General features: G+C 49.5%; 1 pseudogene; it reads right to left on the bottom strand.

Annotated features, from left to right (window-relative positions):
* Positions 1-44,802: 44,802 nt before the first annotated feature.
* LOC121833993 lies at positions 44,803-49,672 on the bottom strand (annotated as a pseudogene).
* Positions 49,673-72,089: the final 22,417 nt, after the last annotated feature.

Here is a 72,089-nt window from a genome sequence, read left to right as displayed (position 1 = left end):
ACAATATTCATGACGTGTTTCTTGATGGTTGGCGCGCTGTCGAAGGCGTCGTAGGATTCGAGCGTTGGATCCTCCACGGTACTGCTTATTTCGTTTACCTGAGGCGTAAACATCCTCAGCACCGTTCGTCTTTGTTGCTGCGGGACTGGAGCAGCGCCGCCCGCTGCTTCCAGAGCAGCGCCGCCCGCTGCTTCCGGTTGTGGCTGCTCTACGACGCCTCTAGGAGGATAATAATTTTGCTCGCTCTCTAAACGAAGGGCGTCTGCGTCGTCTTGGTAGAGTTCCACATTGGTGAGCAGTGCATCCAATTCGCGACGAGCGGCGAGATCTTGATCAGATATGACGTGACGTATGGGCTGGACGTCTTGTACTTGGCTTTTAATTTTTCTATAACCGTAATACTTCAAGTCTTGAGCAACTTTCACAAATACGTTGTAGGCCGCTTTGTTGCGCGCGGTAGTCGGCATGGTCGCGAATACGTCGTATACGCGCGCTATCAGAGCCGGTGGATTCCCGTGCTCTTGAATAATCTTCTTAATTTCTTGAGTCGTTTTGGCGTCGCTGTTGCGTACAAACTTGTAACACTTTTCCACAATGTCGTCTGCCAACAGGTTGACGCTATAGCACTGTATCGGGTTGCACTTGCCGTCGTAGTAGACGGCCTTATAATTTATACCGCGGCTCTCGTACCTGTCCAACGTGTGGACCCGCCCTTCGCCTCGTAGGTAGTTGTGGATGGGGACAATCTTTTTATTCCCAAGGATTGTATCGGTCATCCTAGAGCGCTTGACGGACTCGTCTATGCCGCCACCGTCCTTACCACCGCCGCTGAGACCGGAATTGAGAGTAAAGACGGTGTTACCGTCCAGCGAATCGGTCGTCAGTAGATTTGGAGCCACGATGGTGGTGGTCGTATCGCGCACTCCGTTCAACTCTGCTAAGCGGGTGACGTTAGCCTCGTCGTTGCCGTTTGTCTGTTTGGTTTTAAAGTGCACGTAACCACTCTGGCCGTTTAACCTAAAGAGCGCCTCGTTGTACGCGAAGGCGGCGTCCCTATTTTGCACGTTGAGCGCCACCATCTGAACGCCCATGGCCCAATGGACGACGGGGTCGACGTTTGAGGAAGCCATGCGCGACGGATACACTCGATTCACCGTGCGGTACGCGGGTGGTCTTTTACACGCTTCGGCGAAACTCTCGGTGTTGAATCCCTTACGAAGGAAGGTGATCTTAGAGAGCACGCTGCTCTCATCGCGAATGGTGCTGCGCACGACGAAGGTGTATATTAGGAAATTAAAAACCGCGCGGAAAGACGAGGACCAGACAAAGAAGTGACACGGACGTAGCGCTACGTCCGTGTCACTTCTTTGTCTGGTCCTCGTCTTTCCGCGCTGTTTTTAATTTCCGAAGTATGTACCAACTCGCCCAAGCCTCAACTTTAGTGTATATTAGATCGCACAGGTTCGGAAAGTACTCCGGACCAAACTCGGGACGATGCTTAAATATAGAGTTTGCGCCAAGCGCCTCCAAGATTAGATAGCCCACCGTGTTTTCGTTCGAGTGATTCTCGACGCTGATGATCATGGGGTAGGGAGACTTTACAAAGGCCGTTTCTCGCACGACGCGTAACACGTCTCGCAGAGACAGGTACGGTTTGATCATGGAGACCGGGCTATGCCTGACCACGGGGTTCGGATCTCCCCACACGTCTATTTCGACGCACCGGCATCCTACACCGACTATAGAGCGTAGGCGTAGTTTTCCACCGACGCCGCACCGATCCGAAGGTGGACGACGTAGTGAGGTTAGCACACGCCAAACTCGTCTACCGATATCTAGAAGGCGACATCGAATTGAACGACCTGGCGAACGATCAGCTCAGAGATGTTGCTCTCACGGTAGTGCGCGTTCTCAACATGGTCGCCGTCAAGGCTATTGCTAAAACGAACGGGTCGACGACGGTGGCGCCTACTCCAAACGAAACGGTAATTCTAACGGACAGGTGCAAGGTAGCTCTGGAACTGCAAAAGCTATCGCTGAGGACTCGGTGCCACTGCAACAACTATACTCGTACGGTGTCGCTGCGGCCTCCGCCACCACTCCCCCCGCATCCTAACCAGGGCTATTACAACGCCTGTGTCGAGTCGATATTAAATTCGCCGCAGCAATCGGACCAAGAATGGACCGACTTTGAAAACAGGTACCTCTTTCTATACAACGAAATCGACTTGAAGATGCAATTGGAAAAAGAAAAATTAAAAACGATTAGCGTCGATTCGGGACAAGACAAAAGAGGTAACGACACGTTGTTATCGATCGTCGGCAAATACCTCGGACTGGAAACGGAAACTATCGAAAAATACGCTTACGCTAGCGGCGGCTTTGCGTCGGCGTCCGTACTCGGCCTTTGGGCGGTCGTAAAAAAGAGATGTGGTTGTACGTCGTTTTGTTGCTCGTCGTCTACGGAGGAGGAGGAGGATACGGAGGAAAACTTGTCGGAAACCAATTTATATACAGATGGAGAGAGTACTTTCCACAGTATAGCCGTAAAACGGAAGACAATCCCCGAAGTGCATTTTATAGGGTCGATCGAGTAGCGTTCGGCGATTTTCCGCGCGAGAAAGAATACATACTAGAGAAGATAAACGCCATCGAAATGGAATTTCCGCACGGGGATCGTACACATACCTTTTTGGAGTTTCAAAGCTTGGAATATAATATACCGTATAAATTAGTTTTTGCATCGTGCGTCTATATGGCCGTTACTTTGATGGAAGGATGTCGAAGGGAGTATCTCGACAAGACCTGTGTGGTAGACACATTTACCAGTACCACCACAGTCGAACCTTTGCAAAAGAACGTGTCCACCTCCGGTGCGTTGCCACTGTAGGCATCGTCATAACAAAGAACGTAAGAAACACGAAAACGGTAACGTTAGTCTATACGTACAGTGGTTAAAGGATAATAGGACCGCGTATGACACGTGGTTACAAAATAACGTTACTAAGTGTAACAATGACTGGCAACATTGGTTACAAACAAACAGAAGCTTGTACGAAACTTGGATCAGCGGTAACAAGACGCAATGTAGTCGTACGGCGTGTGATAATAGGACCGCGTATGACACGTGGTTACAAAATAACGTTACTAAGTGTAACAATGACTGGCAACATTGGTTACAAACAAACAGAAGCTTGTACGAAACTTGGATCAGCGGTAACAAGACGCAATGTAGTCGTACGGCGTGTACCACTCCTAAGCCGACCAATTGCGCGTCTTCATACCAGACGTGTACAAAGAGTTTAACGAGATATCAGACAGATTATTACAAATTGGAGTCCTTTATTAGAGAGTTTATGAACGTTCGTACGTGCAAAAATAATAGACTTGCCAGTTGCCTGGCTCCGAAAAATAATAAACAATTGGCTACACGTATTCTCAACGGCCTGAAACATAAGTCAAAGTTATGCGTAGACCTATACGCGTGCGATTCAGACTTGGTAGATCAATGGATCCACGGTAATGTTAGTAAAGAGACAAATCAGTGGTCCGCGTGGCTCAACGGGAACACTAGCCTAGTGACTAACCAGTGGTCAGTGTGGCTCAACGGGAACACTAGCCTAGTGACTAACCAGTGGTCAGCGTGGCTCAACGGGAACACTAGCCTAGTGACTAACCAGTGGTCAGCGTGGCTCAACGGAAACACTAGCCTAGTGACAGACGAGTGGTCGACGTGGCTCGACGGAAACACTAGCCTAGTGACAGACGAGTGGTTGACGTGGCTCGACGGAAACACTAGCCTAGTGACAGACCAGTGGTCGGCGTGGCTCGACGGAAACACCAGCCTAGTGACAGACCAGTGGTCGGCCTGGCTCAGAGGAAATATCAGCGAATTGCAAAGTATACACAACGACTTGAAAGCTCGCGAAGAGAACCTGACGCAGGAGCTGACGCGATTGAGGAAAGAGTTTAAGGCCAAAGAGCTCGATCTATCCGAATGTGAAAATATCTCGAGAGACAAAGAGGTGGAATTTGCGAAAAATATGTCGACAAACTTCACCGCAACAAACCGGATTTGGAAAGCCGAATTGGACGCAAATTATACATTGACGAACCGGACGTGTATGGGGCTACTGGAGGCTCGCGACGTAGCAGCGGGTCGGATGAACGACAACAATAAAGAGCGCATAAAGAAGCTCGAGAATTTACTCAACGCAACCGAAGGTAGTCTCGACAAGTGTCTCGAGAACAGGGACAATCTCACAATCTCACTTAAAGATTGTCGGACAACTGCGGAAGACCTCGAGCGTCGACTCAACGTCACCGGCGAGTCGTACGCCGAGTCTGAGAGGAAGCGAAAAGAGTGTCTTGCGAACGTCAGCCGCCTCGAGACCGACGTGACCGATCTCCAGCTCTCCATAGACTCGGAACGAAAGTTATACGGCACGGGCAACTCCCGCGTGGGCAATAACAGCGGCGGATTTCGGAGTTTGTGCGACGTGTCCATACTCGACAGTATAATGCATCTAAATCAACAGAAGACAAAGTGTTTGTGTAGCGAATCGAAACTGATCGAGGTGGATCTCAAGGACGACGCCGAGGTGCTGGACAAGTGCCGCAAGTCTTTCGCCTCGGAGCTGGATAGGACCGTATTCAAAGCCACGTCCGTGTGTGAGTTTAGGCTGCGCGCGTTAGAGATAAAATGTAGGCAGGATTGTGCGTCGGAAAAGTACTCGCAATCGTTGAAACATTACATGTCTTCAAACTCGATCGCAGAGACGTTCGCGTCCATGCCCAAGATCGGTTTTTCGCATTCGACTTGTGCATATCCTTCGCCCATAAACATTGTACTGAGAGACAATCTCCGAGCGGGCCTCGACGCGGAACGCGCGCGCACGTCCTTCTACGTTAACGAGCTCAGAAACAAGAAGCTCTATGAAGAAACAGTCTCCTCCATGACGCAACATAACGAAATTACGGAGGAAAGATTAGAAAAGTGTTTTCAAACTCTTAAACATTCGGCCACGGAGTGCGATCTGCGTTACGAGAATTACATTTCCTGGTGTAGGAGTCACGTAGACGACGTCAAGCGGCAACTAGAAGACACGAATTCCGCGATGGCCGCATGCAGGCTCCGAGAGTCTTCCTCTTCTTTTTCAGAGTATTTTGACTCTGAGCTGGTACAACGAGCTTCGGAGAAGCTATTTGTAGCTCTGAGTAACTGTTCGCATGAAGTGTTTCGTAACCATACAGAATGGAGCACCGCGTGGAGGATGTGCATATTTGAAAAGAAGCGACTCTTCATGGCTCACGTAAACAAGCTCGTAGACCTTCACGAGAAAAAGTACTCAGACGCTCACTTGCGCCAGGTATGCACGAATTGGACGCGGTCAAACTTTTTTCAAAAGGGTGGAGAGTATCTTGGCGTGGATCCCGACACCCTGGAAAAGGAACGTACGGCGTCGGCATGGGGCTCGTCATGTCTGGAGGCACCGTCGCTAGCCTCAAGGCCGGCAAGTACCTTAGAAAGAAGACCGAGAAATCCAATCCCGACAAGAAAGAGGAAGAAACTAGAGAAGAACCTCAACCATGGCAATGCAATTCTGGAATAAAATTACGCAGCGTTTTACTGTGATGGCAATCGCCGCCTTCATAGTTTGTTCCGCGCTATTACCTGCGACTGCGTACGACCTACGCGTCGCGTACGAAAACGACATGATAGTGATAGACGAAAACGGCGAGTTACTGCATCCTACGGAGGTGTTTGTTGAGGCCAACGTTACAATGCAAAAGTTTTTTGAGGCGGCGGCCATGATTGGTCAGTTGGACTATCCGTGCAATTTCTTGCGCGGAAAATACGCGCAATTTTCGTGCTCGTGGTTGGAGCAAACGCTCGATAGATTGCGCGACTACGTGTCGGTGGTGTGCGCAGAATCGGCCGATAGTTACCGCGCCTATGTAGCCGCGCAGTCACCCATCGTTCATTTTCCGCAAGACGCGCCCCGTCTTTTGGAAGTTATAGCCGACGAGATGCGAACGTGTTTCTGGTACGACGAGGCGGGGGCCTGCGATGTCGTGCGCACACGATACTTTTCGGGTAACAACTCTTTGCGCTATTCGACGTGCGATCGGGATGGCAATGAAGACCATCTGAATCGTGGTAGAGTCTTGAGACACGAGCGAGAGTGTCGGGTGTGGGCCGATTACCTGTACGACGCTCGCAAGCGAGAATGCGGAAGCGGCATCGATGCAGACGTCGACATATGGTACGGCCACGAGGCCAAGCTCAAGTTGACGGTGGATCGACTGAATGCAGAGTTGATGCGCGTACGGGCTCGCTGGAACGCGCTACTGGACGAGACGAGCGCAAATATGACGGCCGATCTAGTCTCGTATGCGCGCGTTACCAACACTGGAGTAAACAACAGCGCGTCGCTAAAAATTCAGACTTTGTTTGAGCGAGACGCAGCGGCGGTCGAGGACCTCGCCAGGGAAATGAACGATGCGTGGACAAACTACACCGCGTCCTTCCGAACCAACTGGGAATCGCTCAAGGACGACGTGTGGGGCGAAATCGAAAGAAACCGTGACGATCTGCTTCTCGTCGAACGGGAGAGATTATTGGAGAGATTTTATGAAAATGAGACTAGACTCAACTGGACGTCGGCCGTTCGGCTCTTGCGAGAGGCGGACGAAGCCCGGACGAGGCGGGACGAATGCGCGGCGACGATCGCACTGATGCGGGCTGAGGCCGTCGCCATTTCGCGGCAATGTTCGCCAAACGCACAGATACGCGACTACATGCATCGTTGCGAGACTCTACACTCTAAACCCGGTAGCGGATGTATCCGCTATTTATCCACCACTTTTTTGCAAATTCGTGGTGGATATATTTGTGACGAATATATCTGGGTCCGCTTGAAAATGTTTTATCTGGGTTACCTTGGAGAACTTTTATCTGGGTCACCTTGGAGAACTTTTATATGGGTCACCTTGGAGAACTTTTATCTGGGTCACCTCGAAAATGTTTTACCTGGGTCACCTTGAAAATCTTTTATATGGGTCACCCCAGATATTTTTTTACCTGGGTCACCTCGAAGACTTTTTATTTGGGTCACATTAGATACTTTTTTATCTGGGTTGATTACAGAATAGTTCACCGCTACGAACCTTATTCGATACAAATTAAACCCTTCTTTTAGGGTTACTAACGTCATTCACAAAGCCTTGAACATATGTTTCCAATATAGTGATGCAGTCGGCAGCAAGGATAGTATGCATTTAAGTGTTGAGGACGGCGCTAGTGACGCTAAAAAGGAATGGAGCTGAATTCTATCTACAGCTAGAACTTTTCTTGCGCCTATAGCACGGGGTTATCTAAAAGCTTCAAGAATACGTGATAAGCAAGAAATAAATAGTACGGTTTTTCACATACGATGCTATATTTTTGCATCTAACATCATGAGAGAAGGACATGCCTCGTTGCTACATTAGGTCATTTAACAGGCGGCTGTTGGCAGTGAGCGCATCGGATCGTTCTATGTCACCTCAGACACAATATGTTGCTCTATGTAAACTCCGGGACACTGTGAGCACGGCTACATCAGCAATTTTTCGTACCAGGAGCGATTAAAAATATTTGTATATGCAGATTGCAGATACATGCTCTAGCCACTTTACCACGTAATCATGGCATATATTTAGGCAGCCATTATGACATTGCACAAGCTTTCGTATGCACCCCACTTTACCTCTAAAAGGGGAGGGCATACGAAAGGGAAGAAGCATACTAAAGCTCGTGCCACGTCATAATGACTTCTATGTGGTTAATATTTGTAGGAGTATCTCGAGAATGTATCTACATTCTGTGCGTAAAAAAAAAATATTTTTAAGCACTATTGTCTTGTTTACTCAGTTCTTTGGAAGGGCTGACAATCCTGGCGGAAGCCTCCTTTGGGGAGGGCATCGAAAAGTTTGCACACAGTCATAATAACAGCCTTAAACATTACGGTGATTATGTAAAAAGGTAGTCAGAGTACATAGCTACTATTCGCGTATATTAAAATATTTTAATCACTATTGCTTTTTTTACATATTTATTCGGAAGTAAAAAAACAACAACAAAGAACTAATACTTTATAGGGAAGTTTGTGGGTATAAAATATGAATGCTTGGGTTAGTGCGCCCCAAAAACCATTTTCCACCAAACTACTAGTTTTGAAGACAGCCCTTAGGCTTTAAGAGGAACAAAACAAAAAAACACAGCGATCGCGTGTTCGCGCAGTGTACTTAATCAGCTTTCTCCAGGCACTACATTAGGATGTCTACCAATATGACACTTTCAAATTCTACTACGTTTTCAGGTTTCCCCTATTCTATCGTAATTCCCTGCTGGGTTCCAAGGGGGAGGACGTATCTGGACCCTTAAGCACTGTTTATATGTGAAAAACACTGGTATATCTGGCGGCCAACAAAGCGTTGGCCAATCACTATATCATACTACCTTGTCAGTCTATTCTTTGATATTTCACCCAAAATAAATCTTTTAGAGCGAGCACAAAGAGAGCACCTCATCTTAGTACGAGCACAAGGATAGAAGCTATAGTGCGAGCGTTTCAAGAGAATGCGATTGGAGTTCCAGAGATTTGCATCGGCACGCCAGCCGAGTTGCATGCAATTATGCCACACCACACGCGCGTGATTTTCGGTCGCTCAGGGAAAGAAAAGCTCAACTTCCCGGACTGCGAGGTGTATATTCCCCGACTTTTCAAACTCGCCACATTCGCTGACAATTACAGGTTTTCTGTTTGCCAGGTTGGTAGACAGCCTGTATACAAGGTAGATCATAGGGATCTTCAGTGTTTGTGTAACTGTTGATAGCAGGCACGTAGCCAGGGGGAAGGCCCATGGCCCCCCCCCCCCCCCCCGAACTCATTCACAAATACTTTACTCCCCTCCCCCCCCCCCCCCCCCCCCCCCCCCCCGAACCAAAATCCTGGCTACATGCCTGGTTGATAGCCTGTTTGCATTAAAGATACTGAAAAGGAAGGCATTAAACTAAACCAGCCAAAAGAACGTAACAAAAAGATACGTGAAGCAAAGGTTAAACAATGTGAAACGTATTTATTTGACTTAAAATATTGGCACAGTGAATCCTGGTGAGCTTCCAGAAAATTTAAATATGCGTATAGGAAACGTGATAAGTTTCAAAAACTGTATAGTAGTGTCTATCAAGCTCCTTCACTCTTTCAGGCAGTCAAACATTTTAATAGGGCCTTCAGAGGTACCCTTCTCCAACTTTGGCGAAAGTTGGCGTCGCCCGCCACCACTATTTGGATTAGTGCCAGGAGCTGAGAAAACGCCACTGGGTAGGTTATGTTTCTTGCATAATAAACTCCCAGGCAGACCACCAGTGCTCGCTTCCTCGATGTTGTCTTGAGGACGATCCTTTGGTCGCTTGAACACCAGATGACTTTTCGGTCAGTGCCAAAAAATAGTTTCGGCCCAGGTTCCACGACGTTGTCCTCTGGACATTCTAGCTGCGATATTGAATAAACATTCCCACTCACTTATACCGTATGCAAAATGATCTTGTCAAGGATGAGTCGATTCATAATTTACAATAATATTTTTTAAGCTAAATAGCAAACAATGTGGTTTACCAGACTGATGAGCTCGAAACGGGTGTTCTAAGGCCTCATATGCTTGGCGATGCTGACAAACGAGCTGCATTCATTTCCTTGGTCTCGTCGAAACACCGAACACCCTTTTAAGCCAGAATGGCACTATAAAGACGTCTCTCTCTCTCTCTCTCTGTCACCCAGTCGACGGGTTCACGCAGTTATGAAGACGACGAACTCTCAATTTTCCAGGCCGTGCGGAAAATTGTTTCCGCACGGCCTGGAACTCGTTTCGTGCGACTGCATTTCGTGGACAACTTTTCATAGACACTTTTTATGTTCACACGTTTCGTCGACACTGCATGGTTTCGTGGAAGCTCGTTACGTGAACACATCCTCCTGCGGCAAAACGTCACAGGAGGATATGTGTTCACGAAATGCGACCGTAATACACATTGCAACGAACTGTCGCGAGGAGTGTCGACGAAACTAACGCGGAAAGCCTTACGATAAAAAATCTATCGAAGAAACGTCGCACGTCAACGACTTGGCGATGACTGATTTCTCACCGCTTCAAAACAGGTCCAACTAGTTCACTTCATTTCCACAAGCGCGAACGGAGTCCAGAGCACTAATTACTTATATCCGCCAGACCTTCGCTAGGCGAGAAGACAGTTCATTTCTACAAACATACTTGCAAAATCAGAGGTAAAGAAATGAACTGTGATAACTTACTCAATTCACGGTGCGAAACCGGGCGGTGCCAGCAATCGATGCAAGCACCGAGTGGAATGTCCGTGGCAAGCTGAACTAACTATATATCGTTCTAACGTAGCGGTCGCACCGACACTCAGCACAGTTACCGCGCAAAGCACCGTGGAGGTCACGTCTTGTTGCCTCCATTATAGCTCCTTTTGTCTGAACATCGCTTCTCTCTCTTGGTGCATCTCCCGCGCTTTTGAAAATTCATGACTTCCCATTGGCTGAAGTTCTCCCGGGACCGGCGTCGGGTTGTAGCGTGGTTTTGTTTTTTCTGCCGGCTTGAGGCTCTCTCTTTACAGTCAACTCTACCAACTCTACGTCCCCCTCCTTCTCCCTCCCCTTCTCCCGACGGTGCGGTCATGGATTCAAAAACAAAAACGAAACAAAAAGCAAAAAGAAAGAACAATGTGCCGCAGATTTCACTTTGTTTCTTCATTTTCGTGCACAAGTCAGGGTTCGCCATGGGTTTTGCTGTGCGCTCTGAGATTCATCCGCTACCGATCTATTTTAACCAAAACGCAAAATGTAAAAAAAAACAAGGTCCCTTAACCTTGAAAAATCCTTTCCGCAACAGCGTGGGGAAAAAATATTCGCTACGAAGGGATTGTGTCTTTTTTTATGGATTCATTCGCTACGTACCTCTTTTTGTATGTTAGGTTGCTCGACATTTTGTTGGTATTTTACTTTTTTTGTGTCTGTAGCGAATACAGGACTGTGGAAGCCGGCTTTTTACCGCTGTTGTAGCGAATATATTCGCTACGAGCGCTTTTATTCGCTATATATTCGCAACAGAGATTTAGAGTGTAGTGAACGAAAAGAGAGACCTGTTTCGCGACTACGTGACCTACAGCATTGCCAACGCGACGAACGCGGCAAAGTGTTACGAGACTCTGGAGAGATGCCGCGAAGAAAACGAAAGACTGCACTTTGCGCGCGACCAAAAGATTTTGGAACTACGCCACAAGACGATGGACGTCGAGACAGCGGGACTCCGCGTGCGAAACCTGGAAAAGATGATGGCGATGTGTTACGAACGGGTGGACCGACACGACTACATGGACGTAGGCGACGAAAGCCTACGTCGCGAGGCCGATCTGAGGCTCAAGTTTGACGCGCTGACCGAAATATACAACAAGGTTTATTTCGTAAACGGGAGACTGCAGTCCGAATTGGACGAGTGCACGGCGGCATACGCCAACCAGTCGCAGCACCAACAAGCCTACTTTAACGTCGACAGAGTCCGGACGTTCAAGGAGCGGACGGTGCACGACGAGATTCGCTGCGGCGCCGTAAAGGACGCCGCCGTCCGCAAGGTCGTGTCGGAACTCCATGCCGTAATTGGTAAGGTCGTTAGACGTAAGTCGGTTAACGACATGACTTTACACGACGCTTCGTGTGCGATAGACGTGGCCAACAACTTGTCTCTCTACGCGATTTACCAACCCGTACTAGATCATATTTATTACGAGTCGAACGACAGAGATATTGGCTACTCCAGACTTTTGACGCTTTGTACCGATTTTTTTGGGGACGGCGGTATACCCTCGTCTGCCGTCAGCGCATTAAAGTTTGCCACGGAGTGGTCCGCATCCGACTCTCTTCCGGCTTGTGAAAATACCATCAGTCGTCTAAACGAGAGTTCGCACGTGATGCGACTCCTGGCGTACAACATTTTTGGCGAAGACAGGAGCTACCTTGACGTCGAGGAGGCGTTGGGACATTGCCGCCGCTGCATGGTCCTCGGGGAAGACGGCAGCGACCGCGCGAAGGAGAATCTTAACGACGCGACTGACGACGACGTGGTCGTCGTTACCCCAACGCTCTTTAAAATCGCTCCCGACATTCGGCTCACGGACGAAGAGAAGAAACGCCTCGACCAGTTGAACGTACCGTACGTTCAACTCGAGAACGATGATGCGTCGGAAAAGTGGGTGGACGATTTAGTTTCCTTAAAGAACGGCACATCTACCAATTACGACAGTTTGATACGAGTGCTTACGACAGTTTGCTACAGTTTGATACGAGTGCAATTACGACAGTTTGATACGAGTGCAATTACGACAGTTTGATACGGTGGGACAGCCATGAGCTTGGGTGCTGTCATGACCAACGTGGTATACACGTTAAAGAACAAAGTTCGATTACCATTTTTCAAAGGTCAAAAATAAAACCTTCGATGGCACATCCAATATGTCTCTTTGAGTGATTGCCAAACACTAGCGTATGCGTTTGTCTTTTCAAAAATTTTACATTTAGAACGAATCTCCTTTATACAACGCACTACCTTTCGAAGAGGCAGACGAATGCGCCCTTTTTACGGAGACTTTACACTAACGTCTGCTAACGTCTTTATGCATTTTTACCTTTAAAGCGGAAGTTTTACCCCCGCCTTAGCTAAAGCCTTCACAAGGCTGCCTTTCGAAAAGGCAGACGAATGCGCCCGTTTCCAGAGAGTTTAAAGTATCCTGTATTAACCTCGATATAAGACTTAGTGTAAAGCAACAATTATGTTGCGCACGCGTCTGCCTTTTCGAAAGGCGTTCTTCCGCGCGCCCATCGTTACGAGTTGGAAAGAACTTTATGCATTTTTACCTTTAAAGCGGAAGTTTTACCCCCGCCTTAGTTAAAGCCTTCAGAAGGCTGCCTTTCGAAAAGGCAGACGAATGCGCCCGTTTCCAGAGCGTTTAAAGTATCGTGTATTAACCTCGATACTTAGTGTAAAGCAATAATTATACTGCTCACGCACAAGGTTGCCTTTCGAAAAGGCAGACGAATGCGCCCGTTTCCAGAGCGTTTAAAGTATCGTGTATTATCGATATGACTTAGTGTAAAGCAATAATTATGCTGCTCACGCACAAGGCTGCCTTTCGAAAAGGCAGACGAATGCGCCCGTTTCCAGAGCGTTTAAAGTATCGTGTATTATCGATATGACTTAGTGTAAAGCAATAATTATGCTGCTCACGCAGAAGTCTGCCTTTCGAAAAGGCAGACGAATGCGCCCGTTTCCAGAGCGTTTAAAGTATCGTGTATTATCGATATGACTTAGTGTAAAGCAATAATTATGCTACTCACGCAGAAGGCTGCCTTTCGAAAAGGCAGACGAATGCGCCCGTTTCCAAAGCGTTTGAAGTATCGTGTATTAACCTCGATATAAGACTTAGTGTAAAGCAATAATTATGCTGCTCACGCAGAAGTCTGCCTTTCGAAAAGGCAGACGAATGCGCCCGTTTCCAGAGCGTTTAAAGTATCGTGTATTAACCTCGATATAAGACTTAGTGTAAAGCAATAATTATGCTGCTCACGCAGAAGTCTGCCTTTCGAAAAGGCAGACGAATGCGCCCGTTTCCAGAGCGTTTACAGTATCGTGTATTATCGATATGACTTAGTGTAAAGCAATAATTATGCTGCGCACGAAGAAGGCTGCCTTTCGAAAAGGCAGACGAATGCGCCCGTATCCAGAGCGTTTACAGTATCGTGTATTAACCTACATTTTGTTTAGAACAGGTCTCTTTCGTGTACAGGTACGTTATGTAATAAAGAGGTGGCTGTAAGTGTGGTGGCGGAGGGACGATCAATTGGATCGGTATGGAGCAGTTCAGGTCAAATAGTTTTTGAGACGTTTCAAAGTCTCCATTTTTTACAGGCACTCTGGAAGCCCCCGCCCCTGTGGTGAAGTTTGCCGTAGCCTGATGGACCACCAAAGACCGAGTTGAGAGCTCTCTATGAAGGTTATTCACCCAAGCATACATTCAATAGCGATGATGTCTACGCTTATACTACGGAAAGGAACCCTTTAGGACGTCCTGCCTAATGGGCTAAGAGGTGGTTGAAAGAGTGGAGGTGGTGGGTCAAAAGCCTTTTATTTCCTTTCACAAAATACCGGGTGCGTATGCCTATAGGGGCATACTACTACCACGTGTCTACAGTTTCGCTTCTCGTCAAACATAGTATGTCCTCGATGCAAAAGGTCTACATTTACATCGTAACAGAAAGATACGTCGACGTACTTCAACGTCTGCGGCGCTCGATTGGCAATCACGTCAAATATGTCCATACGGAGTTGGTAGCATCCGGACAACTTTATTGTCTCTAACTTTACACATTTGGCTAAGAAACCGCGCACGCCTCTGTCCGTTATTTTAACTAGTCCCGAAAGGTCCGCGTGTACGAGAATTTCTCCGGCGTTAGCAGCCAAAAGGTCAAGACCGTTATCGGTGACATTCTCACAGTTTGCTAGTAGCACGGTCTGCGCAGTTTTGGGAACGTTCATGACGGCAACGTCCCCCACCGGCATACAAGACGATAGGTCCACAAAGGTCAGATTTGGATAAGAAGCGAGTATTTTGGAAGCGTCCACATCTCCGATCATATAACATCCGGCCATTTTTAACGTCTCGAGCCGGGGTAAGGACGGCAATTGCGTCAATTCTACACGTAATGCATCGATCACGTCAGTTTCGCCAGTCGGTTGAATACAGAGTTCCTTCGCACTCGGATGCATCATTAAATGCGTCAAAAAAGCGGAGGCGCCGTTTCTTCCGGCCCACGAAATTCGTAGCGAATTCTCGGACCAATCGGGAACGTTGTGGGATGAGGTGCCGTGTTCAAGTTTCATCATAAGCACGTGTGGTGCGCATCCTTCGCGACTCGCATAATATACTTCGTAAGGTTCCGACCCCGCGGTGACGAGAGACGGAGTGATTGCCCCGGGTATATGCGCGAGTAGAGATATTACTTCGTCGTCCGACGAAGGACTAGATTCGTGGTGGTCAGTGGAACGTATACGTTGATACGGTGTAAAACTGTAGGGCGGTTCGCTCGGAGTGGACTCGCTACTGGCGGCCGGCTTCTCGTGCCGATGCGACTCGCTCGGCGTGGGTCTTCTGCGTTGATAGGGCGTGAGACTGCATGACGGTTCCCTCGGAGTGGACTCGCTACTGGCGGCCGGCTTCTCGTGCCTATGCGACTCGCTCGGCGTGGGTCTTCTGCGTTGATAGGGCGTGAGACTGCATGACGGTTCCCTCGGAGTGGACTCGCTACTGGCGGCCGGCTTCTCGTGCCTATGCGACTCGCTCGGAGTGGGTCTTATGCGTTGGTAGGGCGTGAGACTGTAGGGCGGTTCCCTCGGAGTGGACTCCTTACTGGCGGCCGGCTTCTCGTGCCTATGCGACTCGCTCAGAGTGGACTCGCTACTGGCGGTCGGCTTCTCGTGCCTATGCGACTCGCTCGGAGTGGGTCTTATGCGTTGGTAGGGCGTGAGACTGTAGGGCGGTTCCCTCGAAGTGGACTCCCTACTGGCGGCCGGCTTCTCGTGCCTATGCGACTCGCTCGGAGTGGGTCTTATGCGTTGGTAGGGCGTGAGACTGTAGGGCGGTTCCCTCGTTGTGGACTCCCTACTGGCGGCCGGCTTCTCGTGCCTATGCGAATCGCTCGGAGTGGAGTCGCTACTGGCGGTCGGCTTCTCGTGCCTATGCGACTCGCTCGGCGTGGGTCTTATGCGTTGGTAGGGCGTGAGACTGTACGGCGGTTCCCTCGAAGTGGACTCGCTACTGGCGGTCGGCTTCTCGTGCCTATGCGACTCGCTCGGAGTGGACTCGCTACTGGCGGTCGGCTTCTCGTGCGTATGCGACTCGCTCGGCGTGGGTCTTATGCATTGGTAGGGCGTGAGACTGTACGGCGGTTCCCTCGAAGTGGACTCCCTACTGGCGGCCGGCTTCTCGTGCCGATGCGACTCGCTCGGCGTGGAACCTGACTGCATCGGACATCTGCGTTTGTAGGGCGTGGACGGTGGCGAAGATCCTTCGCTATCTGTCTGCGTGTCAGACTCCATCGTTCGAAGTCTTGCGTCAGGATATTGTCTCGGTGCGAAAAAAAGATACGATTGGAATTTGAAAAATACTCAGACGCGCTCGAGGTAGGTCATAGAACCTACACCATCCTTTTATTTCTATATAATGACTTAGCAGGAATATCGAGAAGCAGTTTATTAGTTGTGCTACCGTTAACTTATCTATTGAAAAAAACCGCTCCTACTCGATAACTTATTAGTCCAAGAACTTTACGCTATGCTATCGTATTTCCGAGAACACGAAACCTTGAGACGCAATAGGGCCGCGCTTGTAATAAAGGCACTCGGTAGGAATGATAACACGCTCGACGACGACGACGCTATAGAAATGAAAATTATCGGAGGGTCTTTAAATTATGTCATACTACCTACGTCATCATTCATTAGCTAAAGCCTTCAGAAGGCTGCCTTTCGAAAAGGCAGACGAATCCGCCCGTTTCTAGAGCGTTTAAAGTATCGTGTATTAACCTCGATATAAGACTTAGTGTAAAGCAATAATTATTCTGCGCACGCGTCTGCCTTTTCGAAAGGCCTTCTTCCGCGCCCCCATCATTATGAGTTGAATGGAGCTTTATGCATTTTTACCTTTAAAAAGGAAGTTTTACCCCCCGCCTTAGCTAAAGACTTCAGAAGGCTGCCTTTCGAAAAAGGCAGACGAAGGCGCCCTTTTAAAAAAGTCGCGACGTAGGAGTCGTATACGAAATAAAACGTGTATTGATCTGCCTTTCGTAATGACATTTGTTTAAGAACAGGTGGAAAGGAACCCTTTAGGACTTCATGCCTAATGGGATAAGAGGCGGCTGAAAGAGTGGAGGTGGTGGGTCAAAGGCCGTTTATTTCTTTTCAAGAAATACAGGGTATGTATGTCTATGGGGTATACTACTGTCACCTCTCTACACTTTCAGTTCTCGTCAAACATAGTATGTCCTCGATGCAAAAGGTCTACATTTACATCGTAACAGAAATATACGTCGACGTACTTCGACGTCTACGGCGCTCGATTGGCAATTACGTGAAATGTATGCATACCGGGGTTAGTACGGCGATTCCGTCAATTCTTGAGTTACTCCATTGATCGCGGTAGTTTCGCCAGTCGGTTGCGTCAAAAAATCGGAGTCGCCGTTTTCTTTGACCCACGAAACTCGTAGCGAATTCTCGGACCAATCGGCAACGTCGTGGGATGATGTGCGGCGATCAGCTATCAACGAAGGCAGCAGTGCTACGCGTCCTTCGTGGGGCGGCTTCTCGTACCGATGCGACTCTCTCGGCGTGGGTCGTCTGCCAACGTTGTGGGATGATGTGCGGCGCTCAATAGTCAACGAAGGTACCAGTATTTCGCGTCCTTCGTGGGGCGGCTTCTCGTACCGATGCGACTCGCTCGGCGTGGGTCGTCTGCCAACGTTGTGGGATGATGTGCGGCGATCAGCTATCAACGAAGGCAGCAGTGCTACGCGTCCTTCGTGGGGCGGCTTCTCGTACCGATGCGACTCGCTCGGCGTGGGTCGTCTGCCAACGTTGTGGGATGATGTGCGGCGCTCAATTGTCAACGAAGGTACCAGTATTTCGCGTCCTTCGTGGGGCGGCTTCTCGTACCGATGCGACTCCCTCGGCGTGGGTCGTCTGCGTTGGTAGGACATGAGACTGTAGGGCGCTTCGCTCGGAGTGGACTCGCTACTGGCGGCCGGCCTCTCGTTCTGATGCGACTCGCTCGGCGTGGACTTTATATAATGACTTGGTAGGGATATCGAGAAGCAGTTTATTAGTTGTTATACCCTTAACTTATCTATCGAAAAAAAAAACGCTCCTACTCGATAACTTATTAGTCCAAGGACTTTACGCTATGCTATCGTATTTCCGAGAACACGAAACCTTGAGACGCGATAGGGCCACGCCTGTAATAAAGGCACTCGGTAGGAATGACAACACGCTCGACGACGACGACGCTATAGAAATGAAAATGATCGGAGGGTGTTTAAATTATGTAATATTGCCTACGTCATCATTCGTATATATAAATAATGACTAACACCATTGTCCAACACACCATGCATCTACCGTACGAGGTATGGTACATGATTCTACAGCACTTGGATGCCGAAAGTAAACGTTCGGCGGCCAGGGTGTGCTCTATCTGGTTGGACATCCTACTATCTCCCCGCATGTGGACTACCGGCGTGGTACCCCTCCCGGCTACCGACTCGCACCTCATGCGGCGGCGACGCGTTACCGGAGTGCGCGTCGAGAGCGCCTTCGACGTGGACGAGGTACCCGACAGCGTCCTCCGACTCGAATCGAGAAATACAAACTATAGTGCCATCATGAGCATCGTTCATTGTCGCGGATTGGACAACGTTACGCATCTTCAAATTACTGGATCCGTAGAAATGACCGATCGCGCGGTAGCCATCATGGTGAAGAACATGAAGAGACTGGTCAGCGTCATGTTCGAAGAGTGTTGTCGCATCCGGGCGTCGAGCCTGCAGCATCTGGCAACTCTCGAGCAGCTACGTTACCTGAGAATAACCAACGAAAACATATACAACAGAGACTACGTTCTTCATTCGGTCGGATCATACAATGCATTTTCATACGACGGCATAGTAAATTTCATGATAAAGACGCCTCAATCGCTGACCGTTTTTTACTTTGGGTATTCTCCCGGCGTATTGATTACGGGCCATCCCGACGTTAAAATTTGCAATTTATACGTCAAGACGCAAGACACTATCAGGACGGATCTCTGGGCACTTCATTACATTGCCCAATTTTCAAGAAAGTACGAAGGCAAGACCGTTTATTTGCAGTTTATTCACGAAGCGATAGTACACTCTTCTGTAGAGATTTTGAAAGGGCAATAAATTTATTTCGATTCCAAAACCATCTCTTCTCGTTGATTTGAAAGTAGCATTCGGGGGAAGTCGCCGGCTCTCAAGACCTTGTGGTTGCGACGCCGCCTTCCTTCCTGAATCTTGATGGCTTCCTCCACGAGCGTGTCCATGCTCGACGATCCACCAGCCATCTCGTATAGTTGACGTGGTGGCGACGAATCTTTCGACGCCAAGGGCGGGTTGACGTTTGCACATAGGACGCTGTAGTGGTTGTGAACGCCAGTAGCCACGTACTTTTGCTCAAACTCGTCAAAGACGGGATAAGAATCGCTTAGCGCCTTCCAACCCGCCAGGTACCTCACTAGCGTAGAGTCTATGAAATCAATGGTCATTTGGTTGACTTGGTTCGGAGTAACCGTTTCCCCACCCTCGTCGATGCGCGACATGACGAGCAACGGTTGTAGCAACTTCTCGACCGCCGAATCTCTCTTGCCAAAGGCCAATAGAGGAACGGCGTCCGCTTCGTAGAGCAGCTCACAGGTCTTGTAAAGAGGTAGCTCGTAAAGGCAGCGCTCGATGGCGTGAAGATGAATAAAGACCTCTCGGTCCTCGATTGAGTGGGAGAGACGGGAAAATTGAACGAGATACATGCAGCGCTTTAGGTTGATGCAAGTCCAGTATACGAAGGGGGCCATGTTTGCGTAGTCCCGGTAACTTGCGCCGTGATTCAGGTATCGCACGACGCGGTCGTCGGTAGGCAGGTGGACGTAAAAGTCTGGGTCCATGACGACGCGCTCCTTATCTTTCGCGGTGTCGCCGTCCACCGCCGAGATTCGCTCGGACGTGGTGACCTTTATGGAGTAGGCAAATTCGAGGGCCTTGAGGATCGCAAACGGCATTTCGTCCTCGAGGTAAATCAGAGCGCGCATCCCGTCCCTCGACACGAGCGCAGGCATCGCCACGGTCATCGGAAAGAGAGACGCGTCCGGGAAGCGCAAGTACTTTACGACGGCGACGCGAATGCCCGTCGTCCGCGAAGTCTGCGTCTCAAAAAGATATTTACATAGAGGTAGCACCACGCCAGTAAAGACGGCCTCGTTCTTTGGCGAGATGTGCACCGCAGAGGCAAACTCGAAAAAGCTATCGTAGACGGCCGAGTAGTACTTATTGTAGAGGATCGACAATCGGAATGCTATGCAGACCATCGAATACTTCATGGCCGTTTCGTGGACCTCTTCCTGGTCGTCTTGTTGGTCCTCCATTGTCGGCGCGAGTATATGCATACACACAAATTGTAAAAAAAAAAGTTTTTTATTTGGTCGCAATTCTAACTTCTTCCATAATCTCGTAAAAATCCGTACCGAAGGAATTGAACAACCAGATCCGCAATAGCGCAAAGACCCTTTCGAAAAACTCGGCGCCCGAGATGACGCAGCCCCTGGAGTAACTCCACAGTGCGGTCAGATTTTCCTGCACCCGTAGAAAGGAGACGGAATTTACGACGGCGCACAAAAAGTCCTTGTGGAGGTTGGGGTGGCAGAGCGTCAGACCCGAACCGTTGTAGAAGGCGAGTCTGTACATGTATGTGCTCTCTTCAACCGCGTCGTACAGGTCCACAACGTGCGTCCTGTCGGTCAGGATCGGGCCGTTGCAACGGTGGCTCATGGCCGACCACCAGAGGAGAAAACAGGTGCTCCACTGCGGGTGTACGCCAAGCCGGTTTTTGAGGAGCTCCACGAAGCGCGCGGCAGACTCGGCGTCGTCACCGCGGTCGTTGCCTATTCCGCTGTACAAGTACTCGACGCTCTGGTCGCTCAGGACGTAGGCGTCGTAAGAATCACTCGATGCCACGTACTGCACGCCGTCCGACACTACCACGTCGTCGTCGGTCGCTAAATCGCTAATCTTGAAGAAGGTGGTCATGACGTCTTCCGGCGAGTCGAGGACGGAACGATCCTGTTTGACGGGCACCTGCATCTCGTTGATGTAGCAGGGTTGCACGTAGTAGCGTCGTCGCATGAATATGTCGCCATCGTTGGCGTACACGTACCGGTTGAGGAGGTCCTCGAGGACCCGGACCGAGTAGACGGGAAAGTACATGCGCAGATTTATGAAGCCGGTCTCGTCCTTTATGCCGGCGTGCTCAGGATCGAAAAACTGCTTCGAGTTTTTGAGCGCCGATTTCCTAGCGCCAAAAACATAGTTTCTAAAGGCCGAAATGTCGTTTCTCAGGATGCTGTTAAACTTTATTTTTTCATGCATCGTCTGTAACAGGCTCCACGGTCGGTGGGCGGACGGCGTCACTTGAATCGGACCGCACACCTTGCGGACACAGTGGGGGACGTTTGTTCGCAGCGCGTCGTGCGCCTTCAAAAACATCAGCGCGTTACTCCCGCACACGCAGGTCGTGAAGGCCGCCGACACGTGCCCTAGAAACTTTTTTGCATTGCATTGCATTGCATTGCATTTGCCGCGCGATTAAAGACTAATTCGGCATAACACTTCATTAGCCACAAACGACGGCAAACACGGGGTAAAGATCAGTTCAGAACGGGAGCCACTTCGCGCTGCCATACCGCCAAAGGGTCAAATCGCCAGCTAAGCCCGCGCCGAAAGCCTTGGGAACGCTCGGAACCGGTCGGATCCTCGAGCCGGTATACGGCCGCAGCGCCACCACATACATCCGGGACCTTTCTAAGCCCATTGTTCGTCGGAGCTTCATCCCACTACGCCTTTCTAGTATGCGCCGTTTTTTTCACCGCTTGGTGGCGGGTTTGTCGACGGGTCTTTTCTTGTTTCCGTACTTTATAAACTGCATTTGTTTCTTTTCTGATCTAAAATACGGAACAAAAACTACTTTCATACATAATTGAAACGGTTCGCGACACTTATATTTTGTATCGACTAAAAAAAATGCTTTTAGCGGCTCTGACCAGTAGTAAGCCCAGGACCAAAGACGTCACATATTCCGCGCTTTCGGCAACGCGGGTCGCCCTCGTAGGTGGAGGAGGTTTCCGCGTCGTCCGGTTAAAATATGACTTACTGATATTTAGTTATTCTCTCCGTGCCCGCTGGCTTACCCGAACCCAAAGAGACGTGGAAACCGCAAAAGAGGTAGACGCTTAAGTATGATTGCAGCTCCCCTTTAAGTCCACACTCCTTTACTCCTACTCTGACGCTCCGAGTTTCATACTCCAGGCACAGCAACTAAACGGCGCATGGCGTACACACCAATTCTATTGACGAGCCGCACAAGCTCCTTCCCACCGCACGGTTATGACGAACCTGGCATCCCGTGGATACGGGTGGGAGAAGCCAAAATTATTTCGGTGGTAAATTAATTAAAGCCAGTGTAGAGCGGCAGGGTACAAAGTAAAAGAGACGGCGACGTTATGAAGTTTCTACGAACGTTTAAGTATTTCTGAGAGGTTTGGAGACTCGCTTCGAGCACGTGCGGGGAAAGGCACCTTGGCTGATCTATTTATTGACCGTGCAAGCTGTTTATATTTGACCGTGCAAGCTGTTTTCAGGCGAGATGCACGAACAAACCTTTCCCGCAATGCTAACTGATGCTTCGGCTTTCCAATCTAAGTATCTTTATTCGCTGCAGCTGGACTAAGCAGTTTAAAAAGGGCAGCCGTCCCACTGTCTTCTCGGCAACTTTTCTGTCGCCGAGCTATCAGCACGCTCGTTCGATAGATCACTTTGTTCCCAGGCAAGGCACATGAACAAACCTTTTCCGGATTGCTAATTGCTGTCTTGGCTTTCAAATCAAATTGTTTTTACCTGCTGGATTAACCACTAATGGACTGAAAAGGAGCAGCTGTCCGGCTACGCCTTTTGGTTCAACAATCTCAACAATGGCACAGCCATCTTGTTTGTGGACGTGACATCACGGAGCGCAAAGAAGTCACTTGTGCTCCAAGAAATGCTCGGAGCACGAAGAGCACGCTCGAGTGTCAGTCTCCGGCGGCGCTCCCCTCTGTTTAGTGAAAGGAGCGCCAAACGCTCGCAATGTGTAAACAATAAGAATTTCCTTTGAAAACGCATAAAATATTTTGCAACAGCGCGGCACCGCAGGAAAAAGGCACAACTTGTCGAACGTCGAGTCTCGCCGGTCTTGCGGCGTGATCAAAGCTTCCTTGGCCTGCCAAACTGCTGCGTCTCTGTGCCTTTTCACGCTTGGATACTTATCAAAAATCAATGCCATGGCAGAGCTTTGAAGGTATGTCGTACATAGGCGTCTTCTCTATCACCCAGCTGTTCCAGCGAGTTGCTATCAATAGGAAACGAAATCGGTGGTTGCTATTATGGATTAACCATGGCTATGTTCCAAATCTACTCAAATGGATCACATGACAGCACAAATAGAGCAATGGTGTGGAAGAAGGTAGGTTTTCGAAGGCAAAAGTATGAAGCCCGTCCATATAGTTGTGTGCAATCTGTCGCCGTCGCCATAGCCTCCTACCCCTCCTTTTTCGCCACTGGATCATGCCCGCTTCTGGACTGCAAGTGCCGCAAGTTACAAATACAGTCGTAAGAGTAAAGTAAAATGCTGCTCCAGAGGCACATGCATCTTCATGCTCTTTGCACTCACGAAACAAATCCACACGGCGTTAATTCTTCATCGGTATTCAAGCGTGCGAAGACAAAGATGCAGCACTTTGGCATGCCAAGGAAGCTTTGATCATGCCGCCAGAACGGTAAGATTTGCGTTAGACGAGTTGCCCCTTTTTCTTGCGGTGCTGAGCTTTCGTAAAAATTTCCACGTGTTCTCAAACGCAATTCTCACCGTTCGGGGTTTTAACAAACTTCTTCGGTAAATGACAACGAACGAGCAGAAAACATGTCTTCAGCTTACTGCCGCCCAGACTCCACGACGCTCCAAAAGGTTGACTGATAATCTTTGTCCCAAGGTGGCCATCCGGTGGCCGCACCTGAGCTGCAACGACCAAGCGGAGACACGCGATCCAGCAAATTGTCGTGGAGATCAATGGTATTGCTTGCACGGCGTACTATTAGTCTTCAGAGCAAACACAAGTGTCGCTGCGGCCGCCACGTCTTGATTGGGTGAGGTGTACCGTGACGTCTGGTGACGGACTCCGCTTCGCGTTCTGGCATCTAGCTGGCATCTAGCTGGCTTCCCTGCGCCCGTTTCCTCACGATCGGAGGTTTGTGATCATGCTGACCTACTGTTCAGCGCTGCAATGCAATTTCCAAAAAGAAGCTGGTATCATATTCTACCACCCGAAAACTTCGAGATTAAAAAGAGCATGGACAGTCAGACTAAGGATGGGAAAGGCACCGTCAACATCGGCCGTTGTGAGCTGTAAGCACGTTGAGAAGCGGGGCTTCGTTTACCCAGTGTAAAAGGCGCTGGGTGAGACTTATGCCGACAGAATTTTCATAGCTTTTCCAACCGTGTTTGTCACGTTTACCCTTATAATTGGGTTATAAGTGTGGAAAGCTATCGGTGGAGGCAACTCCGTCGATGAACCCCCCCCCCCCCCCCCCACACGATATAAGGCGGTTGTGCAAGGGGTTGTGGAAGCGGCGGTGTAAGTGTTTCAGACACTGAAATTCTGTTCTTTGCAGATTCATGAGTTAAGCACGAGACACATGCGCGAAAAATCCATCCGATCCGACGTCCGATCCGACAGTACGACTGCCTGATACAAAAATTTGGTCGCTTCAGGCGTCAGATCGGCGATCCGACATGCGTCAAACGCGCCAGATAGTTTCGCACGGCGGACGGATTGTCGGATGTGTCCAGCCAATGACAGCACAGCTAGCGCGAACGTCATGATGACATACTTGGTCTGTCGGGACGAATAAGAAAACGGGACGGGCGACGGGAAGCCGGACGCGTAGATCCCGCTGATCCATTCGAGAAAGATGGCCCCGGCAAAGAATGCATGCGCTAACAAGAACGAGCTCCTAGCTTCGCTCGTGCGAGCTAACCCATCAATCTGGGACCAGAGATCTATGAACGCGGACCTCCGCTGGAGTGCTTGGAAGTTGGATCTCCTGGGCGGAGCCGAACGGATTGTTGTGTCGCTTGCAAGGTCGGAAGCGTGTGCGTGTGTCTCAATTCGGAGCGGCATTCGGACTGTCGGATCGGACGATTCTGCCGTCCATTTGTCTCGCGCTTTAGGAGAACATCAGACCCCGCTTTGCGGGCATACAAATGGCATCTAAGTCAAAGGCCTTTGGGCGGTCTCACTTGTAATTTTCTCCCCATGGCCCAGAATATATTTAACATGTTGCTCGAGCAGAGTGCAGCTTTTTCGCTGAGACGTTTTTGTTTAGAAACAAAGTTGAAAAAAACCTCTTAATTAATTTAAATCATCAGCAGCGTTGATTGTGCAAGATGTAAATATACTGCAATGCTCCTGCAAGTGTGGTGGCATTTCTTCCTTTTCATATACCATCTGTGATTCAATGCACTGTCTGCCCTGGAAACCATGCTCGGAATGTTGGTTGAAGTTTCGCCTGCAGCTACACACCATACCTCAATAAGGCCGCATATAATAATTCGCATTTCCTACGTAAAATGCGCACAAAAAAAAAAAAAAAAAAAAAACGAAAGTAATATGCCGACAGCTAACGCCGTCTCGGCCTTTGTAGGGCGAGTGAGGGGGTAAATTTTGTCCTCAGCAGGACGTCACCCCGGCTCGCTGTAAAAGGTCGCCTCCCAAACTTCTCGGTGCTAATACTCTCACCATACAATGCACCTGTTATTTGTTTGGCCCCTGGTCATGAAATCATTCTCAGTTTGCCATTCCATCTCACGGAGAGACCGATTTTGGTCATTGAGGTCTCAACCGGCTTGCACTGAAGAAGTATTAGCGAGTTCGTTTCACGGCACCCGCAGCGTGGAGCGGGTTCGTTTCAGCCGGCACTCCACAAGTGGTTGCACTCTCCGAGTTTGTTTCATTGCTGACACCCCACGCGTGCATGCACTCGCTGCACCGAGAAAATCGAGATTGCGCCAAAATGCAATCCCGTCGTGCCTCGCTCCGGCTAGGCCGGCAAGGTGCTGGAGCAGATGACGAAAGTTTGTCTGCTACGATGTGTCGCAGAACTGAAAGGAAAAAAAGTAGATTTCCTGATAGAAATTGCGTCCCGCGGGCAACGGAATCAAACGCGAGCTTGAACTGTGAGCGTCTCCTATTTCATGAAGGAAGCAGTTGACAAACCGTGTTTTATTTGGAGGTTTTAAGTCGCTCTGTTGTTGTAAAAACGCTGAAATATACCAGTGTGTAAAGAAATGCTCAGAACAAATGCATCAGCGGCCCCCGAGATATTTATCACCAACTTGTGCGGGTGAAAAATTTAACATTTGTCGACAAAACTGCCCCAGCAGAAACTTTGACTGCCCAATAAGCATCAGAGAAAGCTAAATTTAGTGATCTTACCCGAGGCTTGGGCAACATCATCATGTTTAACATTTACCTACTTCAGCTAACTTGCCCCGTCATATTTTGTTCGAGAAAGCTCTCGTTCTCGACGCCCTCACCAAAGCTAATATCTGATCCACCTGTAATGACGACCGAAATCGAAAAGTTTTGCTGGGTATTTTAGCAGACTAGTTTTAAGGCGTACCCTTTCAGTGGTCCACGCATAATGCCATGCTGAAATGGATCAAGCTTCTGCTCGGACAGCATCATCCATTTTCTTCAGTGTAAACGGTTATGAGAATTGAAAGATCGCAACCAGCTGCTTTGTAGACAGCTGGTTGCGGAAATTTACGCCGTCTGTAACTATCCCTATGACAGCCGAGTTGCTTGAAGTCATCGCAACTATAAACTACAGGCTGCAGCGACCAACGTTTGTAGATAAACGTTGGTAGCGACTGTACTCTCGCATTCCCACCCATCACTCCGAACAGCAAGGCGCCAGTTTCGGTTTGAGGTCGGTATTCTTTCTACAACATAGATGGCGGCAGCATCAGTCTTCCGCACTTGGTGCATTTGGCGAATTCGTTTGAGTCCAGTTCTCAGTGCAACACTCTGCGAGTGCGATGCATTCTGGGAGAGAACTCGAACGGTGCCAGTGCGTGTGAAGCGAACTCGCTATAAAATACCGCTACCAGACGCATCGTCTGCTAACATGAGGGAATAATAATGAGTTTGTTTGCTACTAGGTAGGTATCATTCTCTGACAGAAACAAAACGACGAACAGACTGGCAAGTCTGTTCGTCGTTTGACGAACAGACTTGTTCGTCGATTGTCCCTTTTTGGCTCTGCGAACAGAGCCAAAAAGGGACAATCGTCTGCTATGAATTGTGTGCTGAGCAGAGTGAGATCAAAAACTAATTGAAATATGGAACATCGGCTATTTTACGGATGCAATTGTCCTGTGCTTCGTTTGGCTATGCTGATTTGTTTTCTGGCTGTGTGTAACTTGACACCCACTGGTGCTAAAACAAGAGCTTGGGACAAGCACCCACCTTATCACGATATCAATCTCACTATCCGAAAGAGTATTGGATTTAGTTACTGAGTGCCTTTTCCATTGACAAGAAGGCCCCAACATTTTCTAAGAACTCCAGTAGGGTTTTGTTGTTGCATCTTTATACTCGCAACTCATTCACTTTGCCAATTTCGTTTTTCTAGCCTGGCTCAGCTGGCAAGCTGAGTGGCGAGTCTGAAACTGTACCAATATTGTTTCCGGTCAGACTGTCCATTATTATTTATTGTTCTTCCCTGCTATTGTGATATGTCTGCACTGTAGTCATGACAGGGGCTTGAATGGTGGCTCCAACTTTCTACACATGGGTCCTAGGAAACATTTTGTAAGTGATGAGGTGCCCACAATCATGGGCGTCAGCAAAGTGGCGGAAAAGGGGGGGGGGATTATTCTGAAGGGGTGTAGCTTTCAAACCTATAGACCGACACGCTGTTTACAAACAAGCCCGCGTCTGCCCACACCAGGTGTGGGCACTGCGCACGCGCAGAAACCGAATTCGAGTGAAATGAGGCGTCTGCGCATGCGCAGTGCTGTCAACAGCGCCACCGCAGCTGCGTGACGTCAGGGCCGCGTGTTGGTCTATAACTTTGAAAGAAAACAAGGTTTGCCCCCCTCCCCCTCCTTTTCCTGCAAAACGTACTGCAGATGCCCATGCCCGCAATCTAGGCCAACAGTTCTGGAAAGAGGGTTTGTGGAACCTCTCCGTAAAGGCATTTTAGGAGTCCGCAAAACTCTGCCGGCAATAATTTTTTTTTTTAAATATGATTTGGGGCATTGAGTTGAGCCCAGTCCGGCCATGGCACATTCACAGCTCCGGGAGAAAGAGGAATCTACAGAAGAATACCTCCTTTCACTCTTCCCCCTTTTTATTACTGGTAAACACGTTTGCAGTCCACCCCCTTCCCCTTTTTTTACACTGCCTGGCGTCTCCCATCACTTCTGCCAGTCCAAAAAGGGTTTGCTTGCCACGATTGGCAGTTTCCTTCTTTTCTCTATAGCATCCTTTCTGCTAAAGTGGAAAGAGTGTAGACGGAGCTTCTTCTCCTCACCGTACCGTCTTAACCTGCAACATACTATACTCTCGGGAACAAGATAATAGCCTTGTATCTTTTCTGCCGCCACAAATGCTGTGCTTAGCATGTTTTTGGCAGAGCCTTTTGCTGCCACCACATGCCACGCTATGAAGTGGAGTGCCACGGTGTGTGCGTGCCACCTGTCGCATAAAGCAGTGCACTTTCAAACTGCGTGGATGCAATGACGGCAGAAAAAACACCAGCAGAGCGGACAATACAGACCATGTTATTAACAGCACTGGTTAATTCCCAATAAATCACAATCTGGATCATTACTGTAAAACCATTTATTTTTGCAAATCGGTCACAGAGGACATAATCGCGGCCACTAAATTTTGCGAATTCCAGACGCCTGCATTCAAACTCTTAAAGAGATTATAAAAGCAATTTCGAAATTTTATTTGATGTCTGAAATGGGCGTCGGGCTCATCTCAGACACTGTTGACCAAGTTCCAGCCCGAACAGAAGTGTGTGTGCCGCACCAATCAATTAAACAGTTGTGGTAATATTCGCGCGGGGACGATGCCTGAGACCCCCCCCCCCCAAGACGGCGGCAGAAAGGTGAACTAAAGTGCGCTGTCAAAGCTTGACGACAACGGGCTCCTCGTCAGGCGATTGCTTCAAACGGTTTAAACGAATGATGCGCTCTTGGTTTAGAATTCGGTAGTGAGATGTCATACAAAAAAGTAATTTGAATGTTGGATAATTTTTTTAAAGCTGTAGTTTGGAATTAATATGTTTCATAGTGTGTATAGGAATAGGTTCCATAGCATGTGTAGCGTGTGGGATGACAAGGAAGATGACTTGTGGAAATAAATGACAGCTGTATGCTGTGCTGGTTTTGAGACGGTGGTGTGTATGTTCCTTTTTGTTTTCCTTGTCTCAAGGAAACAAAATTTTGACAGCAAATTTTGAACCCTGCTAGTGTACAAGTTTCTGATCCAAAACTGACTTCGAGACCCAGTAGGTTTCAAAGCCGGTTTCAAATAAGAAAACCAACGCAAAAGTCAACTTCGAAACCTGGGATGTTTTGAAGTGATTTTTGGCATTAGTTCCCGAAAAGATATGTCATCAGTTTGGTGGCCGGGAGCTAAAAGCATTTCATGCTTAAAATCATACTCATCAGTGCGGCCTTTATTATTCTCTGACTGAATCAATTCTGCTTTAATATGCAGGAGGGAACCATTTGGCTTTTCGAAGGCTTTACTGTGGTCATGGCGGCCTACTGGCTTTTCGGCTTCGCCCATGGCCAGAAGACGTACAATACGAGCTGCCTTCTTGAGAGGCTTTGTCTTATTCTAATCTACTCACAGCTACGGCCAGTTGCAATCAAGGTGATTAATACAATCAAGAAAACACCTGTAGCCTGATTGCTGATCACATAGTGCAATCGCCAAAGTCTGTGAAACTCCTGCCAGGATTGTTCCGATTTTCGAAATCATTAAAGGCTTTGTTTGTTTTTCTTGAGATGGCAGCCGCAAGTTGTGTGGCTCACATACCTAAGTATGCTTCAATTCATGACCAGCTTTATTCATTTATATTAATCACATTTCTCTAGTCCTCCGTGTTGTTTCCTAGTCATCAAACTGTTAGGCACCTGTATGGAGTAGTTACATTTTGTTTTTACGTTTTTAACAAAACGGTTTGTGTCACCCTGTCTGGAATTCATCACCCTTGCTACGAAATGTCAAATTAATCTCACGTTGAGATACTTTTTAAAAGTGGAGATGACCGGCATTAAATGTTGTGTTTCTTTATCACTCCTGTTCATACTTTGTATATTACTTCAGTCAAAAGACACCACCAGTGTTCAATACGCCCCGTCCGAGCACAAGCTTTTCAGCCTGGATAAGGTGAGCGTGAGTGAGCACGTACTAAGCAGTACCGAAGGTAATGAGCGTGCACTGCTGCATTTTCAAAGTTTCATAAATGCTCTTTTTTAGAAAAAAATAAAAGCCAGGCATTGTTGTGGTATATTCATAACATTGTGGCTTTCTTGAAGAATGCGGGCATTCTGAAGGTGTTGCCGAAGGCTTGCCAGGGTGACAGCGCGGTCGAAGGCGACAAGTGCGAGCTAGTACACGCTCTATCGCAAGCTCTTCTTCTGCGAAAGCACTTCTCAAAGTCGCTCTTGCATGCCTGTAGCCTTTGCTGCCCTACAGTGGTAATGGTAAGCAACTCCGGCTGACACAAGAAATCATCCAATCGCTGCCACACTCCGTTTCCCTTTAAAGGGCTGGTGAACCGAAATTTGGATTTCAGAAAACGATGCAGAAGCCGTAGGCGGGACGCTACAATCCCTAAAACACTACTCGTAGTCACAAGGCGATATCTCGAATGGACGGCCGTATTTTTGGAGAAAGAGGTTGAGATTGAACGAGGCCGATGAGGCGCGTGACGTCAAGATATCTCGTTTTCTCCTCTCTGCTTCGCCCCCTCAAGGCGGCGAGGCGGAGAAGACGCGAGGTCGTTCCCTTTCCTTCTCGGAGAAACAAGACAAACAAATCTGTCAAATGCGCCTCCTATTTTTAAAAGTAAGGTCATCCATTCGAAATATCGCTGTATGAGTGATGTTTTGGTGTTTGTAGCATCTTGTTACACGCTTTTGCCGCCGTGTTCTATGGAATCCAGATTTCGGTTCAACATCCCTTTAAGTGCAAGTGAAACTGAAATGCCAAGAATGAGCACGTTGTCCTGAACGACAGTTGCACTGCACAAGCGCGCATGCTTAGCAACATTCAAAGCATGGAGCTTGCTCTTAAAGCCTCTGCATCAGGCTTCCTGTTGCAGCTCGTGGTACCGAAGCAAGCTTTTGGGCAGACACTTTTTTATAAGCAGAAACTTCACCTGGCACCGCAGAGCTCCAACCGGTACTCGGAGTACTTAGTTGCGGTACTTTAGATAAAACAGAAGGGCAACAGGTGAAGTAGAAACTTCACCTGCACCGCAGTGCTCCGACCAGTACTCGGAGTACTTAGTTGCGGTATTTTAGATAAAACAGAAGGGCATCGAGCAGTGCAAACTACGATTATTGTCAGGTAAGAAGTATTCAGTTGCAGTAATTGTTTTGCTTTACATACAAAAAGGCTGGAGTATGCTTAAATGCTGGGCTAGCAACCGATTGCTACCAGGGGCCCTGTGCTACACGACGGGACCAAGCGGAATCAAGGGACCGGGAGCCATCCAGCGACCTGGATGCAAAGATGGGTTCAGCTTCCACGGGATTTGTGCCACCTGGATCTTGTCCCAAAGGGCCAGCAGCAGCTGGATAGCCTCGCATTGCGATGCGGGGATGGGGATGCCGAGCGAGCTCGGGGCATGCCGCCCACTCAGTGTGAGGGCCAGGTGCTCCCACTGACTGGCTAGGTGCATGTTGATGAGTTCCTGGAAGGTGTTGTTTACACTTAGCAGCCGGAGCTTGGCGTTCGACGCGTACGGCGGCACCCCCAGTGCCAGCTAGTACCCCTTGCGAATAATCACGTCCATCTTGCCCTTACCTCTCGACAGCAGGTCAGGTTGAGATACGGATTTGCGCAGGCGATGTGGCTCACGACGAGTGGTTGGGTCAGCCGGATCAGGTCCGACTCCTAGAGCCCGTGTCTGTGACTCGTTATCCTTCTCACCATGCGCATGACTTGCGTGGTTGTCTTGACGAGTCGGTCGACCGTGTACTTGGCTCCGCCATCCCGCTGGAGGTGAAGGCCCCAGTATCCGAACCCGCTTCACCACCGGCACGGGGGTACTATCCTTTAACGTGAGGCGGATGTCCGCCTTCGTCTTCTTCGGGAATTGGCTTGCCCGCGCGGAGGAGCAACAGCTAAGACTTATCGGGGGCGCGCTGGAGGTTGCCGGCCTCGAGGTAGTTCTGCACCGTCTCAATGACTTCTTCGAGGAAGTCTTGCCTCCCGCTGTCCGATCCCGACGTAGCCCAAATCGTCAGGTCGTCCACATAGAGTGGCATAGAGTGTATGCTTCATCCGGGGAATCCGTTCCAGTAGAGGAGGCGGCTTGCACATCGCCAGGTAACAAGGTGGGTGACAGGACCGAGCCTTGCTGGTTGCCCTTGCTCGGTATCGGGATGGTGCTTGTGCGGATGGACTCGATTCCGATGGTGGCCATCCAGTTGCTCAGGAAGTCCCGCACATAATCATACATCCGGGGCCCGCACCCAGTTGAGGCCAAGTTCTCGAACACCAGCGTGTGACTGACGTTGTCAAAGGCGCCCTTTATATCCAGGGCCAGGACCGCCCGCGTTGTCGTACAGGAGATTCTGTCAAGGATATCCTCCTTGATCTGAAGCAGGACATCCTGCGTGGAGGTGTGACCAGAACCCGAAAATGGTGTTCATGGTGGCATTGAGTTCAATACAGGATATGGTCCCCTCAAATATCGCTGTAAACAGCTCATCAGGGCATGGGCATTTAAAAAACTGAAATGGAGTGTCCAGGTCTGTGACGCTCGGCGGTATACCTGATAACCTCTATTTCTTTTGGATCCTTTTCAAGGGAGTATATTTTCCACTTCGGGGCACTTTTCTTGTTTCTGGCACTTACTACTGCAGGAACTGTTTCACCCTCACTTTCTTCTTTGCTTTCACAGCACTCATGTGGAAGGGAATTGGCCGGATTCCACTCTTCGTTCCTACGTAAAATGTGCTGGCGTCCAATACCTGCCACAAAAAGGGTACTTAAGATTCCAAAAATGACTAAGAGTGTGTAAACATATGATGCCAGCATTTCTTTCTTTTTATTTCCAATGAGCAACATTATATTATGCCAAAACTCTCCCTAAATGCACACTGCATTTCACAGCGCGCTAAACTCTGCCGGAAAAATCGGCGCCTGCACGCAAAGGGGCGTCGTTTCCTCAGCAGTGTATTTTACCTTGTGAAATTTTAAGGCGCTCCTTTCTTTTGCAGGTAGAACATCCTTAAAAATACTAAAAATGCGTTCGCCACGGACGACCGAGTCTTCCGCTGGCAAACGCTGTCGTTTGCGTACGATACGCCTTGAAATTTTCACCCCATGGTCGATCAGGCGCCGATTTTTCCGGTTGCTTTCCCATACCTTGAGCCACCCAGAAACACCGCGCGCCCCCGTAAATAAAAAAAAAAAAAAGAATAGAACGGCATTGAGTGTTTTGTTTACTTACCTACTTTGTGCGTGGACGGCGCCACGTTGCGCTGCCTGATGCACCCGCGTTTTGGAACTAATTCAGTTGACAGTTCCCTCCGAAGATGAAGCCGCTGAAGCCACGGCGGTAATCGTACTGGTAGGCTGTTCCCTTTCGAACGGGCGGAAGAAGACTACGAAGAATTCGGCAGCGAACGGGCGGAAACTCGATTACGTACAGCTTCAGTAGTCGACGCTTTGTTTTCTCGATTGCGTTCGCGGCGTTCACCGTGGACTCGCGCACTCGGCCGTAGCCGAACCGCCGAACCAGCCGAACGGCCGAACCAGCTGGACGGCTGCCGGCGCGCGTACCGACAGCGTCGCCATAGCAACCACGCCGCGAGTGTGGTTGCCAGACAGAATTCACACGATTTTTTTTTCTCGTCACTCACGTTGAGTTACTAGAAGTTAGGCACGTATCATTATAATACATTATGCTGTAAGAAGTTATTAAGGGATATGTGTACCTACCTAAGACAAATGCAGAAAAAATATTATTGAAAAATAAAATTGGCGTAATCTTTTCATATCTTGATTAAGACTAGCGTGGTCACTGGGCTTACCGATGCGCGAAATAGGAGGGCATATATACCGCTCGGGGCAGTTGTCGGTTTGTATAAGTAGGTTGTATGTACTATTTATTGTGTGTTGTGCTATAGACCAGTGCTTGTATGCGCGTGTGTATGTACAGTGTTGTGTGTATGTGGATGTCGTGAGTGAATGTAACCGCGCGGTGGGCAGCGAAAAAACTGCTGTTTTCTTTTTTCAAATGTTTATCACTTTTTGTTTTCGTCGCTAGATGGGGGTTGTCGCCGCCCAATTTGAAAAGTGTGGCGGTTGGTGATCTATAACTATTAGAGGGCTGGATGTCATTAGTCCATCCGTCGTGTTGCTCGCTCCGAGTTGTTCGGTTCCGCTGGCAGCTGTGTCGCCGTGTTATGCTGCCTGATTGCAACAAAAGGAGGTTAGGCGGCTTCCCCAGCGCGTGTTCTAGGTGCTGAATGCCGCTGTTCACGCACAAACGTTCATGAGTGGATAACGCACGTAACAGAGGTGAGCACACAGGCAATAGTTAATCGAGAGCCACACGGAGCGCGAGTGCGATACCTCCTAGCCGCTGTCGACAGAGGGTGTCGGAGCGATTTGTTGTCAACTTGTCCACGGCAAGTGGGTGTTTTGTTCAATAAAGCCAGCCTGTCAGTGTTTTGTAAAGCTATCCTTTCTTTATAAGCGCTTCTGATGCGATGAAAATGCGACCGGCATTGAGCAGGCCGAGCGAGACTTCGGCGACAGTCTCGGCTGTTCAGTCTCCAGCGGTTTCGGCCTTACTCGTATTATTTGCGGTGTTGGCGCTTGGACATAGAGATGTTTGGAAAGTTTTTTGCGCCTACAGATGACAACAAACGAGCGTGCGAGCCGTATGCTCTTGCTCCGGCGAGAAGCCGCGTACGGCTCGCCAGGCTCGTATCGCCTGTCGCATACTGGCCGCCATATTGTTTTTAGGGTGTTAGCAGTTAACACGATTTTCACCACCTCCGGCGGCTAACACCCTTACACGAATAAAGGCGTTAGCCAGAGGACGAGCCATTTACACGCATAAGGGTGTAAAAATTTTAAGTGTGTAGCGTCACGAGTCGTATAAACTCCCAGATAACGGGCCCGATGGCCGTGCTCATAGACTGCGTGGCCTTGAAGAGCGACTTGTCCGATACGAGTCTCTTGGCCACGTACACCGGCTCGTCGTCTCCGCCGAAATAGAGCGGAGCGCCTATCCTAGGGTTCAAAGCTATCTGGTTGGGCAGAAAGCGGGTTCGGTAGTGGAAGGCCGATTCGGTGGTGTAGGTCCTTTCTCCGAGCGACACGACGGATACGTCGAGTGCCTGGCGCAATGCGGTCTCGGCGCGCTCGAGTAGTTGAGGGTTTCCGTCGTGGCCGTACGCGATCTTGACGACGTTGCTCATCTGCGCCTCGACCGTCTCTCGTATCACTCGAAAATTGTCCGCCGCCGCGACTGCCTTGTCGTCCGTAGCGGCGACGCGCTTGGTAGTGATCAGGCCGCTCTTTTCGTCGCGTTCCACCTTTAGAAAGCGAGCGCCGTACAAATTATTTCTAAATATCTGCTCGGCCCAATACGCCAATAGGTGCACGCTGACCGCGATGGGTGAGTCGTCGATGCTATAAAGAACTCGCATCTCTATTTATACCCAGATTATTTCAATTCACGCGCCTGGAGATAGTTTTTTCGGTTGGTATGTACGTACGAACGAGTCTGCTCCTTTTCTTGTGTGAATCTAAACAATCTTTCGAGCACCTTCGCCTACATAGTCGGTCACGTAGCTTTTGGTATTGTATTCTTGTTTCTAATATACGAGTTGGACCAGGTCGAACGTTTGTACGAGTACCGTCGCGATATGTAATAAAAAAGATGCGACTTTTCTACATCGCGTTCGTTTGTTCATTGTGGACGACTGCTACTATCGCCCTACGACTAACTCCGCTAAATCCCATCGTTGGCAAGACATCGCCCTATGTTTCAAACTGTGTCGACAAAAGTTGTAGACAAAGTTACACGCACTGGAACAACAATGCAGCGGAGGTCACCAATGTCACCAGATTTCAAAACGGACAAGGTTGCGATGAAAAATCTGGAATCGCAGTATACAACAGTAGCCTGTACGTCGTTCCCATGAACTATTTTCAAGACTTTGTCCAGATGGCGTCCGATATGTACCTCGTTCTCTCCAAATACAACGCCACCACTGGAAAAGCGCTCTGTGCGTACAACGATTCCCCCGTGCAGAGCATCACGCTCGCGTGCAAGTCCGACATTAATAACAACACCTTGACCATGTACGCAGCGAGTGCATACGACGTAACGTTAACACCGACGACTCCCGTCACGGTACCCGGCATAGTCGACGCTTGTGCCTTTTCACCAAAACTGAGATACGAGATGATGTATCCAGGCGATGTCAGTTGTTATCGTTACGGCCTCATCACGCCCACCCTGGCCGACGTGCTGTCCGTATACAGCGTTAAATGCCCGGAAAACTTGACATTCGAGCAGAACATCAATATCACGGTCCAATGTCTGAGTGGAGGGTGGACTCGCACCCCTTCAATCCGAGACTGTGTGCCGTTTTGTAACATTGACAAGCTGGTGTACGACAAACAGACGTATACTATGATACCTCTCAATCACACGCACTACAGAGTCCATTGCGTGGACGAAACCACGTACGTGGAACAAAACGACATAATCACGTGTAGTCCGTCGTATGCGTGGAACGTTGTGTTACCAGCGTGCACCCCCCGACCCGTGTGTAGGGTGACGCCAAACATCAGGATACCCATCTTGGACGATTCGGGTAACGTCGCTTTAAATACCACTACCAAGGTACTAGTATTTGCCAACGATCCACGCACTCTTTACTATCCAAAGTTTAACACGAGTCGAAAGATCCTCGCCCAGTGCAGTGCAAACGGGGAAGTCAATTTCGCATATTCGAACGCCGAAAACGCGACGAATTACTTGGCGCGACCGAGAATAGGCCCGATATCTGCTGTTCAAATTGCAACGACGAGAGCCGACTTTCACGTGGACGCCATCGGCGTATCCGTAAACAAGCACGTTCGATACTACCTGTTTTCCGCAACCGTCGAATCGCCCGACATTACGTTCACTACCTTCTCAAACGTGACCTTTAAGCTCACAAGCACCGGTGACGGCGGCTACGCGATCAATTGCACCAAGAGCCTCAACGGACCCGATGGTATGATGCGCACGAGCGTAGCGCACACCGCACGAGACTTTGGTCGCCTCTTGACACTCCTGTGCGGGCGCGAGGACCTGGTCGATCAGACCGTCAGGATCTGCCACAATAGCCCACTGATCGAGGGAAACTACACGCGCCACTTTCAGCATAACTGTATTCCGTGCGGCAGCCGCCTAAGCTACGTCGAATCGGTCGTTGACGCAATAGGCGCCATGGTGAACAAGAATCCGACCTTAGACGACAAGCTGTTGTTAACGTCCACCCTCTGTCCGGCCGACTACAACGCGTCTGGCAAAGCGGCCGTGACGAAAGGGCTCGCAGCTCTCTCGCTCCTCTTCCCTACCCTGTTCTTTATCCTCTTGGTCATATTACTACTGGACAAGTGCCGTACCAGAAAAAACCGCAAGAAAGAGAAAGAGAAGACCCAAAAGGCCATCGAGACGAATCGTATCAACGTTTATACCAGCGCGCCGACCGAGGTCGTGCAGAAAGCGATGGACGACAAGAGAAAACTTCCACAAAAGCTTATGATTCGAGAATAAAGTCTTTATTCCTTTTCATTGAAAGCTATTGCGTATCTCGTATATTTAGAAACCAGGTCTTGCATTCCGTTTGAAACACAGCGCAGATAGGCAGTCGCGTATGTCGGGTCGCGATGGAGTCTATACCTCACCGCGTCAAACACTTCCTTCCTACACTCAATAGATCTCCGCTCGAGCTCGATAGCCTTGGGGTTGGAGTGGCGTACCGACACCTTTACTCGACCTCCGTCTTGTATCGATGTCTCGACCTTGGCCAGACAAAGGTCCACCACCTCTTTCGGCGTCTTGCTTTCGTCCAGGTGCAGAATCACGTCCACGAGTTTGCGCGCACCGGCGATAAAGTCGAACAGAGCGTCCACGTCGTTCGAGGACGTTGGTGCCCAGTGGTACACAATAATGGAGATAAAGTGGTAGTCGTCTCGCCGCTTACCCGCGAAAAAGTCGTTCGCGACGTTGACCAAGGTCAGGTTGACGAGCTTGCCCGGTCTCATGTACGTCTCCACATTCGTCGTATCGTCGTTAAAAACAATAAAGAAACTGGTCACGTACTTCAACTCCTCCAGGGGCTCGGTGATTTTGTCAAACGTCTTGATATCCGACGAGTTTACGGCACAGGCCAAAGTCTTGTCGCGCTCCTCTTCGTCCGCCGACAGCAGATAGACGTTGGTGGCTGCTCGTAGAAAATTCCACACCGAGAGCACGGCACCGTTCCAGACCCAATCCTTGACGTAGAGGCGTCCACTCAAATCTCTGTTTATGAGCGACAAGTTGAATAGAATTTTGTGTTCGACAAACAGTTGCGAAATGTAGAGCGACACGTGCTTTGAGGCAACCGTCCCAATGGTGTTCCACAGGTCGACGAGTCCCTCCGAGAAGACGATCGCTTCTACTCTCACCTGGGACGTGACAAAAAATCGCCGAGGTATTACCTCGCTCAGGAGTCGCTTCAAGGAGGCGCATTCCGTCGAACAGTCTGTAGAGATTCGTAGCACGCATACCTTTAGTGCAGAATCGTTGATTGGGGTCGATAAAAGCTGTTTCCGACCCTCCAGCGTTCTCTTCCGCCTGACTTTGGTGGGTGTGAGCATATTCGTTAGATTATTCACGCACGAGCAGTTATAGCTGAGGACAACTTCGCGTACTTCTTCGGTGCGAGTTTTCGCAAACACGCCAAACGGGTCTGGGGAAGATAGGTTTACCTGCATATTGATCTTGTCTATCGCCCCCAGCGTCGAAACAGATTCGTAATTTTGCAGGTACAAGCTCGACAACCGCGGCATGCTTTCCTTTAGATGTAGACACAACGTCGGAGAGACGGGTGCGTACACACACAGAGACTGCAGACGGGGGAACGTCTCTTGTACCAAGAGGCGCGACAGCATCTCCGAGTCGGCGCATTTGGCATTCACAACGAGCGTTACGAGATTGTACTTGACTCTTTGAAGAAATGCAATGGCGTGCGAGTCCACTTTCTGCAAGATGACGCTTCGTACGGCATCGACGAAGGACTGCGGGGCGATGGCGAAGCACTCGTTCACGGACGTATCCAATAGTGTTACGTGTCGAATGCACTGGTGTTCGTAGCACATTAGTTTCACGACCGGTATAGTCTCACATTTCGGCATCCCCATTTGGTAATAATCGTGTTCCGGACACACTTCTCTCATGGCCACGGGCGACTTGCACACCGACGACGACAGAGTCCGCGTAGCTTCCAACAGTGTGGGGAACTCGTACTTGTAGTGGTGAGGGCACACGATGTACTTGGCATCCAGACAGTATCCCAGTGAATTCAAAATTCTCGTATTTCGCAAATCACCAGGATGTAGGACCATTCCCCCCACACACGCCATGTTTAAAAAAGTTCCCCCCGACTACGACCATGTGCGATATATGTATGAGCACACTGAGAGACGTAAAGGTTATCAATGACGAAATCAATGCGGAATGGACTCCGCCTCTCTACAACAAAAGACAAAGGGAAGACGAGTTCAAGGTCACCGCAAAGAAGCGGCGCGAGTTGCCCTCTTGCGGCATCGTTCCGATAAAAGAGACGTCGACGACACTTGCCGCCATGCGGTGGTTGCTCGACTCCGCCAAGGCCAAGACCGATACGGGGCAGACGTGGCCCTTTTACTTGAACAAGGAACTCGCGTCTCCCCTGGACGTGTGGTTCGAAATCAAAGCCCTTTTTAACGAGGCTCAGTCTCCCGCCAGCGTTCTGTATTTCAAGGAATTTACCGCGACGACCAATACGACGGTGACCTTGAGAGACGACGACGTGCAGTTGTGTTGGAAATATTCCGACAGGATGGAAGACGAGACGACGACGCCGACAAAGGAACACTGGGACGATCCGACCACCCATTACGTCTTCAAAGCCTCTCCGGTAAACGTGTACAAGAGAGTCGGCAGAAGTTCTTACGTTCTAGCGGCCAAGGCAATGCAGCGCGACGCCCCCGACATTAGCTACGCCGTCTACTCGGACGGCCGCCGTCTGTACAAGAAAGACTTTGACAGGGTAAATTATCGCGAGTTGCTCAAGTCGTCGTCAAAGACCCCGCTCCTGTTTCAAATGTTGTGTAGCCTCGGCGGCGGACTCCGACCCTACTGCCGCGACCTATCGCTCAAACTGTCGGACGTCTTCCCCGGGCCAAAGGAAATTTCGCGCCTGGAGAGCGAAACCCTGCCCAGTAGTTTCGCACTCAAGAGTCTGTACGAGAAAAAGATTCGCGACTTTGACGTCTCGCTGCTAAACTCTGTGGATACGGGCATCGTCAAGAGCGCCTTTTCGGACGTTATCAACGGTGACACGAGCGACCTGGCTACCGCCGAAAGCTACTTTTCCAGCGACTACGACCACTCGGAGCTCGAGCGATGGATCGACCTACTGGATTCCATAATAAAGATTGTCACGCACCATCCCAAGTTTACCTCCAACACCAGTCGGTATCTCTGTGAGCTATTCAAGTTTTCCTTCGACGCCGCGGTTCGTTGGGCCAACCGCCTGCGGGCCTGTGTCGTCTACATGCACGGGAGAAACGACTCCGCCTCTTGCAAAGAACAAAACCCGATTCCAGAGCTAAAAGATGTTACAAAAACGGTAAACATGGCCAATCGGAATTCGATCCACCAAATGTTCCACAATGTGAACCAATGCGTTCAAGGGATTCGTGAGTCGAACACCGAAGAAATGAGCCCGGAAGATCGCCACAAGATGATTGGCTGTATGGAGCAACTTTCGGTGGGCATCACCGGCATGCTCTGCAACCTCCGTTCTCAACAGTCGCAAACGACGAGTCAGTACGCGATGCACGCCGACAGGGACTCCCTCCTTAACGCCATCGAAAACCTACGACGCGAGGTACATCAGAAGAACGCCGAGTACGATCGCCTGCTTGGGATCGTGAACGATATCAAGTCGGCCCTGTACGAGTTGTACGGCAAGCCCATGATATGCCTGCCTTACGATAGCTACTCGCGCCGAGACATCGGAGAAGTCCTGGATCGGCTTAAGCACGAGTTGGAAAGGTCGTATAGATCGTGAATTTAAATAAAAAGAAGATAAAACCACTTTGCGCGTTTCTCTTTCGTTTTCTAAACATTCAAAATGGCGGCTAATAATCCGCACAGAAAACTCATCAGTTGTCTAGAACAGTTGACTAGCGACATCAACAGGTACTTTCCGGGACCCTATTCTAGACCACCTCCCCCTTTAGTGTACGATAGCGCACGACCTCAAACGACGTTTAGCGGGGATCCTTCGACCGATTTCACGCGTAAGACTCCATCCGTCCCCGTCCCTTATAAATTCGCCCCAAAGCCTACTTTCAAAGGAGGCGATATCAAGGCGGAAGCGGCTTCCGTAAAATCTGAGGCAGACACTGCACCAAAATACGCGGAAACAGAAACATACGTAAAGAATGAGCAGGCCGAGATGTTCCAACCCAAACCCGAAATGGGCGAAAAAAAATATTTCCCCAGGATGGGGGACGATCTCGATTTTAATTACAAGACCGACACGAAACAAAGCGTAGAAAAGTCCGCGAAATACGTAAAGAAAGAGGAGGCCGAGATGTTCCAACCCAAAACCGAAATGGGCGAAACAAAATATGTGCCCAAGTTGGAGGACGATCTCGATTTTAATTACAAAACCGACACGAAACCAACCGTGGAAAAGATGCCGTTACCGAAGCAAGACGACAAATGGAAGAGCATCAACGACAGTCTGGCAATCAAACGAACCGAAGCGCCGGACAAGTCCGTGGAGTTGATAAATCATACCACGTTACCGAGGTGGGTGAAGCGCGTAATACTCCATCCATTACCCGCGAGGCAATTGTTAAAAATCGAGTCGTTGAACGACGCGTCCGCCAACACGTACGCCGACGTCTTGAAGAAGACTAGAGACGTGATCGCGGGCCATTCCACCCAAACTATATTGTACGCCAGGATATCCGTCCTTGTCATGATAGTTATGTTGCCACGCCTATTCGATCAAAACCTAAGGGATATCCTAGAGTCGCAGCCCGAGCTTGTCCCAAAAATAGAGAAGCTCCAGCAGTCGATGATCATGTACCTCCAATACGCGCTAGTGACCTACATGAACGCATTCAACAGTGCCTATTCCAACGCCCTGTATAACCTAGAGCTCGTGGTTACCCAAGACGCGAGCGTGCACGACGCTCACATCAAGGCTGCCTATAACACCCTGGTGGGCGAGTTATATAGGATAGAGTTCATCGTGTCCGAGAACGTCATGGCCACGTGCATCAACGTCGCGATCCAGACTATTCACAAATTTCTTCAGGTGCACGATTTAGATAACACAAGCTACACTCAGGACTTATTGATTAACGGAAAAATAAACATGAAATTGGTGACGAATATTGCAAATTCTTCACCCAAGAAGATGTTTCCCGATACCATGGACGAGTACAGCCTTTCGTCGGAGCATCTATCCTATCTGAACGACGTTGATCCGCGCATCAACCTCAAGATCCGAGACGAGATGATGGGAATGTACATTAAGTACGCCGTTTCCTCTATGCACCTCGTGCCGATCGACATTCCCGCGATCGAGCTGGTCAAAGAGCTCGACGCTCTAAAGAACACGGTTTACGAAGTGTACGAGGGCAAGGCAAACTCGATCGGCAAGCGACGCGTAAACTACCTCATCGTGAGCAACCGCTACCTAAAATACGAGGCACTCAGGTTTCGTTCGGCACTCTACCGCATGCGGCTAAACCGTCTCATCATAGCCAGGAGTGTATATCGCGACAAAAAGAATGATATAGACAATATATATCGTCAAATGTATCACTCGTTGCTGATCGTCGACATTGCCCTGTATTATCTGTGGAAGTCGCTGCGACTGTAGGCGCCAGACTACGCCTTCACCACGGCGCCGGCTGCCCGCCCTGTCGCGACCAGACAAAGGGTGGTAACGCGCGTCCGATGTACGTGGACGACTTTACCCGTCACTCGGACGAGATAAACGCGATGCACGACGAGCAGCGCAATAGGCTCGCCGCTAAGCTCCAGAAGGCCGAGCAGGAGGCCCGTGCCTACGGTCTCGATTCTTACACGCGAACCTACATGGACCAACTCACCCAGGTTCTATATCGCGCTCAGAACGCGGACCTGCAATTGCAGCACAAGCACAAGCTCTTTTTGGCGACAGAGCCTCAAAAAAAGACGGAGCCGCCCCCGCCATCCGTGTCGATAAACAACCTCGTGAGCAGACTGGACGACGACTACTTTAACAAGATGTACAACGAATACCTAATGCGACTCAGGAAGAAGATGACCGGCGTGATAGACAACATTTCCACGGCCGAAGCGGAGCAAGACATCTTCAACCGCAACATTTACGAGAAAGAGCTCAAAGCGATCAAGAAGCGCATCAAGGACATTGAAAACATCAAGCAGGAAGACGAGTCGGCAGCCGACGCCAAGAGCAAAGGCAACTTGCTGCACGTCCGGCAGTTGATCCTGGCGCACTACCTTCAGCACATGGACAATACCATGAGCCTGGCTCGGGAAATCATGAAAGACGCTTCCGATAGGATCGAGCCGATGGACCTTTCGTTTAACAGCGTCTCCGTAGGAGCAGATTCGGTCATTCCGGGCTCTCAGAGCGACGACACGAGGTCCGTGGTCTTTTTGTCTGTGACGGACGACACACCGCACGCCTACATGGACTACCTGTACAGACCTAAAACCACCCCACTCGAGAATCGCGAAGGCGAAATCAGGCACTACGGCTTCGGAGCGCAGGGAGTGGGTATCATCCCCAAGTACATCATCTACCAAAACTCGGACTCGACCAACGCCCTGTACTACCTGCGCAAGATAGACGCCCTGTTTGAAAACGACGCCACGTCGTTTTCAAAAACGACGCCACGTCGTTTTCTCTATTTTTGGTACAAGGCTAAAGGCGACCCCAGGGCGTTCGACTTCATGAACGTCGGAGACGAGAAACTCGGCGACCAAATGATACACATAAACAAGTTGAGCGACCTGTTGACCAACAATAACCTCGCCGAAAAGCTCGTCCAGCTCACACATTCGGACGACAACCCGTTTAACGAAATGTACCGTGCCGTAAAGGCGTACGGCAACTCGGTGTATCGCAACATCGTACAAATTGCCCGCGACAGAATGTACGAGCCTCTGGAGGACATTTCGTTTGCTCACGCAAACACCTTCAAAGAGAAATGGTCTCGGAGACGACTTCCGACACGTAGGGACAGGTATCTCTCCGCACGTTCTCCAGGCCCTTACAGTCGACCTTGGGAGGAGTGTTGGCGTCGACAAACATCCTACCGGCGTAGCGCTTTTTCGTAAATAGAATGTATGGGCAATAAATCTTTTCAAACTCCAACTCTATCGGACGCCGGTAATGTCCGTTGATCCACTCGCAAGTTTTCTCGCCCCACACGAGAGCAGTCTCGATGCTGGTTCCGTCTGGCGTCTTGATCATCACGGAATCGGTGTCGCCGTATATTACGGAAAGGTTGCGCGGCGGAGGGACCTCGACGTACTCCTCGGCAAACTCGCCGTCGTCGACGCGCTCCTGATACTCGCCGACGTACGCCTTGGTCCTCCCGATGAGTCTCCTGCCAAAGGCCGTGACGCTGCGCGACACTTGCACGCAAGATAGCACTCCCTTCTCGAGCGCACCGGTGAAGCCGTACATCGAGTTGGCGGTGCACTTTATGGCCAGTTGCTGGTTGTTGAGCAGCATGTTGACGAAAGGGTCAGTCTCCTTCTTCATCTCCGCGCGGACCTCGCGTCTAGCGTTTAGGAGTCGAACAATCACCTTCGGGATGACGCCCAGTCTCACGCTCGGGTCGACGAAGCGATCGCCGGACGGGGTTAGGATCTCGCCGTTGGCAAACTCCACCTCCTCTTTGTGCGAGGCGGATGCTCGCGCGATAGCGGCGGGTACGGACGTCTTGCGAGATTTGGATACAAACTTATCCAAAGTGGTCTGCCCCCTCTGCAATCGCTTGACATTATGCTTCTTCTTGAGCTCAGGCTTGATGCCACGAGAGAAAACCGCCCCTATCGTGGCCTGCCTCCGAGGCTCTTCGTCCGACACTTTGTCACACACCAGCCTCGCGTTCCGGTGATAGACCATCTCGCCGACGTTTTCTCCGACGTTGGTCTTGAGCGTCGTGAAGCAGAGATTTTACGCAATGATTACCCTTAGCGAAAACTAATACGTTTGAAATATACCACATTCTAATTCGAGTGTATTTGAAATAGAGTTCATAATTTTAAGTACACGAAAAATAGACCGAAAATATAACCTTTTTTTTTTTTTTTACTTGTACTAAAATATACTTCTAAAAATCATTTTAAAATACCTTTACTTAAACTACATTTGAAGTTCCCTTCATGCGTTTTGAAATATGTAAATACTAAATTAATAGGCACAAAATACCTTTCACGTATATTTCTCGAAATATTTATTTAATTCATGCAAAATATCCTCCAACTCTAAAAAAACGAAGCAATCAAAAATACGTGCAGAATACTCTTAAAATACCTGAAAATCGTAAATACTGTTGTGTTATACTCGAAGTACCTTTTGACTTCAATACTTTGGTAGTTTGACTTAAACTACCGAAATATTGGAAAGCTCCCCTTCTAGAGGTTCCCTTCAAGTAGATATGGAGTACACTGAAGCGCCTAAATACAACATTTGATTAGTTTGTCAACTGAATTACGGAGCATCGCACTGATAAATCAGCACAGTTTATGTTATTGTTTCCTTTTTTCTATCAAGGACACATCTGATCTGTTCCTTGCACACCAATCACAAACGGGGTTCGGGGACTACAACTACAATATTTGCTGATGCTGGAAAGCTTCAGCAGGTGCTGTGACCAGATACGTTTGGAGTGGTTTTGTTAGCACAATGTTAGTTCACTGAACGTGTATACTCACCATTGTACGTGATGTGAATAGTGACTTTAATATAGTGATATTAACTACCATATTAAATAGTCAACTACTAAAATGGAAATGCAAAACAACTACTGTAAGATATTTATTTTTCGCGGGCTCAATATTTCGCGATTTAGGTCAAAGTTGGAGTTTTGGAATAATTCGCAAATTCTAATTTTCGCGACGCGCTGGGATCGCAATATAGATTTTAATATTTTTGCATTTTGCCGGAATTGTTCACGGGACCTATTTTTCGGAATTGTAGGCGATTCGCGAACTTTGCGAGAATTAGGTCCTCACGAAAATAAAGTAGTTTACAGTATTTTAATGTGAAGATACTGCCTTGATTTGCTTCGTCCTGAGTGGTGCTACGCAGAGAAGCAATAACATGTATTTTATGAGCCGTTTGTGTGGATATTGTTTTAAGGACTGCGCCGAATTGTTATTAGTTGTACCAATGCCTTTTACTAAGAGATATCGTCCACGAACATCAAAACACTGTTTCCCCTTTGACAGACTCCCGAGGAGAAGATCGAATACTTGGAACCTTAATAAACGCAGAGGTGGTCACCGAAAAAATGATTACCTTCAATATGTAGGCTATATAAGGCTCTAGAGCAGTCAACGGGACTGTGAATGGGCTGTTCAGTGCGTCATGGTGTTTGTGTTTGTGTTCGTTTCTAATGTACCTTTGTGAGATGTATCTAGTAGTGCCTTCAAATACCACAGAAACACTATTTGCTGACAAAATCGAAAATAAAAAAAAATTGTGTAACCGGTTTTTAATGCACAAATGGCATCTTGAGTGTGAAGGGATAATATTTTTGGTATACCTAAAATATTTTTTGATTCATATTTATAATGTATTTTGAATACATTACGCGCGTATTTCGAATGCGGCCAAAATAATACAGAATAAATACAAAATGAATATTCGTACTAAATATATTTCAACTACGTTCGAAGTACGGCCTCTTTCTGCTAAGGGTATCGAGGGGTAAAGAGACGCAAAGTCCAAGGTCAGCACCGGGCTCTGGTAAAAGCCCCTGTACGGCTCCACGACGGTGGCCCCCTGGAAACTGTCCATACCGACGGGCGGCACAAAGGAGGGAAAGATCATGTTGCGCGCCTTCGCCTCGTGCAAAATCAGAGAAAAGGCCCTGATCTGCTGCCCCTTTCCGTGCACGTAGCGCATCGGTATCATGTTGACCTTGGCAAACTGCAGCGTCGAGGCGAGCGTCGTGAGCTTGGTCATCAGCTTGAGGGGCAGCATGCAGTCCTGGACGCAGTAACTCGCAATTTTTTTCCTATCGTCGGGTCCGCCGTGAAAGAGCCGAAACATGTCCTTGTACTTTACGTTTTCCTTGGTCTCACCGCCGAGAAAGTGCGAAGAGACTGCGTCCAGCGTCTCCCGCCGCAAGCGAAACTGCCCCTCCTGAATAATCTTGTACATGTCGATGACGACCCGCGACGGCGTGGTCAAGACTATCTCCGTGTTCCACGACTTGGCCTGGTTGTCGCGCACGCACTTGCGCCATTCCGGACTGGCCACGTTGTCCGGCGACGGCGGCTTGAAATACTCGATGCGACGACTGGCGTACTTGTGGTAGTGGGTCCACCGACACCACTTGCGTCTGCTCATAGTCTGGGTCACCTTGAGCATGTCCATTCGCTGCAACACGTAGGGAAAGTCAAAGTTGATTATGTTGTAGCCGGTGACAATGTCCGGGTCCATCTCGACAAAGTGCGAGTTGAATGCCCTCAGCAGCTCCTTCTCGTCGATGCAGCTCACGACTCTGACGCCGGGGATGGGCGAGCAGTAGCCCACCGTAAACACGGTCTTTTGTATGCAGTCGGCTTTCGAATAGTCGGTCAATTTTGTGCGGAGCATGTCGTGTACGGTGACGCAGGCAATCTGAATTATGGAATCCCCCAGCTTAGCGATGGGAAAGTTCCCTTCGTCGTCGCTTATGCACTCTATGTCAAAGCACATTGTGACCACGGGCGGTATGTCGAGTGGTTTGCGGTAGCTAAACTTTTCCCTACACTCAAACTTTCTCGAGATGGCGATCCCAGTCGCCGTCCGTCCACACCGCCACAGCCAATCGTCGAAGGTGCAGTGTGCCTCGTTCGTGGCCCTGTCCACTATCGTCACGGCCTTCGTCGGTCCCTTCTCGAACCGCACGTAGTCGTCATCCCACTTTAGCTTAAAGTCGGTGTTCACCTTTTCGTGACAGACGCGGAGATAGTAACGCGAAGGCCCCGCCAAAGACCGGGTAACGTTGACGTGCTGCTTCTTCAGCTCAGCGGCAAACTCTTCCAGATTGCAGGTGTCCGAGTGCAGAAATCGGCAGTGCGTTCGGCAATCCACGAGGCGGTTACCAAAGTCCCAGTGCGACGCACGTGTCTTGTCGGCCGCGTCGAAATCAAACTCAAACTCTTCGACGACCGGCTTCAGATCCCTACAGTCCACGACATCAAACTCCTCGATTCTTCGCGAAAAACAGGTGCCGTTCCGCTGCAGGCTTCGTATCTTGTCGTCCGCTACGTAGAGCCAGGGCGTAACCTCGAGGTCCACTATTAGCTGGATGATGGAATCCACTTGGCCGCCAAAGGTGGATCCGGCCGGCATGCCGTGGAGAAACGCCCGCATGAGTTTGGGGTCCGAGATGTACACCTTGAGGTAGACGTCTTCAGCCTCGCGGAATCCATAGCCGTTGAGCTTCTCGACCACCTCGCACCGCACGTTGGAAGCCGACGACATTTCGAGCTTCTGTCGCTGCAGTCGCCCATCCACGACATCACGCCTGACATAGTCGGCGTCCGACTCGTTGTCGTCCTCGTTTCCGCCCCATCGTTCGTACTTATAAATGGCGCATTCCTTGACGGAAACGTAAAGGTAGCTGGACCATAGCACGTACACCACGCACGACACGTACAGACCGTCGCGACCCTTTCTTTTGCAATAGATCGCCATTTTCGAGTTGCCGCTAAACTTGTCGTACACGTACTCGTAGTCCACGGCGTAGAGATACACCTTTATGCGGCATACGCCGGAGCGCGACTCCCCTCAATATATTTATGGCGCGTGAGGCGGAGCTTCGGATAACGACCGAGGTCATAAAAAAGGTTATAAATAAAATATGGATCCGCTGCTAGAGAAAGACCCGGTCCACATCAGACTGGGTGAAAATGCCAACGAGTACGTCACAAACAAGTTTACGCACGTGGACGCCGTTAGCGGCGTGATCATGGAACACGAAAACACCGTCGTCAACCTCAGCACGTACGACTATCCGCGCGCGCGTAACACCGAGGTGCGAGCCGCCGCCGATCGATTCGGAATTGCGCTGAGCGCGGACAAGGCCATGACGGGCGCGCAGTTTGTGCATTTGGTGGTGTCTCGCATGTTTTCCGAGATTCAGGAGAATTGCAGAGTGGACAGGGCCCTGGGTTACATGACCGAGGTGCTGGAAGAAGTCCTGCCGACGTCGTCGCCACCCAAGACGACCGATTTTAAGGTTCTGCTCCAGTACTTTATGGGGTGGTTGGATAAAGTGCGGCGCGTCCCCGACGTGTCCGTGGCCTACAAGACCGATTGCCCGATGGAGCTGGACGTTGTGGACGTGGCAACGGCGGCCAAGTCAAAGAAAAATGCCCTAAACACGAACGCCCTCAAAGAACCCAACACTTCGATGACGGTCACGCCCATTTACCCGACGTACGTCAAGCACCTGAGCGTCCAGAGTCTATTACTGATTGGCGAGATCCTGACTTACAACAAGCCACTCAATCTGGACCTGGCGTGTTGCATAGTTTCGAAAAAAATTGAATCTTCGCGCGAGTCCCAAATCAACATGCGACAGGCCATACACAACATTAACGGACTGTTGCAAGCCTTTGACCTGTTCGATTCTAACGACTCGCAAACCTTTCTGAAGCGCATAAACATAACGGCGCGCAAGCGTAACGTCGTTTTTCAGGCCTCACTGGCGACCGACAAGCAGATTCTCGAGAAGAACACTTGCAACATGCTACGATTTTACCTAATTAAGATGCTCATGGGTGCCTCAGGCGATTCGCTGAGACCGCACGACCTGTACAAGCTGTACGTGACAGACAAGTGCAAGGTGGACACGCTCACTTCTGTGTTGACGACGCACGCGGCCACGTCCACCTTTTGCCTGCACGCTTTAGAACGCCTGCTGATGTTGGTGCCAAGCGACGCAAGAATCGAGGCTGGCTACAAGGACAAACACATCATTTCGAGGGCCGAGGAGGCGGTGGCCACGGGCCGCTACCCGTTTGGCAGCAAGTACCACCCGGTCGACGTGATATCTCTGGAGAAACGCTATCTCTGCCTAGCCTTTTTGGAAGCATACTACCTGGTAAAGTTTAGAGACTACGTGCAGTGTAGACGGTTAAAGGCCCTACAGACCAACCTGTACGTGCTACATTCGGTTTTCGAAAAGCGACCCGAGTATCTAGATTTTGTTCTGCACCACGGTCGAAACAAGGCGAAGCAAGATGAACGCTACGAAATTGTCACTTTCCTTTTCCGACTGGTCTTGGACTGCAACATGCAGATGGCCGGCGTGCTCGCCGACAACAAATCAAAGGACGGCCGCGTCCATTTTTGCTACGGCAAACTTCCCGGCGTGTCGAGCGAGTACCCCAAAATATTTGCCCCGATCTACGCGTTCGTCAAGTACGCCAACGCACTCAAGGACGTCGTCAACTTTAACGGGCCCAACGAAATCAGAGCGAGGGACTTTGCCGGTCATCTGCTATCGTACATGCAATTTGCGCCGGAAGACCTGCGACAAGAAATCCTCTTGCCGCACATGGAACTCGAATACGTCTTTGCCAAGATCCCACAGAATTTGGACGTTGGCGTGCGCTACATTTGAAAATAATAAAGTTTTTGGATCCCTCCAAATGGCTGGTGTGTTTAAAATAAAAACATGTCGGCACCGTATCTAACCGTCGCGGATGCAAAGATCCTGGCAAACAGACTAAACATAGACGAACGACGTCTAAAGACAGGTAAGGACTTGTACGAAGCAATAGTCGATTCTGTTACGAGACGCCTCACCTCTTACAGGGACGGAGGGGGTACGGACGACGTAAAGTTTCTCTATAATCTCGTCTACCTTCCCTTCATCCACAAACTCAAACTTCCGTCTCGCCACGACCCCAGAAACGTATTGGCCGTCTTCTTCCAGTGGATCGATCCGCTCGCCTCATTTATGCACGATTATAAGCGGTACCCCAACGCAAAGTATAGCGAACGCGTGTGGAGCCTACACGACGAGGACGACGACGACCAACCCAACGCTGCATTCGCCCGTTAGAGTCGAAGAAGACCGGACAGGCTCGTGACTTGCAAGCTAGTGTCGGGACCTCCTACTAGGCAGCCGCCAGAATGCGAGAACCCGACGGATTGCTATAGCGAAGGGCGAGACATAGTCAACTACGTCCGTCTCGGCGTGGAGGTCGTCGACTCTCCAAACAGAGAACGAAACGACGGAAGCCCGTCTCTCTCCCTACCCCGCTGGGTGTCGCCAACCGCCCTGCTCCTATTGAAAGGGATCATAAGCGAACGCCACCCACACGTACTGGACATGACCCTTTGCAAAGTAACTCCTCAGGTCACCAAGGATGTGCCCCTTCACCAAACCTTGCAGGCGGTGAACGCGCTACTCCGGTGGCACGATTTGCGAGACGTGAACGACGACGATCCGTTCTTGCGAAACGTCGTTCGAGCGGCTCGAAACTACAACGTCCTGTTCAAGGCCTCCTTCGCCACCGACCGAGAACTGGCCGCGGAGACATGCACCAGGGCATACGTGGTGTACTCGATAATCAAACTAGTGCTCGGGGACCAAAACCTGCGACACAACGAAGTTTGGAACTACTACGTCAGTCCCGGATTGCGCCTGTATCGTTCATCCGATGTGATTAAATCGGGTAGCGCTGACAGTCTCTGGTGCCTACAAGCCCTGCAGGAACTCACCAGACTCAAGCTGTACGGTAACTACACGGATATGCAGGTATTTGCACGAGCGGCAGAAGTGATAGAGAGCGGGCTCTATTCGTGGGCCAGCCCCAAAACCGTGTCGCTGTACAAGAGATACTTTTGCCTGGTCATCGGGTGCGCCTACTTGGAGACAAATTTTACGAGCATCTTGGCGTACAACCGTTACGAGTGTTATCCTTCCATCTTTTGGCTGGCGCTCTTTCACAACAAACCAGTCATGTACGCCAAACTACTTCGCGTGGTGAGCGTCGATGGATCCGACGTCGGATACCTACCCCTCCTACCTTTGCTCGACCTTTTGGAAGCGTGTAGGGACAACAAGTACGACGTCCGTAGGATATACTCGAACGAGCCCATGGACTGGTACCCGACCGTCCTGAATCCGGCCGAGACTCTGGACGCACTCTACGACGCGTTTCCTGACCGCATAAAGCTGGGGCGAAACATCCTCGATTTGGATTTTTTGAACGAATACAGACTCGAGTACCTGTTTCCCGTGGGGTTCCGAACCGACATTGACGATCGCTGCAAGTCTATATTTACAACTCACGCCGCTTCCGTGGCGGCCGGTTACGAATATTACAAGGCCCTGAAGGATGCCGGCACAAACGACGAGGGCCTGGACCCAGGTATAGATCTGGGTAGCTGCGACGCGATGGAAACGATAGACGACGCGTTGTTGAATCGAATCGCCTTCAAGCGAGAACAGATCCTGTCTCAATGCCTCCTCGAGTCTGACGGCGCTTGCGACTCGATCGTGGGTGTGGACGACGCAGACATCGTATACTACGTCGATCGCATCTGCGACCAAGAGACCGTAACCTACTCCAAGGGTATCTACTGCGGCGCCGTGGAAGCAACCAACGCGGCGACGAGGGCCAAGGCCTTGAGGAAGAAGCTCATCGAGATTGCCCAAAAGGAGAAAAATACTTAATAAAAAATGGCAGACCGACCCAGGGGTTTTCATTTCGTCGACGAACAGACGGAGCTGGACGTTACCGTGGAGGACTGGGGCGAAGCATCCTCGATTTGGAATTTCTGAACGACTACAGACTCGAGTACCTGTTTCCCGTGAATGCCTTCTCGAGTCTGACGGCGCTTGAGACTCGATCGTGGGTGCGGACGACGCAGACATCGTATACTACGTCGATCGCATCTGCGACCAAGAGATCGTAACCTACTCCAAGGGTGTCTACTGCGGCGCCGTGGAAGACAGCAACGCGGCGACGAGGGGCCGAGACCTTGAGGAAGAAACTCATCGAGATTGCCCAAAAAGAGAAAAAGACTAAATAAAAAAATGGCAGACCGACCCAGGGGTGTTCATTTCGCCGACGAACAGACGGAGCTGAACGTTACCGTGGAGGACGTTCGCGTGTTGGCCAAACTATTTGACGTGGACACGTCCCCGCGCCGACTGCAGCTCTCGGGGGCTTCGTTCGTTCACTCGGTCGCTCAGCGCATGTTTACCGAGTTGGCAGATTACAAGCTAAACGAGCGCGAAAACGAATACCTCTCCAAACTCTTTGAGCTCGTGCCCACACTGAGAAAATACGGGGAACCGTTCGAATTTCAGATGCACATGCGCGTCTTCAACAAGTGGTTGAGTTCGATCCAAAACATGGACAATCTCATGCCCTACATTCTATCGCAGAGCGACGCCATCGTAATCAAACCCGCGCGTCCGGCCCGCACCATTTTCGGCAGCGTCATAAACAAACAGGGCGTCGAGGCAGCGCAGAACCCGAGCTCGTCGTCCTCGTTCGAAAGCGCCTTTGTGGGCATCGAGCCCATAGCCAAGACTACGCCCATGCCACGCAAATACATCAACGTCCAGACGGTCTACCTTCTGATCCACCTCTTGCCAAATTACTTTACCATCGAAAAGAATTTCCTCAACATCATGAAGCACGTGTGGCGTAACAAACGTACTACAAACGACCAGACGACGGCCGAGTACCGCAAGCTCGTGTCCGAATTTATCGAAAACCTAAAGCACGAATCCGTGTCCCCAGACCGACCACCCGACTTTCTCGACCACGCCCTGACGCGCGTTCAGCAGATATTTCGCTTCTTCGAAATTAGCGGCACGACCGTCATGTTACCCACCGCCATACACAGACTAAACGCGCTCCTCCAGGGCTTTGACATCTTGGACGTTTCCATACCGCAACTCAAGGAAAGCACCCAGAAACTCGGCAGGAAATACGGAGTCGTGGTCCCGGTCGTGTACGCGTCCAACAATACCGAGCTGGACTTTACCAAACCCCAAGACCGTGCGGCCTCCGATAGTTTCCTCAGAGGCAGCCACGCCCTCGTGTTTATGGGTATGGCAAACAGCAACGTACGCGACCTGTACAACGTTTACGTCGCGCCCGACCTACGACTCTTCTCGATCGCCGACGTGCTGCGTTCCCACGCGTGCGACAACGTCTTTCTACTGAACCTGCTGGCCAACATGACTCGAATCAATCCGTACCTTCAAGGTAGCGTCACCAAGTATTCGGACCTCGATGTATTTGTTAGGGCGGTCGAAGTAATCTATACCGGCAAGTATCCCTTTGAAATATCTAATTTCTCAGAGTACATGTCGGCCAAAAAGAGAATACTATGTCTCCGCGTGGCTCAAATGTACGTCGAATTACAGTTTAGCGCCTTTCTAAAGTTTGGCTTGATATTGTACACCGAACACATAATCAACACGCTCGCTTTCTGGCAGTCCTTCTTTTGGACGTTGCCACATTTATTGAAACGTCTCTTGAGTACGGCCACGAACAATCCTGGCCTGGCCAAGGTGCCCATGTATCTTTTTTTGGATCTTGTTCGGCAGCTCGAGATAGACGAAGACAAGTCGACGTACGAATACACGACGCCCAATCTCAAACCATACATGTCCGTAGCGAATCCGGTGTACATGGCGCTCGAATTTATAGATATGATGAGAAACGTCCATGGCTATTTTCCTTCCGACACTCTCCTCGACTTTGTAAAGTCGTTAGAAAGAATATACGGAGAGCGTTTGCTGCCGACTTTCCAGACGCTCTGGCGAGACATGAGGGACCCCCGATGTTCACGCTTTATGCCAAATCAACGAGTAGCGCCTCCGGGTGATGACGAAGATATGGATGTTGATATGGAGGGAGGAGGAGATTACGACAACCACGACTACATCGAGGCAATGGGTATCATCGATCAGATCGGCATTAACGACGAGGTGAAGAAAGAACATGTCGTAAGGTACCTCTCTAGCGTGCTGGAAGAACACTCCGACACTGGTACGTTCGACATTTCGCCCTACGTAGGCGAGGAAAACCTTGACGAGTACGTCGAAGTGTCAGACGACGAAGAGAACGACTTGGCGATATGATGATGATGATGATTAGGAGTTTACTGGCGCAGCAGCAACGAGGGCCATAATGCGCCAAACTTAATGTATTTAGAGCATATTGTAACAAAAGTTTACTTTGAGGCTACATATTTACAAATGGTATAAATATCCAGTTTGTTTTAAAAAGTCTAAGACACGGCTGAATGGAACTAAAGGTTTATCACCAAGCAAAAAAGAGGGATGAAATGGGAGATGATCCCTAAAAAGTTCGATAAAACATGATTGACGGAGTGGTTGATGGGACGAACAATGCCACAAAATGTGCAACACGGTCAGAAGCTCTCCACAATGTTCACATAGTGCAACATCCTCACCACGAAGCAGATACCGATGTGTCACACGGGAGTGACCCATTCTTAGACGGCATAGAAGAACCTCCACACGACGTTCCCTGTTGTAAGAGCTCTCCCAAACGCCCAGAACGGGCTTGATAATGTGAAGTTTGTTGTTGCTCTCTGTATCCCATTCAAGCTGCCATTTGAGAAAAATAGATTTCCTCAGAAGTGGTTTCAAGTCTTGGTAAGGTAAGCAATTGAATGTTATAGACGAGCCTTGGGCAGACACGGCCAATTTATCCGCCTCTTCATTGCCCAAAATCCCAACGTGGCTTGGCACCCAGCAGAACTTAATGTCCCGACCGCGTCGCAGGGCGCTATTGATCTTACCATGTAGATATTGTGCAAGGCGGTTCTTTGTGGGCATCAGGGAGGACACAGCCAATAAGGCACTCTGTGAGTCGACAAAAATTACAGCTTTCATTATACTATTGTCGAGTATATGTTCGACCGCTAGTAAAATAGCATAAAGCTCTGCAGTGAAAATGCTTGCCCTAGAATCAACTTGTGTGGCTTTGCTGTAGGAGGCGGAATAGAAAGCACACCCTACAAAAGACGACGATTTAGACCCATCTGTATAAAACTCCAGGTAGTCTGCATATTTTTGTTGCAAGGAGAGGAACTCCTGCCGGAGGATTTGTGGTGAAATGACCCTCTTACTGTATTTTGCAAGTGACCAGTCACAGAAAATCGGCAGAACATCCCATGGAGCAACCCTATGAGTGTTTTTAAGCAAGGGAATCTCATGGAGGGGGATATTAAGGGATTGACAAGTACTTTGCAAACGGAGGCTTAATGGTCTAACAATGCTTGGCTTGTTTTCGAAAAGTTGTGAACTTCTGCAAGCATGAAGGGCACTGTAGGAGGGATGCTTTGGATTTGAAAATATTTTGTAAGCATAAGAGACGCTGAGGTACTGCCTCCGTTTCTCAAGGGACATTTGATGCGTATCAGCATACAAACTCTTCACAGGAGATGTGCGAAATGCACCTGTAGAAAGTCGTAGTCCAAGGTGGTGTACTGGGTCAAGCATCTTAAGAGCGGATGGCCGCGCTGACCCATATACTACTGCACCATAGTCGAGGCGGGATCGAACTAAGGAGTTATACAGTCGTAGAAGACAGCGCCTATCAGCACCCCACGACATATGCGATAGCACTTTTAGGATGCTTGATGACATCAAGCATTTCCGTTTCAAATTCTTCAGATGGGGTACAAAGGTAAGTTTCTTGTCAAAAATAACACCCAAAAATTTGTGTTCTTGTTGGACTGATATCTCAATGCTATTAAGATGCAAGGAAGGATCAAGAGACAATCCGCGGCGTAATGAAAAAGGAACACAGACTGTTTTTTCAGGAGAAAATTTGAAGCCGTTTTCGTCTGCCCACTTACACATTCTATTGATTGTAAGCTGCAATTGTCGTTCACAACTGGAGAGGTTACAGGAAGACACAGAGATTTGCACATCATCCACATATAGAGAGTAAGTTACTGATGATGGCATAACCTTAGCTAGACTGTTAATCTTTACAGCAAAGAGGGTAACGCTCAACACTCCTCCTTGAGGAACACCATTTTCTTGAGAAAAAACATCTGAAAGTGTGGAGCCCAATCGGACTTGAAAGGTTCTTTCGCTGAGAAAGCTCTGTATGCACTGAAGCATGCGGCCCCGTACACCACAGTTGTACAAGTCACGAAGTATTCCATACCTCCATGTGGTATCATATGCTTTGTGTAAATCAAAAAACACCGAGACACAATGCTGCCGGTGTACAAATGCCTCACGTATAGCGGTCTCTAGGCGAACCAAATGATCGGTGGTCGCTCGTCCCTCCCGAAAGCCGCACTGGTTTACATCAAAAAAATTCTCAGCCTCCAAGAAATGGACAAGACGACGATTCACAAGCCGCTCATAAGTCTTCCCTAAGCAACTTGTGAGTGCGATGGGACGATAGCTCGTAGGAATGGAAGGGTCTTTCCCAGGTTTCAAAAAAGGGATTATGTGGGCATGTTTCCAGCAACGAGGAAAGGCAGCAGCTTGCCATAGATGATTAAAGAAAGTTAACAAACCGTTCATAGATTCAGGGGACAGTTTCCTCAACATTTCATAGTGGAGCCTGTCTGGCCCTGGTGCAGACTGCTTCTTTGCACCAAGAGCGACTTTGAGTTCACACATTGTGAATGGTCTATTGTAAAAAAATGAACCACCCTCCAACATCGAGATGGGCTGCTTTTCAACAGTCGACTGGAACTTCTTGAATTTTTCGCTAAAATTAGAGGAGCTACTAATAAGATGGAAATGCTCCCCAAGAACATTTGCTTGATCTTTCAGCGATACAGAGGGGGAAGAAAACAGAGGAGTTCGGAAAGATTGGTAATCTCCTCGAACTTTCCGCAGGCGATCCCAAACTTCTTTAGCTGGGACAAAGCTATTTAGAGAAGATATATATTTTTCCCATGATGTCCTCTTTGCCTGTTTCCGTGTCCAACGTGCCTTGGCCCTACATTTTTTAAATTCAATCAGGTTCAAAGCAGTGGGATAACGGCGAAGTATACCCCATGCCTTGTTCTGTTTCCTGCGAGTGACTGTGCAGTCCTCATTCCACCAGGGTTTGCATCTCCGGGGTAGGACGCCGGATGTTTGCGGAATAGAAGATGCAGCAGCATTAATTAGACATTCAGTGACAAACACCGTCGCCTCCTCGGGGGACATACTGCGAAAAAGCGATGGATCCAGTACGGCATTTAAACCAAAAAGAGCCCAGTCAGCCTTCTCTAATTTCCACTTTGGAAGGCGGGTCGAAAGCGAAGGAAGGGGTATTGAACTTTCTAAAATTATGGGGAAATGATCGCTGCCAAATGGATTATCTAAAACCTTCCATGAAAAGCATGGAAGTAAAGCTGATGATGATATGGAAAGGTCTATTGAAGTAAAGGTGTTATGAGCAGCACTAAAAAACGTTGGCTCCTTTTTATTCAGAAGACAGAGCCCGGAGGATAATAAAAGTCGTTCTAAAACTCCACCACGAGAATCCTGACGAACACTACCCCACAGTGGGTGGTGGGCGTTAAAATCACCTAGAATTAAAAAAGGCTTAGGCAGCTGATCTATGAGTCCTTGTAGCTCGTGGAGCTGCAGTGGAACGTTGGGTGGCAGGTAGAGAGAGACCAGGGTGACGAGTCGGTCAAGGAGAACGCGAACTGCTACTGCCTCGAGTGGTGTTTGTAGAGGAACCTGAGCACACACAACCCCGCTCTGCACTACAACTGCGACACCACCAGAAGGGCTAGGAGAAAGGCGATCCTTCCTAAAAACCTGGTGCCGGCGTAAGACCTGTGTGTGTTTGTCGGTCAGATGGGTTTCCTGCAAACAGGGTGCCACAGGACGAAGCTCATCGAGAAAAAAATTAACGTCATCAATATTACGAAGAAGGCCGCGACAGTTCCACTGCATGATACCTAATTGTTTAGTCATAGCAGTGCTAAAATTAAAATAAACTTTAACTTATAAACTGCAAGAATGGGTAAAAACGGGTTACTAAGGTTTAAAATCGATTTTTATGCGCGGAGCGTTTTTCTTTTTCGCGCAGTCATTCTGCTTCCCACTAGAGGTAGTGGGAGCAGCGAGGGAGGACTCCGATCCCGAGAGGATAGCCTCGTCGTCGGATCTGAGCCCACACTCTTCCATGGGCTCTTCCGGTGGTGTCGTCGGTTGACCCTTAGGGGCCAACTGCTTCGACGTCTCACCGGGCTTCCTCTGGGGAGCAGAGGAGCGAGGGGGTAGGCCTCGGCCCTTAGGAGCCAAAGGGCCAGGTGCAGCAGGGGGGGTCAGCCCCTGCCCTGAGGTGGATGCAGAAGAGGCAGCATCCACCTTACGGTTCGAAAGCGGTGTCACTGGCACCGCTCCCGAGGACGGAGACCTCGACGGGAGGCGCAGACTGTCCGTAGACGTCTGCGTTCCCGTCGAAACCATTGGCCGTACCGGTCCCCTGCGTACGGCCTCGGCATAAGAGCCTTTGGATACAAAGGCGAAACGCTTCTTTGCATCAGCGTATGAAATATTTTCAGTAACCTTCAAGGTGAGGATTTCTTTTTCCTGTTTCCATAATGGGCAGGATCGGGAGTACGCTGGGTGCTTACCGCTACAGTTAGCACAGTGGGGCTCATTCTCGCACACATCAGCAACGTGCTCCTTGCTAGAACACTTGGCACAAGTGTCACTTCCTCGACAGTTCCGTGACCCATGGCCAAACCGTTGGCATTTAAAACACCGCTGAGGGTTTGGCACATAGGGGCGGACGCGGCACTGGAGATATCCTGCCTTCACAACTTCAGGAAGTGTAGTTGACTCAAATGTGAGGATGATGTGTTTCGTCTTGCGTTCAACACCATCGCGGCGAAGGGTAATACGCCGAGCAGCGATTACCCCCTGTGTGGAAAGGCCCTCAACTACTTCGGTTTCTGTACACTCGAGCAGGTCGTCTTCTGAGATCACTCCTTGAATTGTGTTAAGTGTTCTATGAGGTGTGACAGTGACTTTGTAATCAGTCACACAGTTTAGTGCTAATAGTGAATCACTTTGTTGCTTACTGTGTATCTCCACTAGGAGATCACCAGATGCCATCTTTTTTGCATTGTAATTCTTCCCAATCACTCCTTCAAGCACTTTTGAAATGAGGAAAGGGGACAACTTGCCAAGCGGTTTTTCATCCTCAGAGTGCATGACAAGAAACTTGGGGAACTTTGAAAATGTGTATGTTGGTTTTTCTATCTGCAGTGCTTCGGTGCGGACCCTTTTCGGGGCCCGATCAAAAGGTTTTTTAGCTTGAGAACCCATATGAAGGGGGAGGGTTTTCGGAAACTGTGGTGCACCGCCCACCACCGAGCCCAACAAGGGAATAGGTAACGCTCCATAACAAGAATGGCTTGGCTGAAGACGTTACGCTATTAGTGCTGCCCAGTCTCTATAACCAAGAGTGGTTCTGGACAAGGTGTCTGTCGCCACCCAAGGTTAGCCCTTGCCGCCAAAGGAGTTGAAAAGGAAAGAAGAGAAATGAGAAGAGTGAAAAGGAGGAGAAGACAAGGGTGAAAGTAGAGAGGGGATAGTAGAAGTGGCGACTAGACTGTATCATCCTGGCCGGGCCTTACCAGGACTCCCGTCTATGAGAAGCGGGGGCCGAAGTGGTGTATTGCCTCGCCCGGGGGGCCCCGAAGGGTCCAAACCTACCCCGGGCTCGGCTCAACCACCAGGATGCCCTTTTCCCCAGACACGGGAAAGCCACGCACAGCCAGACGTGGGCAGGCGAACCCGCATGGCTCGGGGTCCGTGGAGACGCCACTCTCCAAACACCTGCTTTCACAGGTGCCCCCTGCGGGGCGACTTGGCGATAGACGAACCTGTCGTCGACGAAGTAGTGCAGGTTCCGGTCGAGCCGCCGCGGCAAGAAGAGGGGATTCCAGCCCTAGAGTGATTTACAGCAGATTAACGCGACGTGCCACGTTAACCACCATTCGTTTCTTGGCCTTTAGGATCATGTATGTAGATCCTCCACGCTTCTCCCCTCTAGTTTTTTTCGTTGGATCCGCGCGAACCGTAGACCAAGTCCCGATCGACCGCCGGATCAAACATACAGGTCCGTCTCGTCCGCTCCACTTCGTGTTCGCTCGGGCCCTCGTACAGGTTACTCGACGCGTACTTTTTCAAGTCTTCGCGCAACAGCAACCCCTCGATCGGCGAGATGTATCGCTTAGCACGGTCGTCCAGAAACTCTTCGATGTATTGAAAATCGTTGAGCTGGACTCCGTCTTTGGCGGTCGTCAGGTCAAAGTTGCATTCGCGTAGACAGTAACAAAACGAGCGATCCGACTTGACCGCGCTGTCAATTTCTTCAAAGGCCTCGGAACCTGCGTTTCTATAGCGACCAAATAAAAGACCTCGAATCGCTTCCCGTTGCACGGACAGCTCTTCCTGGACCTGAACACGGAGGTGGTGCGTCAGGACCCTGTAGCCCTTTCGCTGCACGACGAGTTTCTTTAGGATAGCGTACAAGATTTTCTTGTAACTGGCAAAGAGAGATTGGTTGTCCGACACGTAGGTCTCTAGTTTGTTGACGGTCTTTGAAGATTCCTTTAGCCCACCCATCGACGGTACGACGTGCTCCAGTAGGATCCTGCAGAGAGCGGCGCCCATCTTCTCCTTGAAGTCTGGACGAACGTAATTTCTGTTGCCCACGAGCCATCTCTGTGTGGGGATGAATCTCGCTGGCTGCTTGATTGTCTGAATCAAGGATTCCGACAGTATATCCTGGTAATACTGCGGAAAGCAAATTTTTTTATAGTGCAGATTTATATTGTCTTGAGGAAACATGGTGTTGGCCTGTTGGTTCATATTGACGACGCAGTCGAGCTTGATGCGCGGATACTCTACGTTAAAAAAGAGTCGGCAATAGCGATCCGCGACCATGTTGCCGATTAGGTTGCGCCGCAAGAGGGCCCGGTCCTGGATAAAGGTAGACAGAGCCGGTACGATCATGATTCGCTTCTGTTCGGCGCTCATGTGTAGCGGAATGTACGGTAAGTCGTTGGAGGCCGTGAGAAATTTGGAAGTGAGTATGAAATCGTTGTTGCAACGATCGTAGGGTTGGCGGTTGGCCACCGTATTGCCTCCGGTATATTGCTTAAATTTCCGGCGACCGCCTTCGTCCATGTCCAAAATCGGCATCTCGCTCTCTATCACAAAGCGCACCTCCTCGGCGTTGTAACGGAAGGTTGCGTCCATGCGCTGGTCCGACTTTGACGTAAAGAAATTGGACGGCAAGTGTCGAACCAAAAGATTGTCCTTTCCAAACATCTTGTTGACCAATTCCAGAAACATTGACTTTCCGTTCGTAGACTGGCCGTGGAGAAACATGACCAATCTCCCGTTACTGTCTGTCGAGAGCCCTAGTGCCAAAAACTCCAGGACCATGCGTGCCTGTTCGCTAGATCCAAACACTTCTATCAACATTGTCCAGACGAGTTGATCCCAAGTGACCTGTGTCGTTTTGTAGATCACGGGACCTCCGTCGTCGTCCTCTTCCGTTGGGGTAAATGCGTGCGCCATGATCATCTCCGATAGATAATAGTGCTTCTTGAGTAGAAAGCGTAGCGCAAGGTGCCGACGAGATTGCGCAGGTAGACCCTCACTCGAGCTTCCAGACTAAACTGCTTGGTCTTCCAGTACGCCGTTCGCGCCGCGTGCAACAGCTCGGTGATTTGCGCGACCCCGAGGTCTCGATGCAGCTCCCAATAGTTTTCGCCATTTGCCGATCTCGTCGAAAAGAGATTGTTTACGCTTTCGCGCGACGCCTCGGTGGACGGAAAAAAGGAAGCGCGGTGCTTGCCCCACGTCGCGACGTGTTTCACGTACTCCTTGTTCGCCTCTATCAGTGTAGCGACCGCCGACCGAGCTCGCCTCACAATCTCCGAGTGCCGCTCGAAATTCTCGTGCGCCTTTCGAATGCGATCAAACTCCACCGTCGCTACAATGTCGTATGGGGCTTTGATTTTGTCCAACAAATCCTTGTCGAAACCCTCGTACTCGCCAAAGGCGACTGGGTCCTTTTCGTGCGTCTGCGGGTATCTATCGATGGGTCCGCTCATTCCCCACTCGCGGATCTTATCTCTACGTTCGCGCTCCGTAGTCATTAGGGATTTGAGTTCGGAAACATTTTTGCGCAGCGTCTGCAAGTTACACTTCGACTGGCTAATTATCTTTTCGATCCATAGTTCGGGCGCAGCGTTCATGGTGGCCAGGATCGCGTCGTTCCAAGTCTTTAGGTTTGGTACGCTCGAAGGCAGTTTCACGAGCGGAGGGGCACTAAGCAGGCCGCTGTCACCGAGAAACTTTCTCATGTTTTCGTAGTCTCTGTGGCGTTCCTGTACGAGCCGATAGAGTCTATCGAAATCGTCTTTGGGAAACTTTGACTTGAGACGCACTTTCCACTCGTACAAACCTTTGGAGGTGGCGTGAGCAAACAGAGACGCGGCGTCGGCCTCGTCAAACATACATTTGCCGTGCCTCGCGATTAAAGGATAGTAAGGTCCCAATTTTTCCATTTTTTCATCGACGTCGCCGCTATCGCCCACGCCAGCGAGGAGTAGTCGTCGTAACTCGTTCAGGTGCGGTTTCAATCGCTCAAATTTTTCGTAGAGCACCTTCCAGTCGACGTCGATCAAGGCCTTCCTAATGTCCTCCTCGTCGTTCTCCAGCGAGCGCTTTCTCAAGACGGCGTCCTTGCGAACGGCATCGAGGTCCCTAGCAAATTCTCTCAGGAGATCCTCTAGGCTCCGAAACTTGGCGTAATGTGCCAATAGTGACGTTATGAAGGCGCTACCGTCCTGCAAATACTCGTCAGATTTAATCTTGTTAAACAAGTCCCTCGTCTCTTCCTCTTCGCGGACTTTGTGCGCGGCCGGATGGGTCACCGCCCAGACGAGCGCGTCCCTATGTTTGTGCTCCGTGTAGTTCTTCAAAATCTTTTCAAACGCGTCTAGTATGGCCTGCAACTCGGTCGGCGACATAGTAGGTGCGGAGAGAAAGACGAACCGCTTGACGTTGTCAATCTTTGCGATTTCGCCAACGGCTTTCAAGAGTTCCGGAGAAAACTTTTCGTCGATAAAGGTCTGGGCATATTCAACCTTGGCTTTCAACTCGGCGTAAATGCGAAGAGTCTGACCTTCCTCGGCGGCGACCCAGCGAACGAGCGCCGCGTCCCACTGCGGCGTGCCCGCGGCATCGAAAACGGCCCGGAGCAGTGGATCGAACGCTGGATGCTGGCTAGACCACGAAGAGTGCCGCGTGACTTTCTTGCACCACTCTTCGAAGAGTCGCTTAAACTTTAGAACGGAATCCTGCCATATCTGGGACTGGTATCGCTCGAGCACAGAGTTGTACTTTTTAAACGTATTGGTTTTAACGTCGTAGTACATTCCGCCGCTAATGCCGTACAAGTACTTGTCCACGGCATCTAGGTCGTACACGTCCAAGTCGTACAAATTACTAAGCATGTCGTCGCCAGCAAATTCCACGCCCAACGCCTCGGGGTACTGCTTTATCACGTCCCTGGTCCTGACTGTGTACATGAATTCGCCCAGGACGTTGTTTGGGTCCTTATACATTCTGTAGATCAAGTGTTTGAGGGCCGGGATGACTACGTTGCGCAGAAACCCGGGCTTGTATTTCTCGCTGGCCAGCGAATTGACCTTGGACTGAATGCTCTTGAGATAGAGTGTGTAGGAAAAGACCAAGTCTATGGCTCGCTTCGGATCGTACAACGCCGTTCGAATGTCGTTAGCGTGGTTCGCCACAATGTAATCAAACACGCGATTGGCCGTGTCGCCGTAGTCTTTGTAACGGGTAGTTTCGACACCAGCGTTAGAGTACAGCGCGTAGTAAAAATCTTTAAAGTAGTCGTCGACTCTACTTTCCAACCTTGCCTCAAACCCTATGGGAATGGCTCTCAAAGGTTTGAACAAGAGATTGTAGGTGGTCATTTTTTTATTTCAGCTACAGAAACACGTTTTCGCCTTTAGCGCGTTTATTTCTATAATAGGTCATTGCCGCGTAAGTCACGACTCCCGCTGTGGCCAGGACGGCAACTCCACCGACGACGTACAGCCAACCGCTTCCTTCGTCTTCCGCTGCAACAGTCTGATACGGCGTCTTGGCGACGTCCGACACTTTTTCGTTGCGCGTCGTTTCTTTAGGAAGAGCCGAATCTCGAAGAGACGGTATCGCGTCGTCCGACCGTCGTCTCTTGGCCGCCTCCGCCGCAGTCTGAGGGGACGTTTGGGCGACGCCCGACTCCTTCTCTTTGGGCGTCGTTTCCCTAGGAGGAGCCGAATCCCGATGAGACGGTATCGCGTCGTCCGATCGCCGTCTATTGGCCGCCTCCGCCGCAGTCTGAGCTGATGTTTGGGCGACGCTCGACTCCTTATTGATTGATTGATTGGGTTTTAGTGGCGCAAAAGCATCGAAGGCTATACTGCGCCAAGTACATAAACTATTGTCGGGAGAGGGTTAAGGAGAAGAAAGAGCTTTAGTAGCAGATGATAGGATAAAACAATGGACATGACCTATGTATAAGTGTAAAAGGAATGGACATGAGTTCGAAACAGTAAAATCACAGTCGGTGTAGAAAGCCGATTGCTTTGAGAAAGTTAAAAACACAAGAGTGTGGTATGAGGGGTTGATCGCCAAGTAAAATCATCAGATGTAGGGGAGTATGCTCTTTGTAAAGCTCTGAAAAGTGGTTACGGCGTTCTAGGCCATACGCATTGCATTCAATTAAAATATGAAGTATAGTCAAAGGACAATGGCAATGTTCGCACTGTGGGGCATCTTCACCCCGCAAAAGATGCCCATGCGTGAGCCGTGTATGGCCAATCCTTAGACGGCAGAGTATCACCTCGTAGAATCGTTCACGGTGCCGAGCACTCTCCCATTCCTTCAAGAGTTGTTTCACCATATGCAACTTATTGTTTATCTCAGTATCCCACTCATGCTGCCATCTCTGTAGTATGCAATGTTTAACCACCTTGTGATAATCCTTGTGGGGAATTTCTTTAAGGTGCACAATTTGTGTGGCCGCAGAGTGCGCAGCTTGATCTGCCTCCTCATTACCCGGGATGCCAACATGACTTGGCACCCAGCAGAACACAGTATCACATTTGTTTTTGATTGCACAGATTATTTTACTCTGCAGGTGTGAAACCAACGGGTTTGTGGGGATATTCAGGGAAACAAGGGCTTTCAATGAGCTTAAAGAGTCTGAGTATACTACGGAGCGACGTAGCCTCTTCTCAACGATATGTTCAACAGCAAGAAGTAGACCATGCAACTCTGCCGTTAAAATTGTGGCAAAGGGGTTCAGTTGTTGTTGTTGTTGTCTGCGGGTTTTTTGGCGCAACAGCAACAGAGGCCATACTGCGCCAGACTAAATTAACTAATGAAACTCCTATGGTTACCTCATTACAAAAAGATGATCCTGAAAACAACTGGGACTAGATCTGGTGTATAAGGCCAGTACTAGTAATATATGATAAAACTCGATCAAGAGGAATGAGAGGGTGCTTTCCCAGCAAAAGAGCGGGATGAAATGGAATACAAAATCTAAAAAACTCAGGAAAATTAGCGCGACGTTCGGTGTCGAATTCCGGGCAGATCCACAAAATATGAAGTATAGTAAGATTGTCTCCACAGTGCTCACAAACTGGTGGATCCTCCCCATAAAGAAGATATCTGTGTGTAAGGAAGGAGTGCCCGATTCGAAGCCGGCACAATACAACTTTGTGAAAGCGGTTCTTAAGTGAGGAGCTCTCCCAAGACCCAAGGACTGGTTTGCTTACATGGAGCTTGTTATTAGACTCCATGGCCCACTCTGCCTGCCATAGACGAAAAAGTGACGACTTAATTAATGACTCGATATCCTGATAGGGAAAACTAGCTTGATATCGAGAGCAGTTACCTGTAGATGCAGCGAGCCTGTCTGCCTCCTCATTACCCTTTATTCCCACATGACTCGGAACCCAGCAGAATTTTATTTGTGACCTTTACGTAAAGCTCCATTAAGTTTACTTCGCACCTGTTCCACAAGCATATTCTTAGTGGCTTTTAGAGAGCAAACTGCAGTAATCGCACTTTGAGAGTCCACAAATATTACGGCCCGTCTAGTCTTAGTCTTCAGAATATAATCCAATGCAAAAGACACAGCATAGATTTCAGCAGTAAATATACTCGCAAATTCCTCTAGACGTGTAACTTTTACAAAACGACCTGAATGCACGGCACACCCGACAAACGATGAAGTCTTGGCACCGTCTGTGTAGAAGTGAGCATAATCTTTATATTTCTCTTCCAGGTCCAGGAATTCCTGCTGAATAACAAGAGCTGATATGCTATTCTTATTAAACTTAGTGAGAGTCCAGTCACAAAAAACACGTACCACAATCCAGGGCGCCACGCAGACTGTGTTTTGAATTAGGTTAAGTTCGTCCAGACGAAGTTGAAGTGAGGAACAAAATTGCTCTACACGAAAACTTAACGGTCTGACGATGCTTGGCTTATTTTCAAAGAGACGGTAGAATTGAGACCTTTGTATGGAATGATACGTTGGGTGATCAGGGTTTGCTAGGATCCTAGACGCGTAGGTTAGGCTGAGGTATTGACGTCTTTTGCACAGCGACATCTCATTTGATTCCGCATACAAACTAAGTACAGGCGATGTCCGAAAAGCACCCGTTGCCAAACGCAAGCCAAGATGATGTACAGGATCCAACATCTTGAGAGCAGATGGGCGAGCCGATCCGTACACCACGGCGCCATAATCAAGACGAGATCGCACAAGCGCGGTGTACAAATGCAACAGACATTTTCGGTCCGACCCCCATGATTTATGAGCCAAAACTTTCAGAAGGTTTGTGGAACGAAGGCAAATTTCTTTCAGAAATTTCAGGTGGGGAATGAAGGTAAGTTTTTTGTCAAATATGACACCAAGAAACTTGTGCTCCTTCCTAACAGGAATTAGAGTACCGTTTAGTTTCAAAACTGGGTCTAAGGAGAGCCCACGACGTAGGGAAAAAGGCACACAGACTGTCTTTGCAACAGAGAACTTGAAACCATTTTCGTCTGCCCACTTACAAAGTTTGTTTATAGCCAGTTGTAACTGCCGCTCACAACTAGAAAGATTGCAAGAAGATGAGGAGATCTGTACATCGTCAGCATAAAGAGAGTAGGAAATAGACCGAGGTAGCATTCGTGTGAGAGAATTCATTTTCAGTACAAACAAAGTGACGCTCAAAATGCCTCCCTGTGGGACTCCGTTTTCTTGAACAAAAGGTTTAGAGAGGGTGCTCCCAAGCCGGACTTGAAAGGTTCTGTTTGTTAGAAAGTTGTTAATGCATTGCAACATCCTACCACGGATATTGCAATCATACAAGTCTTTCAGGATACCATATCTCCATGTGGTATCATACGCCTTGTCTAAGTCAAAAAACACTGCAACACACTGCTGCTTGTTCACAAATGCCTCGCGTATAATGGTTTCCAGGCGAACCAAATTATCGAGAGTAGATCGACCTCGGCGAAACCCGCACTGATTTTTGTCAAGGACCTTTTGCCTTTCTAATATGTATACTAACCGTCTATATATAAGCCTTTCAAATGTTTTCCCAACACAGCTCGTCAGAGCAATGGGACGGTAACTTGATGGTAGTGAAGGGTCTTTCTGCGGCTTTAGGAGCGGGATGACATGAGCATGCTTCCAGGCATGGGGAAAGCAGGCTTTTTCCCACAATAAATTGAAAAACAAGAGAAGACTTTTCAGGGACTCAGGAGAAAGGCGACGAAGCATTTCATAATGAACTGCGTCGGGCCCTGGAGCAGAAACCCTCGTTATGTCAAGTGCCATTTCAAGCTCATACTGCGTAAAAGGCTGGTTATAAGGCTCAGAGTCTCCTCCAGACATGGAGATATTTTGCCGCTCTGCACGAGATTTAAATCTACTGAACGAATCACTGTAGTTTGCCGAGCTGGATGTGTTATAAAAATGTTCACCAAGGATGTTGGCGATGTCAACTAAAGATGAAGAAGGGGCATCAAAAGTAGGAATTGCAAAGCACCTATAGTCTCCATTTATTTTCCTGTATCTATCCCAAACCTCCTTGGCTGGCACAAAACTATTTATAGAAGAGACATACTTCATCCAGGATTTCCATTTTGACTGCTTCCTGGTCCAACGGGCTTTAGCTTTCCGCTGCCTGAACTCTGCGAGATTACCTGATGTGGGGTATCTGCGAAGTTTGCCCCAAGCCCTGTTTTGATCCGCTAAGGTTGTGGCACACTCCTTGTTCCACCATGGTTTGCATTTTTTTGGCACATTACCAGAGGTTCGTGGAATAGACACCTCAGCAGCATTTAGTATCTGCTCAGTAATATACAGTGTAGCATCTTCCGGTGACATAGAAGAAAGCAGAGAAGGGTCCAAGGTGGAATGTAACCCAAAAAGTGACCAGTCAGCTTTATCTAACTTCCACCTAGGGATACGTTTTAAAAGAGAGGGCAACTGAACAACACTCTCTAAAACAATCGGAAAGTGATCACTGCCAAAAGGGTTGTTGAGAACATTCCATGTAAAGCAAGGAAACAATGAGGGGGATGAAATCGACAGATCTATGGATGTAAATGTGGTGTGAGCTGCACTAAAAAATGTTGGCTCTCTCCCATTAAGAAGGCATAGTCTAGATGCCAATAAAAAACGTTCAACTACACCTCCACGAGAGTCCTGACGAATACTACCCCATAGGGGATGATGGGCATTAAAATCGCCTAGAATCATAAAGGGTTGTGGGAGCTGACCCACAAGACCCTGCAATTCACTAAGATGTAATGGAGTGTTAGGTGGTAAATAAAGTGATACTACAGTTATGAGGCGGTCTAAAAGAAGGCGCACTGCCACGGCTTCAAGTGGTGTGCAGAGCGGGACCTCAGAGCAGGCGACCCCACCTTGTACAACCACTGCCACGCCACCAAAGGGAGTATCACTAAGACGGTCTTTTCTAAACACTCGGTGACGTCCTAAAATATGAGGAGAGCGATCATGAAGATGAGTTTCCTGGAGAGCAAGAGCTGTCGGCCGAAGCTCATCCATGAAATGATTTATATCATCAATATTTCTTAAAAGGCCGCGACAATTCCATTGCATAAAATTCACTTTTGACATTTATAAAATTTGTTTATATAGGAAAGTGTAAATCAATAAAACTCGGTAGTAAAAAGATTAAAACTCGGGAGGGAGACCACTTGGATTACTTCGGCGCAGTAACCGGTTTTTTGTTCTTCCCTGCACGGGTCTGCGTCTGCCACTCCATGCTATCCGGGTCAGAAGCAGGAGCAGCCGAGTCGTCCAACTCCATGGACAAGTCTGCCTCTTGAGGCGTGTCGCTGGTGTTGGCCAGCGTTTTCTTCCGGCTTGGATCACGGGGAGCCAGGCCCCGGCCGCGACCAGCCGAAGAGGCAGCGGAGGTGCTGGGCAGAGTATCTTTCAACTCTGCCTGCTCCGGCCCCTTGAGTACAGGGAGAGCAGCACGAGAGTTGTGCCGCTCTTTGGAGGAGGCCCTCTCCAGTGAGTTGGAACGAGAGTGTCGCTCCTTTCCACCGGAGGAAGGCGTCGCGGTCAGGACGGGCATTGGCATTGCCTGCCTGTCCTGAGACTTGGGGCTGCTGATGTGCTCTCTCCAGAACGTGGGGGAAGCTGCTGCCCCTGCGGGGGGGTGGGGGCCCGAAAGGCCACTGCCAGGGCTTCAGCCGAGACCTGGGTGGCCTTCGATTCCGTTCGCGGCGGAGGGCCCCTGCGCACCGCGTCGGAGTATGTGCCTTTCGAAAGAAAGGAGAACCTTTGGTTTGCTTCCGGATAAGATAAGTTTTCTTTTGCTCTTAAGGTGAGGATTTCCTTTTCCTGTCGCCAGGAGGGGCAAGAACGAGAGTACGCAGGGTGAGGACCCTTGCAGTTGGCACAGAAAGCTGCCGCTTCACAGTTGTCGGTTAGATGGTCGTGGCTGCTGCACTTTGCACACGTCTCCTTCCCTCGACAGCTGCGTGATCCGTGGCCATAACGCTGGCAACGGAAGCACCGCTGGGGGTTGGGGACATAAGGGCGGATGCGGCAGTTAAGTTATCCTGCCTTGATGGTTTCTGGCAGTGCGTTTCTTTTAAAAGTAAGGATTACGTGTTTCGAAGGAAT

Source organism: Ixodes scapularis, unplaced genomic scaffold (genome assembly GCF_016920785.2).
Source record: "Ixodes scapularis isolate PalLabHiFi unplaced genomic scaffold, ASM1692078v2 ptg000247l_1___fragment_3__unscaffolded, whole genome shotgun sequence".
In the NCBI taxonomy this organism is placed as follows: domain Eukaryota; kingdom Metazoa; phylum Arthropoda; class Arachnida; order Ixodida; family Ixodidae; genus Ixodes; species Ixodes scapularis.
This window is presented reverse-complemented; position numbering and strand designations above follow the sequence as displayed.